This window comes from Desmodus rotundus, chromosome 3, assembly GCF_022682495.2.
Source record: "Desmodus rotundus isolate HL8 chromosome 3, HLdesRot8A.1, whole genome shotgun sequence".
NCBI lineage: Eukaryota > Metazoa > Chordata > Mammalia > Chiroptera > Phyllostomidae > Desmodus > Desmodus rotundus.
Window position 1 is genome coordinate 81482551 of NC_071389.1, and position 71414 is coordinate 81553964.

The 71414-nt window shown below is 39.7% G+C and overlaps 1 protein-coding gene, 1 long non-coding RNA gene and 1 pseudogene across 2 annotated transcripts; 1 reads left to right on the forward strand and 2 right to left on the reverse strand.

The window, feature by feature from the left end:
• Positions 1–1104: 1104 nt before the first annotated feature.
• LOC112309241 (annexin A2 pseudogene) lies at positions 1105–2769 on the reverse strand (annotated as a pseudogene).
• A 14757-nt stretch (positions 2770–17526) lies between these two features.
• On the reverse strand, positions 17527–42607 carry SMIM13 (small integral membrane protein 13). Its single transcript, XM_024565581.3, has 2 exons — positions 41961–42607; positions 17527–21733 (listed from the first exon to the last, which is right to left on the reverse strand). Exons 1-2 carry the CDS (start codon positions 42034–42036, stop codon positions 21546–21548), a joined length of 264 nt encoding a protein of 87 aa, XP_024421349.1. The 5' UTR covers positions 42037–42607; the 3' UTR covers positions 17527–21545.
• LOC123480277 (uncharacterized) lies at positions 41644–59870 on the forward strand. The gene is made up of 4 exons (XR_006656197.3): positions 41644–41812; positions 47750–47813; positions 58665–58808; positions 59262–59870. It is a non-coding gene; the product is annotated as an uncharacterized lncRNA (long non-coding RNA).
• The last annotated feature ends 11544 nt before the right edge of the window (positions 59871–71414 follow it).

Consider the following 71414-nt stretch of genomic DNA (forward strand, 5'->3'; position numbering starts at 1 on the left):
TTATATATTTGCTGTTGAATATTTGAGATAGGATCCTAGAAACATGACTACTTGATTAAAGAGTGCACATGTAATTTTGCTAGATATTGCCCATTTCACTTCATAGAAATTCTGCCATGTTCTGTCCCCACCTGCAGTGTATAAAAGTGCCTGTTTTCACACAGGGCCTTGCCAAAATTTGCACTCAACTTTGGGGGATTTTTTTTTTCAATCTGTTATGTAGAGAGCCAGTATCTCAGTAGTTCCAACATGTATTTCTTTTATTGTGACTGAAAGCTATCAGCATAGCTTTTCTGTGAACTTTGTATTCATAACTTTGCTTATTTTTAAAATCAGGTTGTAGATCTTTTTCTTCTCAATTTTCAGGAAATCTTTATTGCATTAAGTATATTAATACTTTCTGATATACTCGTAAGTTGCAAAAGTTTTCCCAACTTGTAATTATCTTCTGACTTTTCTTATGAAATATCCACTCTTGGGTTATAAAAATAAGATTCACCCATGTTTTCTTCTAGTAGTTGTATGTTTTTCTGTTTTTGTTTTATTTTCGTTTAGTTCTCTAATACATTGTGAGGAAAAAAAAGGGGGATTTTCTTTTTCTTTATAGCTATCCATTTGGCTCAACATCATTTAGTTAATGTTCCCCTCTGATTTCAATGCCTTTGTTGTCATATGCTAAATTTTCCTTAGTTATATTTCTGGGGACCTATTCTGATCTGCGGGTTTATAAGCCTTTTCCTGAGCCAGTAAGTCAGTGCTTTAATTTAGAGGAGTTTAAATGTTTTGCTATATTCTTTATGTTTTCTAAAGTAAAAATTGAGCTAATTCATCTATTTACAACACAATACACAAGAAGCAAAGTGTCTCATATCATAGATTTCACTTCCAACTCCTTGGAATGTTCATTTCTTTGGCTAAAAGGAGAAGCTAGAGAGGAAATCCAGGCAATGCTTAGGCAACTGATATAAGGTTGGGGCAGGAGCAATGCTAACATCTTCCTCACAGAGATGGGCACAGGGGCCTAATGGTCACAAGCTGATTTTCTAGAACCGTTAGCCGGAAGCACAGACTTACCAATTCTGGACACTCAAGCCACCTCGGGCCTCACTCATCCACACCACACAGGTATAGCAGAGCTTTCTGGTAGTCACCCTTGGTGTCTTGCTGGATGTAGTAATACAAGGACTTGCCACACTTCTTAAATTCAGACCTGATTTTCAGCATGTCCACTTCACTGCAGGAGATCCTGATCCTGATCCAGACCTTGTCGAGTGTCCCATTGCCCTTCATGGAGTCATACAGTTGGTCAGCAAAATACAGGGGCTTGTTCTGGATATACTGGACCAGGTTCAGGAAAGCACTTTCCAGGTCTCTGTTGACTTCCTTCTCAATGCTCTGCAACATGTCATAAGGGCTGTATGTAGCTCTTGCACCTTCCACATACTTTCTGGCCATGACACACACTCCACTTGGCCATCACGCTGATCCACTTTGGAACGTCAGTTCCTTACCTCTTCACTCCAGCACCATAAAGGTCACGGGCATCTTGGTCAATCATTTCATAATCAATGGCAGAGCCATCTTCTGCTCTTCTACCCTTTGCGAGGGCAACCACCAGCCTGCAGAAGTCACCAGATGTGTTGGAAAAAACGTCCTTCTCCAGATCAGTTTTGTACGTTGTCTTGTAGACTCTGTTAATTTCTCGAAGCTCCTGGTTGGTCCTTGAGCAGATGATCTCAATGAGAGAGTCCTCATCAGTCCCCAGCTCCTTCATGAAGTCCTTCAGCTCAGAAGCATCCTACTGAGCGGGTGTTCTCAATAGGCTCAAATCACCCTCTCCAGGTGGCCAGACAAGGCTGACTTCAGTGCTGATGCAAGTTCCTTTCTGGCCCTTTTCTGGTAAGCACAGACAATATCCTGCCTCTGTTCATTGCTGTGGCTGGTCAAAATGTTGGCAATTTGCCTAATGGCATTTCCAGTGTTCAAGGCATCCCAGTCAGCATCAAAGATGGTGTAGGCTTTGACTGACCCATTCTCATTTGGGGGTGTAGATTGATCGCCCTCCAAGCTGAGTTTGCACAGAATTCATCAACAGCAGACATCTTGAAAGAAGGTGGGCCAGGTGCTGAAAGCTATGAGTGTCCCCTGATGCCGAGCTTTACTATATTCTAAGAGGATTAACCATGTATTAAATATTCTTTCCAAATATTTCCTGGCTATTCTCAGTTTTTTTATTCTTTCATATAAACTTTATAATTCACTTGTCTAATTCTGGGGAGATTTTTGAGAAAATTTTTATTAAGATTGTATTAAATTTATATTCATTTGGGGAGAAATAGCATTTTTGTAATGATGAGTTTTCCTACTCAAGAATGTCATTTTTTTCAATTTGTTCAAAGTTATTTTTATATTTTTCAGGAGTGTTTTACAGTTTTTCTTTTATTTTGCATATTTCTCATTAGTTCTATGTCTAGGTACTTAAATTTGTCACTGTATACAGAGTCTTCCATTATACCTTCAAACTGCTTACAGTTTATGTATATGAAGACAATAATTTTAGTATGATAATTTTATGTCCTGCTACTTTATTATCTTATGATTTGTAGCACTTTTGCATTGCATATTTTGGTTTTTCCAGAACACAATTACATTATCAACAAAGTTTGCCTCTTCCTTTCCAGTTCTTACAAGTCTAATAGTTTTCTCTTGTTTAATTGCCTTAGCAAACACTCCAATGCGATGTAAGATAATTGCAGAGGTAACAGGCATCCTTGTCTTGTTCCTGAATTCAGGGGAATGACTCCCTCAAGCATTTGACATTTGGTGATCAAATAAGATATAAGCTTTTGGACAGATAAACACACACACACATTGGATTAGGCTAAAAAATATTTCCATGCTAACTTCTAATTGTACACTACATATTTGTACTTGAAAAACTACTTGTAGAAATAGAGGGCTAGGATGACATATCTTGCTACAGAGAGGTCTTGTGTTGCTTATACCACAGTCATGGGGACACTATTAAGAATCCAGACTAACCCTATTCTGATGTTAAGGCTTTAGATTTCCTAGGCCTTTCACATGTCCTGAAGAGAGGCTATGCCGTTCACATGAGGGCTCATTTAGTTCTAGTCCAATTTTTCTTTTAGGGGGCATTTCTTCAGGGTTTCAATCCCAAATCGCAGTGTGCCCCAGGCACCCAACCTTGGCAGGCTCTGGACCGTAGCTTTTTCTCCCTAGCCTCAAGAGGTTTTTAAAAGTACAGCTCAATATTTCAGTTCTCCTTTCAAGGTCTGCTACTGTTCCCCAGGACAAGAGTAGCTCCAAATATTAGGTTCATTCTCTTGATTTTTGTCTTCACCCAGACTTTGACCAGCAATTTCTCACAGCCTTATTAATTCTTTGATGATTTTAAAACTAAATTTTATATTGTATTCAGCATTGTTTTACCTTTATTTTTATCAAGAGGGTTGGTCTGAATCACCTGGCCCTCTGTTACCAAAAACAGCATTCTTATTTGATAAAACATGTTAAAAACAAATTTAAAAATCAATAAAGAGAAAAAACAAAGGAAGCAGACTTTTTGAAGTCACATTTTTTATTTTGTGAAAGATTTCCAGATGTCTGAACTATCATTTAGAAACAGGCACTTCTCCATGAATAGCTAACAGCATAAACTTCTTATGACTAAAAAAAATAAAAATAATAAAGCTTCTTTCCATAGCATGCTCCCAAAGTAGGATAATTTTATAGTCACACCATGATATTTTACACAATTTATATTTTACCTAAGATTTTGTAGGATTATCTTTATGGCACAGAAAATATTTTTCTCTCCTAGGAAAATGTTAAGCTATTCCTTGATTCTTATCTGTTGCCTAAGCAATTCTTCCAGAGGGGTCACTCGCTTCACACACACAAGCAAAAACATACAGAAATAACAACAAGCAAAAGAACAAACAACAACAAAAAAAGCAATTACAAAAGAAATTTTAAAAGCATAAGGCACTATACACTTTTATGGGACTCTTTTGCCAAGTTTTGCAATTTAATTTTTTTCACTCACATTAAGGTCACTCAAAACGTGCCTCATAGGTTTAATAATGGTACTTAGGAATTTCAACCAATGACTTTTTTTACAGTTTAAAAATCAACTACCCAGAAGATTGTGATTCCCATGGGCAGGCAACTGGCTAATATATTTGGAACAAAATCTGAGATGTAATGGGAATTGGCAGTGCTGAAACAGCACCTGAAGGTGGCAACTGTAAAGAACTTCAGGAGTTATGCAAAGGTGGGCCCATTTCACGTGGGGCCCAGAAGTGCTGTATTTGGTTGTTAATGTTCAAACACAATACCCATTATTAGCGATCTGTTTCAGCAACATAACATAATAAGGTGATACAGACAGGCCTTCCTTTCTACTGCAAACGCATAGAAAAGTTTGATGTAATAGTTTTTTTAAATCAGTATTTCATAATCCAGATGAAAAAGAAAGAATGGGAGATTACCGTGGGCCAGGAAGAAAGAGAGAAATCAAAACTAGAGCAGTAAGAGGGAGCTGAGGCAGCACTGGGGTTTGGTGGCCCACTAAAGATGGGGCCCCGGATTTCCAGTCAAGATGGAGGCATAGGTAAACACACCTCGCCTCCTCACACAACTACAGAAAAAATTACAACTAGACTACAAAACTATTATCACCCAGAAATGTCAGAAAATTGAGCTGTATGGAAGTCCGACAACCAAGAATTTAAAGAAGCCACATTCATGCAGATGGGTAGGAGGGGTGGAGACATGGAGGAATGGAGAGGTGTGGAGAGGTGCAGAGATATGGAGATTTGGAGTGGCATGGAGAGGCATGGAGGCACACAGAGACGTGGAAGAGGTAGTCCCACATCCACGTGTGGTGCATAAAAATCAGGAGAGATACCTTGGAAGTGAGGGATCCCAGCCCCACACCGGACCACTCAGCCCAGCATTCCAGCACCAAGAAGTTAAGTCCCCATAACTTCTGGCTGTAAAAACCAGTGGGGGTTGGGGTGGCGGAAGAATTTTCAGGACACATGCAAGACTCCTCTTAAAGGGTCCACAACAGACTTAAGACTTATGCAGACCCAATCCCTCTGGGATTCAACACCAGGGCAACAGCTGGAAGGGCACCAGTGGCAGATGCAGAGAAAGTGAAGTGACTGGCATTAGAGTGTTGCTAGGAGACAGCTTCCTCCTGAGCAAAACTTCAGAGGCCCAGCAGCAGCATTGTCCTCTTTCTGAGCCATCCCCCACAGAGCCACAGAGCAGTGGCACAGGTTGTCCTGCCTCGGCGATTACCTACCATACAACTTACAGGTGCAATTTTCTACAGTAGGCCATGTTACTAAGAGAGGGAGTCAAAGCAGCTCTACCTAGTACACAGAAACAAACACAGGACAGCTGCCAAAATGAGGAGATCAAGAAACATGGCCCAAATGAAAGAAACAGAAAAAAACTCCAGAAAAAGAACTAAATGAAATGGAGATAAGCCACCTATCAGATGCAAAGTTCAAAACACTGGTTATCAGGATGCTCCAGGAACTCAATAGGTACTTCAACAGCATAAAAAGGACCCAGGTAGAAAAGAAGTTAATAAAGAAAAACTAAAGTGAAATAAAGAACAATCTACAAGGAACCAACAGTGGAAGGGATGAAACCAAAAATCAAATCAACGATTTGGAACATAAGGAAGAAAAAAACATTCAATCAGAACAGCAAGAAGAAAAAAGAATTGTAAAAAAAGCAAGGATAGGCTAAGGAGCCTCTGGGAGATCTTCAAATGTACCAATATCTGAATCATTGGGGTGCCAGAAGGAGAAGAGAAACAGCAAGAAATTGAAAATTTATTTTTAAAAAAATGAAGAAAGAAAACTTCCCTAGTTTGATGAAGGAAATAAACATACAAGTCCAGGAAACACAGAGAGTCCCAAACAAGATGTGACCCAAAGAGGACCACATCAAAACACATCATAATTAAAATGCCAAAGGTTAAAAATAAAGGGAGAATCTTAAAAGCAGCAAGAGAAAAGCAGAGAGTTACCTACAAAGGTGTTCCCATAGACTGTCAGCTGATTTCTGAAAAGAAATTTTGCAAGCTAGCAGGGACTGGCAAAAGTATTCAAAATGATCAAAAGCAAGGACCTATGACCTAGAATAGTCTATCCAGCAAAACTATTATTTAGAATCTAAGGGCAGATTTAGAGCTTTGCAGACAAAGTAAAGCTAAAGGAGTTCATCATCACCAAGCCATTACTGTATGAAATGTTATAGAGATTTATTTAAGAAAGAGAAGATGAAAATTTTGAACAGTAAAAGAGCAATAAATTTACAACTATCCACAATGGAATATAAACAAACTAAGCAAACAAGCAGAACAGAAACAGAATAATAAATATGGAGATCATTTGAAGGGTTATCATTTGGGAGGGGGAATGGAGAGAATGGGGGAAATGGTGCAGTGATTAAGAAGTAAAAGTTGGTAGGTACAAAATACACAGGGGGATGTTAAAGAACAGTATAGGAAATGGAGTAGCCAAAGAACTTATATGCATGACCCATGGACATAAACTAAGAGGGGATTGCTGGAGGAAATAGGGGTACTGGATGGAGGGGTGGAAATGTGGAAATATTGGAACAACTGTAATAGCATAATCAATTTTATATATATATATATATATATATATATATAATTTAAAGAGGCTATAGGAATCAAGACAGTGTTGTAATGACAGAGAGATTACCAAGGACACAAAGATCAATGGAACAGAATGGAAAACCCAGCTTGATTTTATATCCTGGCACACGCAGGTGCACTATATATATTATGGATACATATATAATATATATTATGTTATTACATATATACATTTAATGATATTATAGTGTGTATTATAGAGGTTGTAAAATAAAATAATATTGTTATATAAGATCATGTTTGTATATATTTTATGTATGTGTATGCCAGGATTATTGTACTCTGGATTATTTTTAAAGTATGCATATAGCCATGGCTGGTGTGGCTTATTGGATTGAGTGCCAGCCTGAGAACGAAAGGGTCGCTGGTTCGATTCTCAGTCAGGCACAGTGGGTTGTGGGCCAGGTCACCAGTTGGGGGCATATGAGAAGCCCCCATATTGATGTTTTTCTTCCTCTCTTTCCCCCTCCCTTCCCTTCTCTCTAAAAATAAATACATAAAATATTTAAAAAAATAAAGTACGGATATATATATATAGGGGTTAAGAACAAAAGCTTTGAATTTGCTCAGACTTGGTTTTTGTTTTAAACTTGTATTGAAATATGTTGTATTTTACCCATGTGTACAGGAAAGTAAAAAAATAAATTGTAAATATACCAATGTATAAGTTTTAATAAAACAAACACACGTATATAACCAGCCCCCAAATCAAGAAAAAATTGTTCGAACCACAGGAGTTTCCATTGTGATTACTACTCTCCTCCAAGAGAAACCACTGTTCTCTTGGAGGAGGGTAGTAGATTAGTTTTATGTGAATGAAATGATACCATAAATTCGTTTTGCTTTCTTTTGAACTTTATATGAGTGAAATCATAATATATGAAACTTTCTTTGCCAGGCTTCTTTTCTTCTGTATTACTTTGTGAGTTTTTCTATATTGTTAAACTTAGTTGTAATTAGTTCATTTTCATGCTGTATTCTATTATTCCATTGTATAATTATAACAAATTTTACCCATGCTACTGTTGATGGCACGTGAATAGCTCAAATTCAGGACTATTACAAATAGTGCAATTAACACTGTATAAACCTTGTATTGAACATATACCTGCCTTTCACTTGTGTCTATATGCCCTGGGATGGGTGCAATACTTATGTTCATCTTTAGTAGATAAATATATAGCTGCTTTTGGGGGGAAGGGGCTGTGTCTAAATGTGTACCTGGGAATGGCATTACTTATATACCTATTTTCAACCCTAGTAAATGCTATCAGCTAAATAATGAAAACAACAACAACAAAAAATTCTATATCCAGCTCATCTAATGAGGGCAGGCAAGGGAAAAACATGTCCAAAGACCAAAAGTGCATGCAGTGAAAACCTTCACCGAAAGAACTCCTAAAGGAGGAAGTACTTGGTGAAAAGGAAACTGAAGCCAAAAGAACTGAATCTCAAGAAACAATAGAGCCCTAGCTGGTGTGGCTCAGTGGATTGAGCACCGGCCTATAAAAAGAAGGATCATGGGTTCGATTCTCAGTCAGGGCACATGCCTGGGTTTCAGGTCAGGTCCCCAGTAGGGGGGTGTGAGAGGCAACCAAACATTGATGTTTCTCTCCCTCTCTTCCTCCCTCCCTTCTGCTCTCTAAAAAATAAATGAATAAAATCATTTAAAAAAAGAAGAAACAATAGAGAGCCAAGAAATCAGTAAATATGTTGATATAAACTGAAGAATCATAAACTCCAAAAACTGTCATAATTATGATAATGAATAATTAATGACTTAGTTAAAATTAAGCTGGAAAAAAATCCTCAACTCTAATAAGATGAAAAATGGATAGGACGGAACAGTTACTACCTCCTAAGGTCCTGGCATTGAGGACAGAACATTATTGTCTGTCTTTGGATTTTGTTGAACAAGTGTCTTTACTTAAAAAAGAAAGAAGAAAAAAAACGTCCACCCATGACAGTCAGGCCTTTTGGTTGCTGGCAACAGAAACTAACTGTGGTGATTTAAGCAGGAAACAGTTTTTATTAAAATATCAGTAGATTGGTGACCTCAGGAAAGGCCAGCTCTGAGCTCCAGGGCTGCACGGGCAGGACCACACCACAGCCAGGCTGCTGAGCTGGCTTGGTGGACACCGCTGCCCTCACAGCCTGCTCCACCTGCATGTGCTATGGCATCCGACACACCACCCTGGAACCCGCGCCAGAACTGCCTGGGCCATCAGACCGCTGCAGCCACCCCTGCTGAGCCACAGCCAGCACTCCCTGGGGCCGCCTCCTAGGGGCCAGGAGCCGTCACGCAGGTAACTTGCTAGCACAGGACAGCTGCACAGCAAGCAGAGAGATTTTTCACTTTTACAGAAAGAGTTAGGCGCAGCTTCCCAAAGATGCAAGAGGTAGGGAACACCCGGAAGAGATCATCCACTGGACCACTAATGTACATATGTGCATTATAACACTAAAATACTTGGAATAGGAAGTATAACTTCCTGTAGAGGGAAAGGGGAAATAAAGATAACCTAAGACAATAGAAGGCAGGAAAAGGGCGGCGGGTTGGGCAAGGGAGGTCGGGGGGTTGCTTGTTTCCTAGGGCTGCAGTAAAATGTATCACAAACTGGGAGGCTTAAAACAACAGAGATGTATTCTCTCACAGCTCTGGAGGCTACAAGTCCAAGATCAAGGTTTGGGAAGCTTGATTCCTTTCGAGGGCTGAGGGAGAGTTTGTTCCAGGCCCCTACCCCAGCTGCAGCTGACTGCCCTCAGTCTGTGTAGGCATTCTTCATTTTGTGGATGTTTCGTTCCATTCTCTGCTTTCACCTTCACATGGTGTTGCTTCTGTGTCTGGGTGTGTCTGAACGTTCCTCTTCTTACAAGGACACCAGTCATTGGATCAGGGCCCAATGTCATCCGTCATGACCTCATTCTAACGTGATTACATCTGCGAAGACCTTATTTCTAAATATCTCATTCACAGGTTCAGGGTGAACGTGAATTTCGGAGGGACACTATTCCACCCAGTACAAGAGGATTTAAAAAAAAAGATAGTTATCACCTGGGAAAAAACATATTAAAAGTTGAGGTATTTATTTTGACCCTCTGAGATTCTGATTCAGTCGACTGAAATAAGGAGAAAAATCTGCATTTAGCAAGCATCCAGGTGATTCTGCATGCTGAGAACACTGTTAACAAGACGGATAAATGGGAAGTGCTCTGTTAGAGGTGCCAGCACAAGGCTGCAGGAGCGCAGGGCACAGGAGGGGTACAGGGAAGGTGAGGGGAGATTAAAAGTGAGATGGGGTCCAGGTGACGGGCATTTGCAGGAGCAGAGCACAGTGCTCAACTCTAGAGGACCCAAGGTGTGAGATGGGGAAGAAGGTGACAAAGGCCAGGACCTTCCGTTTCTTTATGTTTTTCTCTTCAGTCCGGGAAGAGCACTAAGACCTTGTTTTTACATGTGATCATTAATGAGTATAAATTAACAACACTCAGTGAACGATTCAGGTATTTTGTTTTGTGTCTAAATCAAATTAACTGTGACACTGAGTCTATTTACTGGGGTTGGTGAGACATTCAATATTATAGTCATTATTGGCAAAAACACCTCCGTTCCGAAGAGTCCAAAGGGTCATACACAATCCAGAGAACTTAGCAAAAGTCCACCAGGGCTGCCTGTGAGATGCCTATCATTCAAGTCCCCTGAGGTCCACTCATAGCATCACTCACTGGGCCCAATGTGGTCACAGAAAACCCGGCTGCAGTCTCCAAAGCTGGACCTTGGGGTTCACATTCCCAGTATCAGCAAGGTACCCCATCAGTGACCTGCCACCTCCCAGGGCTATGTGCAAGCAGGGTCCAAGTTTCTGCTGTCAGTCCTTAGGAATCTAACAGCATTCCCCACAAGCCACTGAGTCACTGTCCCTAAATGTCCCTTTCCTCCCTACCCTTTGCAAGCCCTTCCTCCTGTTGGTAAATCAGACTTAGAACCCCAGTGAGCCCAAACCAGCCAAGCCTGTCCTGAAGGGAGGGAGAGCCAGAGCTACAGAACACACTGGGCAGCTGCTCTATTAGGGGAGTGAGGAAGAAACCAAAGAAGATAAACACCATGACTTTCTCAATTAGTTTATCCTGACATGTATGCTCATATAAGTTAGGGCTGCATCTTGTGTTTGTACTTGAACATGTATTTATTTTCCCTTGTGCTAAATGACATAAGGTGACTTGCATGCTTTGAGTAAAAAGAAATGCATTTTCCATCTCTAAGCAACAGGCAGAGTCCCAGGGTTTGGCACTTAATCATATCCTCGGTCAAGTACTTTACCTCTTTGAACCTCAGTGTCTCTACCTGTAAAATAAGGATAACATTTTCCCTGCCTTCCTACACCTCACAAAGCTGTGGGGTTCAAGGAATGCAATATATGAAAAAGAATTTTGCAAACTGAAGGCACTATTATCTTTCCCATGATGTGCCACCAGAGGCAGAGACTCCTGACTCCCACGAGTATGTGTGGATCTTCGGAGCAGTCATCCTTTCATCACCCATTTTTAAAGTTATCTGTTTTCTGGAGTCATACTCTGGGAGGTGAAGTTCAAATGCTATTTGTGAGCTCTCCTTGTTCTGACTTTAAGGCCTCCCCAGCAGGAGTCAGAGGGACTACACATATTGTCACCTGGCTCATCTCAGCTTAGAAGGAGGGAAACAACGTCCCTGTGTGATCAGAACAGCCTGGTCTGTATCTGTCCTCCAGGCCCAATGACAAACAGTCCGGCCCCTCCCCTTCCCTCTCAGTGTCCCAGTTTGATCAAGATTCATCTGTTCGCCCTAGCTGCTTTAGGTAAGGAGGATTAGGTAAAACACATAGCATGCAAAATAGGGTGCTATTTGATTACCAATCCCTACAACACTCTTTTAAAGGAACCCACTCCTGACAAGAATAGAAACTGTATCACCTGCTAACTCTAGAAATCTGTCGCCATCTTGTGGCCAAGAGCTGTTGTTCTGCCGGGATCTGCTGGGATCTGCTGGGATCTGCCGGGAAGTGTCTGACAGGGTCTTTTGTCCTTTTCAGACGGGAGGAAGGGTTAATGGACACAGAAGACACAGGAGGACTTAGGGGCTTGCAGAGTAAGTATTTCATCAACATACACTTGTGTTTGTTGATTAAAGAAAAATGATAACCATTTTCAAGAAATGCTGATAAGGCAAGAATTAGGCCTCTGATTCTAGACTCAGATTCTAACTAAAAGATTGAATGTATGTAGCTTGCGGGTTAGAATATTATTCGATACAAGTTCTACCTTGCATTGAAATATTAATTCAATATAATGGGTATGATAGTGTTTAATCAAATAAATCCATCCACAAATGTTTAATTCTTGTTTGGGATCTCACCACTAAAAGAAGACCACTGTATGCCTGGAAGAGGGGGCGGGGGAGGTTCAGGAAAGTTCCCCCAAGAACGTGACTTATGAGCTGAAATATGATGAGTGACTAGGAGATGAGGGCGGGGGGCAGTGTTCAGGTTGGGGCAGCAGCGGGGATGGGGACTTTGGGCCCGCACTGCACGTCTGTGTGACTGCGGGGGGCCCACAGTGCTGGAAGTGTCGGCAGGTGCTGTGCTACCAGTGATACCGGGAGGCTGGGAAGTGCAATCCTGTGGCACATCCCTGGGTATGTTGAGGATTTTATTTACCTTTTTCTAGTAGCAATGGAACACCATCCATATGTTATAAACAAAGAGATTATAGGGTCCTATTTGAGTTTCAGAAAGATCATTCTGGCCCTGGCCGGGTAGCTCATTTGGTTAGAGCATCATCCAGCTATGCCAAGGTTGCTGGTTCAAACCTCGGTCAGGGCACATACAAGAATCAACCAATGAATGCATAAATAAGTGGTACAACAAACCAATGTCTGTCTGTCTGTCTCTCTCAAATAAAAAAAATTCTGGCAACAATGAGGAGAAAAGACTGCAGAGGGGCTGTAACAGACGTGAGATAGTCACTACTAGAATAGTCCGGGTGAATAGAATGGTAAAGAGTGCTCAGTATCCTGGGCACTATTCCAAATACCGTGTGTGTGTTTATCCATTTAATTCTTACACAAACCCTGTGAGATAGGTTCTATTTTTACACCCACTTTACAAATGAAAATTGAAGCACCATGAACTCTAATCCAGAGGGCACCCTCTTGACCACTATACCACATTTCCTGCAAGTGGTAATAAAAAAATGGAGAAAAGTAGATGGGTTCAAGAGCTTTTTGGAAGTAAATTAGCAAGATAAAGTGTTCCAGCAACCATACAAGGTCATTGGAAGAACACCAGGTTCAGAAGGGGTTATAAATTTGCCTTTGTAGATGTTGAGTTTGATGGGTAAGAAAATCAAGAGGAGGTACTGAGAAAATCACTATCTTAAGAGACAGAAATGGGGCCCCACTGGTGAAAAGAGGGTATTGACGTCACAAATAGGATTGCCTCCCAGGAAATTCTGGTATTTAATTGCAGGATAAGCCTGCAAATGAGGTGAAGGTGTGGCCAGATGGACAGGATTAAAACTAGTAAAGCCAGAAGTCAGTATCATACCATCCAAAGGAAAAGAATGTTTAGGGAAGGGATGAGCAACCACGAGAGCAGGTAAAGTTGAGGACTGGAAAATGTCCTTCAGATTTGATGTCAGGGGTCATAGAGATAACTACTTAGAGAAGTCTGGTGTGAAGAAAGAGTCGTTGGCAGCTGAGAGGGTAGAGGAGGAATCCTTTTCTTTCTCTCTTCCTTTCAAGACAGAATACATTTAATGAAACTTTTAAAATGTTTTTGAGAATGATCCAACTGATAGAGACTGACTGAATATATAAAAGAAATAATTGACAGTGTTAATTTACTGAAAAGATAGGAAAATAGGACCCAATGCACAGGAAGGGTTCTGTCCTCTAATGTATTGGCGGGGGCAAGTTCTGTACAAGGGTGAGTGGATTCCAGGCTGAGGCTTCCACTTGCTCTGGGAAATGAGATGCACAGTACCTGCCTGGATGGGGAGTATAACCAAGGGTATAGTATTACTACCTCGATGCTCACGTATTTTCTGTCCTCATCAAATGACTTGTTTAATCGAAATGGCCCCCAAATTGGCTTATTTCAGTGGTCTTTGATATTGTAAATACACAATTAAATATTACAATGAAGTATGAATGTAAAAAAAGGACTGCTGTTTCTATGAAAACTTAGTTGAAGGTTTTGGGAAAATTTGATAAAGACAAGATGCTAAAAATTCCTGCACATCTAGGAATGAGTGAGGTAACTGTAAAAGATGGAAAAATACCAAAAAAAAAAATAAATCTTTGCTCTGCAAGATTCTATTCTTGTTCCAATTTTAAAATAGGAAATCACAGAATTATGCCTGACTTTTACAAAGAAAGAAAGATTGAACTCTAATGGTTCTATATTCAGTTTTTTTTTTTTTTAAAGCCTTGGCCTTACCTCAGTGCAGGATGAATATATACCTTTCCATGACTCCCCTGTTCAACTGACCTTTTCAATGGACGGAGCAACTTCTGGACTAAGCTGTCATTAAGAAGGGTTCTATGGTTACAAAGGTGAATAAGAAGTAAGGAAAGAAGAGAGGGAGGTTAAGTTATGGACTGCTTACTATATAGTAAGGAACTTGCTATTTGACAGGTATATTAAGAAATTTACTCCTTACAGCAAACCTAGATATTACCATTCCCATTTAGCAGGCCAAGAAACAGTGAGGTTAAACAAATTGCCAACTACCACGTGACAGAACTTGGGTAGGAATTCAGTTTTCCTGACCTTTATCTTCAGATCTAGATTGGCCTTTTCTACAAGTCTTACATGCACCTGGACTTATTCCCAAATATGTCCCACCCTCATGTCCATCAGCCATCCATCAATGATTCATCCTTGTCCTTTGCCTCCCATATCTAATCAATCACCAAACCCTGACAAATTGACTTCCATCAATATCTATTCAATTTGCCCTCACTGTCACCAGTCTCGCACAGATTCACATCTTTGGCATGGGCTACTGCAAGTTTCCTGTTGCCACATTTCTTAAAGTCAGATCTGAGCAACATCATCCTTCAACACACAAGGTCTGTCCAGAAGGTATCCAGCCATGTACTAGGAAACACAGAGACATTTACTGAAGAAGATCCAAGAAACATTGTACACAGGACAATGACGCCTCAGTTCCCTTCAAAGTAGACACTTCGGTCCTCACGCAGTTCTCCCAGTCGCCATCAGCTGCCCTGTTGTATCTCATCAACGGTCTGAAATCTCTTCACTGTTCATGGTGATTTTAGTTTTGGGAAAAGTCAGAAGTCACAGGGTGTGAAATCTGGGCTGTAGCAGGGCTGAGTCACCTGGGTGATTTGATGTTTTGCAAAAACACTCTGCACAAGCATGGGCATGCATGTTGTCATGATGAAGCTGCCAATCACCAGTTGCCCGTAGCTGCAGCCTTCTGAATCACCCAAATAGTTTCCATGGAGGAATGTTCAAGCTTAATGCAGATTCATTGCTTTATTTGCTCAGTTATTTTCAATGTGATGGCCACACAGTACACCTGCTCACTCAACAGCATCTATTGCCCCCACTGACTAGTAAAGTCGTCATTGTTCATGCATGTGAATTCCAGTTCACTCTCCTGGGCTGCCAGGTTACATACATATCGCACAAACTGTTCTTGTTATATTAACAGTGGCTGGACTTTTTCCAGAACACTTAGCTCATCAAGTTCATTCCTCATTTTTGTTTCTAGCACCTTACTTTCTTCCATTTATGTCCCTGGTTCTCTTTTGAGTCCTCAATGTCCTTAATGGCCTGCTTTTCTTTTGTCACTCTCTTAAATTTTGCTGCCTCTGAGGGGCCACTCCTGGAGTCTCTAATTCTAACCTCTCCCAGCAAATCCTTTTTTATTTTTTATTTATTTTTTTGCCAATACTTTCCACTGCATTCAAACACAGATGCTCATCAAATCTATTTTCACCTATGCCCCTCATGGCATGCCCAAAACTGGACTCTCATCTTCAATCTCCCTGTAACCAACCTCAAACCTACTACCACATTCATTCCTGTTATCAATCTCAAACTTATATGTTAAAATCATCTTTCACCTATACTTCCTTCACTTGCCTTCACAATCCAATCTCAAATCTTGTGGATTTTTCATGTCTTCAAGTTTCCCATGGTTGTCACTCATCTCCAGCCTGCCACTAGCTATTTTCTTGTTTGGACTACAGTGAAAGACACTCTATTTCCATTAAGCCTACAAGTCAATCCTCCTTGCTGCAGTTAGCATGAGCTTGCTAAGCCATCTACAAGTAGTCCAGATGCCTGCAAGGATAGCCACTCAGTATGTTAAACAAGTGAATCAATGCTCTCACTCAATTTTAAATATTTCAATGCTCTCCATCACAAATGTCATGCACTTCAAAGCCTTTGCTATTGCATGTCTTTTGTGATCTAGACCTTCTCTACTTTTCCAGCCTCAAACCATTGTTCCCCATAACCACTATTCCAGGAATAACCAACTGTCCATAGTTCTCCAGACGAGTCACCTTCTCGAGACTCTGACTTTGCACATGCTCTTTCTTCTGTCTGGAATCCTCTTCTCATTCTCTATCAGGAAGACTCCTACTTACTCCTTTAAGATTTTTTAGAGCTCTTGCTGTTCTTGTTTTCTCTCCATACCACCCCACCCAACAGAGTTCTCCATAAGTATCATTTTTATAATTGAAGTACTTATTTTTACCTAATAATAATACACTGGCCTATAGAGATGTGGATGTGGGGGTTGGGTAGGCAGGGTTAAGAGCTAACATTCTCAGGGCTCCCCAGGAACATTTCTTTCATTTTCAGGAAACTCTTCCCTCAAGGGTCACACCTGATATCTCAGGCCTTGAGTCAGTCTTCCAAGTCCCTGACCTGGTCCCCAGGTCATGGTCACTGTCTCCAACTCCAGCTTATATTAGTGGCCATGCTGACAGCCCACACAATACCCTAGAGTGAGTCCCAGTTCTGATTCCCCTGCTCTATGGCTACAGTCACTGCTCAGAACTGTTTCACCTCTAAAACCCTAGACTCCACTCCAAACTTCCTTCTGTCCACTATACACAAACACTATACTCACTTTTATTTTAATCTTTACCCCTTCCCATTCACCCAGTTTATCAGTGCCTTAATGATCAGGCTTCTTACAATCCAGCCCAAATCCCAGTGTCAATCTCCAGCAATCTCTAACCACTTTGCCCTAATTTAGAACCTCCTAATTTAGACCCTCCTACCTTACAAAGCCTGATGCTGGCACAATCCACTGATTCCCATCCTATGTTCTTGGCAGCTTGAGCGCTGCTGGAGAAAAAGCAAAAGTTGGTCCCCAGCCACTGCAACTAGCGGTTTCCTATCTCAAACTCATTTTCAAAGGTATTCCTTAACCTTTCCTCTTGGCTGTGGTCACTGTTCTCATATAGTCTTCCTGGTAGTTAATACTAACAAAAATAGAAGACATGATCTATTCTATAGAATATCAAAATACTGGATAAAGTATAAAAAGAAACAAAAAGGCCACACATGGTAAATGTAATTTAGTTCTGATACTAAATGTCCTTCGGTTTCTAAGTCCATTACTTTCATGGCACTCAGAATACTACTTCTGTCTTGTCTTTATTCCTAGACTTCTGGAGTTTGAAAAATGAGGTGAAAGATGGACTGTTGGGGAAAATGGCTGCTTTCAAATCCCTTCATATTCATATTTATAATGAAATATACACAACTTTGTTTTCATGTTAATTTATTCTGTGCAGTTTAAAGTAAAAGTTAAAACATCATATAAACAAACCACAGAAAGTTTAGATATACTATTGACCAATTTTAAAACAAAAACAATGAATGATCACTTACACGCATTCCTCATCTCTAATTTTACATCTTATTATATAAAGATACAATTAACATACACAATTTTAATTCCTTATAAACCTATTTATCAAGCAGCAAGATGACAATGCATCATAGCACAGCACAGAATGTTTCCTTTAGAAACCACAGCAGCAGTATTTGGTGAGTGGTTATGCATAGAACTAACTTGGAGGGTCATGTTAAACATTGGTCATAAAACAGGCAGCATACATTAACAAATGGAAAATGTAACTTCTATTGAAATGTTACTCTTTATGCTTTAAGTTAAAAGCTATAAGATACTTTAAATGCAGATAATACAAGGTGTTTTAATTCTAGACACCGTAACAAAATACTATTCCATTAGCTGCTTGAGTCTGTAACCTTTGAGTACTATTCATGGCTTTTTAAAGTCAACTTCAAATATAAAAGTTTATCAGTTAAAATCTAAAGTTACATTGGTTACATATTACATTAAAACAAAACTCTTCAGAAAAACTGACTTCAAAAAATACTGTATTGACTTCAAATAATTTCAAAAAATGTTGCTCTTAAAAGTAAAAAAGCACTACTTTCAAATCACTTAACACATTTTGGTTTAAAATGCCATATTTATGAAACCATTATTTAATATTTTCCTAACTTGCAACAAAATAACAGTTTGAAGCTATTATTCCACCTAATAATATCTAAAGAAATGGGTCAGCACACCTGTGAATTGGCTATTCACCAAATAGCATACTTATGTTTCCACCATGAAAACAATACTACAAAATCCACTGGATGAATTCTATTTTTAACTTGATGTAAATATTAAAAATTTCATTTAACAGTGCTACACAAATATTTAGTGGTTTTTTCTTTTTTTGGCATTTAAATCAGAGCAATGCTACCAACACATTTGATAACAGCAATTTTCACAAGAGTTTCAGAGGCAAAGAGAAAGACTTAGGAATGGTTAGTCAGGAAGGAAATGAAACAACCTACCAGTCCTCAATTTTAGGATTACTCCTCAAAAATGGCATACTTCTATGGCATCATTGTTAATGAGCATTTGGACACGACTTATACTTGTGTGTGTTTTTAATGCTCAGAGCCTTCTAAGGTTTTTAATTAACCCCAGCCTAGTCCATCTCCTACTGAGAAACTGAAAATGCCCTTAATGATGTTCTGTTCAGTTACAAAAGCTCTAAAACAGAAAACAAAAACAGAAAACACAGAAACACTATATCACACAAATAATTCTGTGTTAGCAACTATTCTCTTGTCTTTGAAATATGTGCTATGGGGAGCATCTTGGGAGGAGTACAGAGTAAGAAAAAAGTATTAAACAAAAGAATTAGTTTACAGAATTTTCATATTGGCATCAGTGATTTCTTTTAACTCTCCTGAGTTAAAACATGGTAGGGTATGAGCTATTAATATGCTTTTGAGTATGTTTCCCAAATAAGTAAAGCAGAACATTTCTTAAAATTCTATTTAAGAAGACATCCTTGAAGCATAAATATTAATAAATAATATGAACACATGCACCTTTACATGGATTAATTTGTGGGTGGCGCTTATAGGTTTTTTGGGGATTACATCACCCATCATTCTTTAATACTGATATAATATGGAAGCTCTCCAGCTACCAAGGTTTGTCAGCAACTATTATTATCTAAACCTAAGATATCCATTATAAAGCAGAATCCACAGTTCAAAATACTAGACAATGAAAGATCTAATTTAATCCTCCCAGTACCAAGAAGCTTTTTAGGCTTATTTCCCCCCTAAATGACGATCATCTTAATGTGATATTTAGCTAGTAGGAAGCACTAAAATTAATGCTTGAAATTTGTGTCACTGTTTTTTTTAATCCCTACAAGTCACACAAGAATAGAAAATTGCATCCAATAAGGAAATGAAGACAGAAAGATTATGCCCCACTCTCAGCTGCTGGGGATTCCCTGTGGCAAATATTGAAAAGTAAAGTTATGCTCTGGAAAGTCCCCTTTTGTATACACAAAGGGCTATGACAGTAGAAGTGTGCATCAGGAGTACCACTTGGGGCAGAGCAAGTGAACTGTTAATTAAACAAAACTATCACCATAAAGTTTGAGGTACCAAACACAATTACACACCGTAGTAAAGGTGATATTCTGTGATGGCTAGTTCTTTAGAAACAAAGTTTAAAAACATAAAAATAACTTGAATGAATAAAATAAGCTGGCTTTGCAATTCACTCTTGTACAAAGTAGGTAACACTAAACAGGAAGGGTTTTTAATCCATATTATCTCTTCTCCAGTAAACACTCAGTCCAAAGTTCAGTGAAGACAAACATGGGAACCTGGCAAGAGTCATTTTACAGTGAAGCAGGCATTTCCACCCACTATTTTTCTCAATACCAGGTTTCTCTGAGATCTTGTCACTGAATTGCTGTTTGTGAGAAAGTATTTTCTCCACAACATGTGCCTTGAGTATGAAGTCCTCCCATACAAAAGGAGTAACTAATCCTACTCTTCCTAACATAGAAGACAGTTCTTAGATTCCTAAGTTACTAAAGTCTTGAGTAGGTTGCCAAAATACAAGTGTCTCGTAAAGAGTAAATATTTTAACAACTATAAGAGTAAGAATTAAGTTAGCAATAATTGCTATTCCAGGAAAAAATAAACTTACACACTACTTTTTAATCAATCTGATACCATATGTATCACTAAGAAAAAACACAGGCAATTAAATTATGACATAATGCTTTCATGTCATGTATAGTAGAATGTTTATATTTATTGAAACAGAGCTTTTCGAGTTAAACAGATTTTTATCATGTCAGTCTTGTGCATACATAAAGTGTTATAAAATCAACTGGTTAAGTTATAACTCTGACTGCCTATTCCGAGGCCCAACTCTGCTGAATCCCTTCTTAAATCAGTCATCAATACCTGCATTCTTCCCCACAACCGCACCCTTGGTATCAAGAGCACTGGTGATACATCATTTCTCAAAGGAGTGTTCTACCACTACCAGAAGGAACCTTTGGATGAAACAGTGTTTGACACCTTAACAACAGCCCCACTCAACACATGAATTGATCGCACTCATTGCTTTGAATTGTGTTTCATTTATTCCAAGTGTCTTGGCAATTTATCCCAACTTCAACTGCTTCACTTAGCGTGTGATAGGCAATTCTTTTGCATGTGTCTCAGTGACAAAACGTAGTACAGTTTTATCTACTTGTGGGTATCTTCCCTTCTTAGGGCCTGTAAAGAGCATTTTGTTGTTGCTTTACAATAAAATATGGAGTTGTGGTCATTCCTTCAGCAACAGGTATTTGCTTTGCTGCTCTGTTTCCATGCTTTTCTGCATACACAATAACTTTTTGTTTCAGTGCTGAAGCAAAGTGTGATCTTTTAGAAGACATTTTAAAATGCCAATTAAATCTGACATATTTCATATCAACAACACAGTGATGACACTATGACACGCTGTAAGTCCACACTCACACAAGCTAAGATAATTACATCAACTATCGCCCAGTTGACAGTAATGGTGAGTCACGTCCCAATTTCAATGTGTGGGGGGGAGAAAGTACATTATAGAACTAATAAAATACAGTTTTCAAGCCTGTAATATTTAACAGATTCACACAAGTGCAAAAAGAAAAATAAACCCAAGAGCCATTGTATATAAGTAAAATCTAGTAAAGCAAAAGATAATCTTTAAGATGAAATTTGCAAAGTCCGATTTGGTTTTAATTCCCTTTATTTTCATATGGCTTACATGTAAATCTTTTTTTCTGAATGGGACTTGAAATCCAAGAACAAATGTCCTTCGATATTTTAGCAACTGCAAAGCCAAGTCATTAAAGACAGAGGCTCCGGACTGCCTTTCATCTTTCACTAACACAGGATGACAGTTGAGGTCAGTGGCCTTCATCAGCAGGTGCCCTCCTTTGGCGAGCAGATCTGATCCTGTGCGGAGACACTGAAGCATCCTCTTCTGCTTCAGACCCTGAAGGCTCATGATCTCCTTCCTGGGATCCTGTGTCTCCCACCAGTTCCCGCAGAAACTTGAATTTTGATAAAAAAAGGTGCCATACAAAATACCAACCTGAAGAGAGACAAAAGCATTACGAATAATTATTACACACAATGTTATCAGTTGACAATATTCCAGTTCACTCCTGGGAGTATATTACAGCACAATATGTATAATATAAATAAATATATATGTGATTTCAAATATACACTTATATAACAAATACTAAGCATTTACTATGGACTATGGACAAGGCATAAGGACAAACTCTAGATTTATAAAGGCATGGAAAAAACAGTTTCTGCCTTTGCAGAATATAGAATCCAAGCTTGGTGCATCTACATTAAAATTACAATGAGTTATGACACCTAAGTAAAATTATTTATTATACGTATTAAAATCAATTTTTTTAAGAGAGAGGGGAAGGGAGGGAGAAAGGGAGAGAAACATCAATGGGTTGCTTCTCGTATACATCCTGTCGGGTGACTGAACCCACAACCTGTGCCGTGCCTTGACCGGAAACTGAACCAGCTATCTTTCACTTCGCAGGGCAATGACCAGCCAACTGCGCCACACTGATCAGGGCTAAAATCAAAAGTCTGAGAGCATTTTTCTTGAGGAAGAAGAATCCCTTTACTATTTACTTGGAAATTCATACTATAATACTAATATTTACTAAAAGCAAGTTTTCTTCAGTAAGAACACAAAACACATTAAATGGCAAGAATCAACTGCTCTATGGTGAAAACTTCTCATTAGGATCAAGCTACTCACAAGTTCCTAGAAAAAACAAATTCTCACAGAAAATTAATATATTTTCTTTAATTACATGATGAAAGAATAAAGCCAGAGCACTAGTACCTTAAGTTCAAGATTCTAAAAATATAGTATTTTCATGTCAACATTATCAAAAAGTTTGAATAACTCTCCTTAAAAAAATTACTCATCAAATTTTGCTTGTTTTTGCAGAATTTTACAAAACTTTAGAAGCCTGTTAGTAAGAGAAAACAACAAAGGAGCACACTGGCTAAAACCTGAACTGGTTGCTCTGATGTTAAGAGCATAAATTAAATAAAATTAACCATTGTAACAAACTTTTTCACGTTAGCATGCTTTCTTTAAAGTCTCTAATTTCATAGAAAAGCAATAGACCACAACATATTCTGATAACTGGCATTTTATAAAAATAAAATCCAAACAACTTTTCTAACTCCAGCATTGTAACAACCTAGGATGAATGGCCAACTTTAAGGAAGTTTCTAATTTTACTTGTTTGTTCTTACAGTTTCTGAAAAAAATAAAAGACTAACAAACTCCTTGGTACTAAAAGACTAACTTGAGACTAATTTAACCCATTTCTCAAGCTTTTGCATTCCTTTAAGCTTTCATGCTAACTGAACCATACCACAAATATATGTATTTTGGTCAACTAACTACATGCCTGAGTAAGGCACCTAACTTTGTAAAATAGTAAGTATTTTAATGATATTCCAAACTAGCATGCTCTCTCTTCACCCAAAATTCTTCATAAAAATAGGCACAGCGTTAGTGGAAAGAACACGGGAGAAGGAGTCAGTAGTCTCAGTTCTGACAGTAGATTTAAACAACTATTGTGAGGAAAAACTGAAATGGTATGGAAAGGGCTAAGGTGCCTGGCATTTGTAAATGCTCAGTGGACATGGGCTTTGGTTGACCCCGGGGCAGTGGGATGAACTTTGTTGTTAATTAACTTTTTTAAAAAATTGAGATACAACTCAAAACCATAAAATATGCCCTTTTAAAGTGTATAATTCAGTGAGTTTTAGTATATTCACAAGGTAGTACAACCATCACCGTTTTCTAACTCCATGAGCAGTCATTCCCTACTTCCTCCTTCCCCCAGCCCCTGACAACCACTAGTCTACTTTTCTATCTCTATGGATTTGCCTACAGTGAGCAAGCCCCATACAAGCATACTTTTTACTCTATTGTGCTTTGCAGATGTTACATTTTTTACAAATTAAAGGTGTGTGGCAACCCTGCACCAAGCAAGTTTATTGGTACCATTTTCTAACACCATTTGCTCACTTCATGTCTCCATGTCATATTTTGATAATTCTCACAATATTTTAGGCTAATGCTTATTATGGTTATCTGTGATCAAGTGATCATTGATGTACTATTGTAATTGTTTTGGGGAGTCACAAACTATGCCTATATAAGATGACAAATTTAATCGATAAATTTCAATTTCTCACTGCTCCACCAATCAGCTGTTTCCCCATCTCCCTTTTCTCAGGCCTCCCTATTTGCTGAGACACAACAATACTTAAATCAGGCTAATTAATAACCCTACAATAGCCTGTAAGTATTCAAGTGAAAGGAAGAACAGCATATCTCTCACTTTATTTTTAATTGATTGATTTTAATGAGAGGGGAGAGAGAGAGAGAGAGAGAGAGAGAGAGAAACATTGATTTGTTGCTCCTCTCTTATTTATGCATTCATTGGTTGATTCTTGTATGTTCCCTGAGACTGGGGATCAGAACCACAACCTTGGCATATCAAGACAACACTCTATAACCAACTCAGCCAGTGCCATATCCCTCATTTTATATCAGAAGCTAAAAGTGATCAAGCTTAGTGAGGAAGACATGTCAAAAGCCTACACAGGCCAAAAGCTATGCCTATTGTGCCAGATAGCCAAGTTGTAAATGCAAAGAAAGTTCGTGAAGGAAAGTACAAGTGCTACCCCACTGAACACACAAGTAAGAAACCGTAACAGCCTTATTACTGATATAGAGAATGTTTTAGTGGTCTGGATGGAAGATCAAACCAGACACAACATTCTCTTAAGTTGAAGCCTAAATCCAGAGCAAAGCCCTAACCTCAATTCTTTGAAGGCTGAGAGAGGTTATCTGCAGAAGAAAAGCAGAGGCTAGCAGAGGTTGGTTCATGAAAAGAAGTTGTCTCCACAACATAAAATGTGAAGCAGCAAGTGCTGATATAGAAGCTGTAGTAAGTTATCCACATCTATCTAAGCAACTAATGAAGGTGACTACACTAAACAACAGATTTCCAGCGTAGACAAACAGCCTTATATTGGAAGAAGATGCCATCTGGGACTTTCAGAGCTAGTAAGAAGTCAATGCCTGGCTTCAAAGCTTCAAAGGACAGGCTGATTCTCTTGCTATGGGCTAATGCAACTGATGACTTCAAGCTGAAACCAATGCTCATTTAGCATTCCGAAAATTCTAGGGCCTTTAACAATATGCTAAATCTTACTCTGCCTGTGCTCTATAAATGGACAACAAAGTCTGAATGATGGCATATCTGTTTACAACATGGTTTACCAAATATTTCAAGCCCACTGTTGAGACCTACTTCTCAGAAAAAAAGATTCCTTTTTAAATATTACTGCTCATTGACAACGCACTGGTCACTGGTCAACCAAGAGCTCTGAAGGAGATATGCAAGATTAATGTTGTTTTGCCTGCTAACATTTACAAACATTCTGCAGCCCATGGATCCAGGAGTAATTTTGCCTTTCAAATCTTATATTAGTTAAGAAATAGATTTCATAAGGCTATAGCTGCCATGGATGGTGATTCTGTGATGGATCTGGGCAAAGTAAATCGAAAACCTTCTGGAAAGGATTCACTATTCTAGATGCCATTAAGAACATTTGTGATTCACGGGAAGAGGGCAAAATATCAACATTACCAGGAGTTTGGAAGAAGTTGATTTCAACCCTCATGGATGACTTTGAGGGGTTCAAAATTTCAGTGGAGGAAGTAACTGCAGATGTGGTGGAAACAGCAAGAGAACTAGAATTAGAAGCAGAACTTGCAGATGTGATTAATTGATGCAATCTCAGGGTAAAACTTTAACAGATGAGGAATTACTTTATGGATAAGCAAAGAAAGTGGTTTCTTGAGATGAAATCTGTTCCTGGTGAAGACGCTGTGATGATTGTTGAAAAGATAACAAAGAATGTAGAATATCACATGAACTTAATTGATAAAGCAGCAGCAGATCTGAGAGGATTGACTTCCATTTTGAAAGTTCTGCTATAAAAAGCTATCAAACAGCATCAGATGCGACAAAGAAATTGTACGTGATAAGAGGAATCAATTGATGTGGCAAATTTTATTGTTATCTTAAGAAATTGCCACAGCTGTGGCCACGTGGCTCAGTTGGTTGGAGTGTCGTTCCTTGCACTGCAAGGTTGAGGGTAGATTCCTGGTCAGGGCACACACCAGGTTGCAGCTTCGATCCCTGGTCGGGGAGCACACGGGAGGCAGCGGATTGATGTTTCTCTCAATCAGTGTGTGTGTGTGTGTGTGTGTGTGTCTCTCAGAAACATGTCCTTAGGTGAGGATTAACAAAAAAAAAAAAAAAGGAACAATATTGTCACAGCCACCCCAACCTTCAGTAACCTCTACCCTGTCACTCAGCAGCCTCAGATGATGGTTAGCATTTCTTAGCAATGAAGTATTTTTCAATTAAGATATATACATTGTTTTATTAGACATAATGCTATTATATACATAATAGACTACAGTACACTATAAATATAACTTTTATATGCACTGGAAAACCAAAAAATTTGTGTCACTTGCTTTAAAAGTGCAATGTTCACTTTAATGCAGTGGTCCGAAATCAAACCTGTTACCTCTGATGTATGCCTGTAAATGAAATCACAATATATAGTATTTTGTGTCTGGCTTCTTTCACTTAGTATATTATCTTCAAGGTTCTTCATCCACGTTGTCACATGTATTGCTTCATTCCTTTTTAGTATAACATTCCACTGAATAATATTCCACTGTATGGAAAAAATCACATTTTGTTTAAACTTTCACCAATTAATGAACATGTGGCTAGCCTCTACTTGTTGGCTATTATAAAAAGCAAAATTTCCACTTTTTTTGGCTGCAATGACCATTTGTGTAAAAGTTCTTACGTGGACATGTTTTCACTTCTTTTTGGTATACAACTATGAGGAGAACTGCCAGGTCATATGGTAATTTTATGCTTAACCATTTGTGAAACTGCTATTTTTCAGGCAGATGCACCATTTTACATTCCTACCAGCCAAAAAAAAAAAGTAAGAAAAAAAAGTTCCAATTTCTGTACACCCTCCCCAAGACTTTTTATTGTCCATCTTTTTTGTTATAGTCACCCCAGTGGATATAAATTGTTTATCACTGTGGCTTTTATTTGCATTTCCCTAATGACTAAAGATTTGAACATCTTTTCATGTGTTTATTGGCCGTTTATCTTCTTTGGAGAAATGTCTTCAATTACTTTGCCAGTTTTTAAAATCCATTCTACTCCATCTATCTGTATGTCTACCCTTATTAAGATGGTGTCAGTACCACGCCATCTTAATTACAATAGCTTTGTATTAACTTTTAAAATTGAGGATAAGTCTATTAACTTTGTTCTTTCAACACTGTTTTTGGCTATTCTGAGTCTTTTTCATTTCCATGTGACTTTTAGAATTGTGTTGTCAATTTCTACAAAAAAAGGCAGCAAAAATTTTGAAAGGAATTGCACTGAATCTATATACACTATATTTTTAATACTTCTTTATACTTAAGAATATTTTCCATAATGGACACATTTTTTAAAAATATTTTATTTATTTGTTTTTAGAGAGAGGGTAAGGAAAGGAGAAAGAGGGGGAGAGAAACATAGATTAGGTTGCCTCTCACATGCCCCTAGTCAGGGACCTGGTTTACAATTCAAGCATGTGCCTTGACTGGGAACCAAACTGGTGACCTTTCACTTTGTAGGACAACACCCAACCCACTGAGCCACACTGGTCAGGGCTAGACACATGTGGTTTTGATAATCAGGTAATTCAGTAGAAAAACAAATCAGAAACAAGTAAGTAAATCATAAATACTCTGTCGATTTATATGCTTTAAATAGTCCAATGCCAGCAAGTGGCTTAAATTAATAAAGCCAATTGATTTCAACACGTACTAAGGAAAACCCTTAACTCTTAGGTTAGTTTTGAGAACCTAATCTAAATGTTAAAATAATTCATTTGCCCAAGGTACTATGCTAAATAGAAATCATGAAAGTGAATTTACCACAAGGGAAATTATAGTCAAGCTCAAAGATGAGAACCTCATAAAGATCAAAGATTCCAAAAGTGGCTACAAGGCACAAAATGACCACAAAGAAAAGTAAGGGAGGTTAACGAAGGTCTTTTGGCTGAAAAGAAGCCATGGTGAAGGGCTGTCACCACTGGAGTTCCCACCATGAAATAACAGTTTTGGTAAGATTAAGACAAAGCAAAGTCTCTTACAGTGGAAATCTATAAAATAAGGAACTGGGAATGATCGCAGCAGTAAGTTTTAGGAGAAATAAGAGCATTCAGCCATATCACAAACTCTCCCAATTTTAATAAAACATGAAAAAAATTTAATCACTGCAGCAAGCAAACAATGTAAGGAATTAATAGAAAAGTAGAAATTCAGAGCATTGTGGCCAACTGGAGAAACTCCAGAGTGTGGAGCAGCAAGTTAAGGCCACTACCTCCACCACCAGCTAAACCACTCAACTCCACACCTCTTAATGTTTACCCCTAATTATGGAGGTAAGAAAACTTGAAAAGTATGCTTACTTGTCCTTATTTTCCCTGGGTGTAAGGTGTGTGAAGTTGAAAGTGGAGGTGGTGTGTGTCTGTAGTAACAATGTTTCTCACAAAAAATCATGAGATAGAGAATGTCCCTAATATAAACATGGAGTTCATCTACTTGGTGGTCAAAAAGAACAAATACCCACTGTGCTTGGTTTTTACAATGGCTACTGTAATGATGGGGGGAGGGGAATGGAATGTTAAGAAAGAAATTGTAGTGTTGGTAAGACCTGCTACAATGTTTATTACATCGAAAAAAGTTCAACAAGCTGTCCTCTAAGTAAAATGACTAAGTTCTTACATAGCTATAATTTGGGGAGAGAGAGATGGGAGGAGGATGTGGGGGAGGGGAATTTCCATATCACAGTACCTAGAATCAGTAAAATCTAATGCTTCTATAACAGACTATTTACCAGAGAGTGTTGACTCTGACCAAGGGATGATGCTAAAAATTCCAGGAAGTTTGAATGGAAAAATTATACACTACATATATACAGGGTGGGGCAAAAGTAGGTTTATAGTTGTGAGTACGTGAAACACAAAGTTTATTCTTGTATTGTTTACTCAAGACTGCCTCAGGCTTATTATCCCAGTCCATCTGTCTCCCTCTCTCTTTCTCAAATTAATGGACATGTGCCCTGGAGGATGCTGGAGCACTAACCCATACACCATCGCGGGTTCGATTCCCAGTCAGGGCACATACCCAGGTTGCGGGTTTGGTTGGGGTGCATGTGGGAGGCAACCAATGGATGTTTCTCTCTCTCTCCCTTCCTCTTGCTCTAAAAGCAATAAAAAGATGTCCTCAGGTGAGGATAAAAATAAAATCAATGGACTCGTCATGTGCTTGGATGTGGAAAAACAAACAAACAAAAAACCTTCCCCAGAAGAGAAGTCCTGGCCCAGATTAATTCTACCAAACAGTTAAGAAAGTATACAAACTGTGGCAGACATCTCCATAACCTCAATGAGCCAAGCCTTTGTATAAACCTTGTGTGATCTGTACCCTTGAGTATGAGCAGAACCTATGACCTACTTCCAACAAATAGAGGTAAAAAGATTATTCCCTTTAGTAGGTTATGTTATATGGTAAAGGTAAAGGTATTTTGTAAAAGGTCTCAATCAGTTGATTCTGAGTTACTCAAAAGGGAAATTATCCTAGGTGAGCCTACTCAATTAATTAAGTGAAAGTCTTCAAAAGAGAGTAGGCCCTTTCCTCGTGTCAGAGATTCTCCTGCTGGCTTAAGAAGCAGGTCACCAAGAGTTCTACAGTCACAAGAAACTGCATGCTGCCAACCACAACATGAGCCAGGCCAACACCCTGACTGCAGATTTATGAGGTGGAGGGAGGACCCAGGTGAGCCATACTCCTGACCCACACTCCTGACCCACAGAAACTGTCAACTAATAACTGTATGTTGTTTCAGGCTGCTAAGTTTGCGACAATTTGTTAGGCAGCAATAGAAAAGTAGTATACCAATTCTATGCAAACTCTTCCAAAAAATAAAATTTGATGAGGTCTGTATGATCCTTAAAACAAAACCAGACAAAGGCATTTAAAAAAAACTACAAATATTCCTTGTGAATGTAAATAGAAAACCCTTTAAAATTTAGTAAATCAAATTCTGCAATATATGAAGATGATAATAAATCATGAACAAAGGGGTTTTATCTAAGAAATGTAGGGTTGCTTTAACATTCAAAATTAAGGTGATTCATCATATTTAACAGACTAAGAAAAACCACAAGGCCCCATTCACCACGTGAGGACCCAGGCTCTCACCAGGATACACCATAGTGGCGCCTTGATCTTAGACTTCCTGGCCTCCAGAGTATAAAGAAATATATTTCTGTTGTTTATAAACTTAAATAAATAAAATTAATTGATAGAGAAAAATCACACGATCATCTCAACAGATACAGAAAAAGCATCTAAAAAAAAATCAAAAAAATCCAACATCCATTTCTGATATTTAAAGAAGTCTCAGCAAAGTAGTAATGGAAGGAAACTTTTCTTCTACAATCTGGTAAAGAATATCTACAAAAAAAAACCAAAAAAACCCTAAGTTATTATTTTACTTAATGGTGAAAGACTACATGTTTCTCTCCAAAAGATCAGGGAAGAAAGTCTGCTTTCACCCCTATGGACTGTGAGAAGAAAGACACCTACTAATACCTACTAAGAAGGGCTCCTGATGGCTAATGGTCTCAATTTAAAAAACTGCCTAGCAGCTCTTTCTACTCAGGGGCCTCTCATGCAAATCACACTTCAGGTGCACAGAACTACCTCCCCACATTGTGCTCCTGTCGTCTGAGCCAGCCCCTATAAAGGAGTTTCAGGAACTGTATTTCAACCAACAGAACTGAGTCTTTCCCTGTCCAATCAGAGTGGCACAGCTATACCCTCCCCACCACTAGCATCTTCACTGAACAATGAGATCAACTCATTCTGACAAATCAGGACAGTGCCTTTTGGACCATTGGAACTGTAAGGATTTGAAGTCCTCATTTGCATGGGGAAACACAAATTAGGTACCAGGGGCAGGGACTTGTCTCTATAAGTCAGCTCCCTTCTGGCTCCAAGAGCACACTGCCTTTCCCTTTCTACCAAGGACTGAAGATTGTATTTTCTGATGTCTCACCAGACCTGACCCACCCAGGGCAAAATGGAGCAGTCTGGACCAAAGCAGATGGAGCAGACTAGAACAGAGCTGTCTAGCCAGACAGGGACTTCGACCCAGGACCACCTCACAGCCATGTTGTTCCACAGCCACACCGCTTCATAATTAAACTGTAACACTCTTGGGCTGTTCCACAGCTGTGCTGAATCAAAATGGAGTTGTTTGCACTGAATAAAGTTTCCTTCTACACAGTACCTTCAAGTGGGGATTCCTGCTGGCATTGAATTTGTGCTAAGGACCATCAGTTAACAACCCTTTCTTTCAAAACTATCCTGGAGGTATAATGCAGCAAAAACTAAAAGACTGAAAAGAATAGGTAAAACAATCTTTATCTGCAGTTCGCATGAGCCTCTGGGTAAAAATCCTGTGGAACTTACAAAACAACAACAAAAAAAACCAAAGAAGAAATCCTCTCCGCCTCCATTCCCCAATCTTACTAGAACAGTGAAATTGGGCAAACTTGCAGGATATAAAGGCAATATGCAAATAAATGAATGCATGACTGATGATGTGAATTAGCAGTTTTGCCAAATATACTGTCAATAGACAAAAATCCTTTGTTTCCATATATTAGTGGCAAATATTAAAAGAATACCATTTGCAACAGCATCAAAAATATGAAACCTTTATAGTTAAATTAGACTAAACTAGTGGAAGAACTAAATTACATATCAAAATATGCAAAATGTTGCTAAGAGATATTAAAGTCCTTAAAAAATGGAGATATAATATGGTCATGGACCCCAACATTAACAAGTTAATTCTCTTCAACTTGACCTACAGGGTCAATGTCAATTTTGACAAGCTGATTCTGAAGCTTACAAGGAAATACAAAGAACCTAAAATAGCTGAAACATTTTGAAAAGAATAACATTGCATAAATTACACAGTTGGCATAAGAATAGACATAAATGGGTCAATGGAATAGAATAGTCCAGAAATAAACCTATACATTTAGGTTTATTTTCAACAATTGCCTTTTCAATAAATGATGCTAAAACAGTTGGATATCATTACGTGTAAAAAAAAATCTTTACCTTAAAAATCTTTTGTGTATGGTAACTCAAACAATACACAAAAATTACCTCAAAGTAGATCACAGACCTACAGGCAAAATCTAAAATACAAAACTCCTAAAAAAAATTGTAGAAGAAGAATCTTGTGACCTTGGGTAAGTAATTATTTCTTAGATATGACTCAAAAAGCAATAAATACAAAAGAAAAAAATTGATAAATGGGATTTAATTAACATGAAAAATTGACTTTCTAAGTTTTTAAAAATAAAAAGGCAAGATGCATATTTAAAGGAAAACATTACAAACATGTATCTAATAAGGTTGTCTTCAAAATACACAAAGATTTACAACTTTGATAATACAAAGACAATGCAATTTTTTTCAATGGGCAAAACAGTCTGAACAGTTTACCAAATGGCTGTTGGCAATGCAAAATGTTTGTCAGTTTCTTATAAAGTTACCCAAGAGAAATGAAAATAATCCTAATATCCATTGATAAGTAAATGGGTAAACAAACTGTGGTATCGAGACAGGATAGTAAGAAGCTAGGAAAATTCCCTGGCAAGTGGAATAGGGAAACTGAGACATAGTTAAACAAGAAGTTTGCAGCCATCTAGAAAATCCTATCTACTGTAACCAAGGGCACTTAAGAGTAAATGGTTTGCACCTCTCCTCACCAACCACAACACCCTACTGAGAGAAAAATAGAAATCCAATTAGTGCCATCTGCCAACCACACCCAAGGACAGATGAAATTATGGAAATAAAGTCTCATTTTGGGACACCAGCATAAAGCTGATATTCTATTGAGATCCTTCCTTAAGACCTCCCCTAGACTCCCAGGCTTTAAAACCCCCCCAAACTAGGGTCCCCAGACACATCCTCCCAGGAGCATGCCTGCATCTTTCCTTTCCCGGTCATCTTCCCCCACAGACATGCATCTCCTAAACTCTAAGGAACCCCAGAGGCTCGCAACCAGGGCAGCAATGGGCCCAGGCAGTTCATCCCAAGTGAACTCTCTGTACCTGTCTCCAAGGCCCCTTTTTTCTGACTCCCCAGTGAGCCAAACCAGCACCGCCAGGGCTCATCATTTCTTTCCTATAACATTACCAGAGAGCCAAGGCAGCCCCGCTTAGACTCTCCTCTTGCTTCCAATATCCTAAGCCCTTCCTTGTTTCACTGTCCCCAGCTTTAATAAACGTCCTCTAAAAATCACCTAGGCTCATGTAGTAAAATCTTTCCTGCATCAAGTCAAGAACCCACACACTACCAGCAGACCAGCTCAGGGCCAGGTCCCCTTTCTGGTAACATTTTATCCATAACAATGGAATATTACCCAGCAAAAAGAAAATGAATCACTGATGTATACAACATAGATGGATTTCAAAAGCACTATGCTAAGTGAAAGAAGTCAAATACAAAAGTATGTCACATGATTCTACTTATAATAAATTCTAGAAAAGGCAAAATGGTCATGGAAAGCAGTTCAGTTTTTGCCAGGGGCTTGAGAACTGACTACGAAGGGACATGAGAGAACTTTCTGTAGTGATGAAAATGTTCTGTATCCAGATTGTGATGGTGCTCACACTCCTGTATACATTTGCTAAAAATCAAATTGTGTTTAAATTTCTGTTCACACTTTTCAGTGATCAATACATTTTATTTTACTCAACCATTGTTTTGAAATGTATATTATTCTAAGTAAAACCATGTTAAACTAAGGATATTCAAATTCCTAAAACCAGATTTAATCTTTGAAAATTCATTTTTCAAACATTACTTTATTCACCTGTACCTAAATATGAGATAGATAAGCAGAAATACAGTATATCACCAAATTTCCCATATTTGATTACTTACAAAATCACCTACTGGCATAAACTCTGCAGGTGATGCATATAGTACCACAATCTGGATGCCTCCCGCTCCAATCTATAAACTCCATCCTAGCCAGTTCTTCTTCAAGAGCTGGAAATTCCTTCATTTACTCATTCATTCAAATATTCATCGAGCACCTATCATTTCCAAACACCATTCTCACTGCAACATATTTCCCCAATGATAAAAACTATAGAAAAAAATAAAGCAGAGTAAGCAGAAGGGGGCATTTGTGAGGGAAGCTGATATCTCAGAGAGGGTAGAGAGGCCTCATTGACAACCAGAATGACAAAGCTGCCATTTACTGAGATGGTGAAGGCCACAAGAAAAGCAAGACCAAGAATGTGGTTTTAGATATGCTAAATTTGAGGTGTTCAAAATACTCAACATTTAAGAGTTTTTATAATCCAATCTCCAGGCCTCCACCCTCCTTGGAGGTCAGGCAGTGGAGCTAAAACTTCCCGTTATCTCATCTTGTTTGGATTTTTAATGATCAACCCCTATCCTGAAACTATCTAGAAGCCCCACCCTGAGACATCTCTCATTAGCATAAACTCCAGCCCGGTCCAAAAGGACCTGCTATGAATAACAAAAGATGGTCCTATTCAGGAAATTCCAAGGGTTTGGGGAGCTCTGTGCCAGGAAGCAGGAACACCAAATATATATATTTTTTATCCCATGGAGGTGAACTCAGTGCTTGCTGATCACTCTTGGAGACATGGGCAAAGAAAAAGCCTATTTCTGTTTGAAAGGAAGATGATAAAAGGGAGCGAGCATACACATACAAGTTGACGAATTCCATGTAAAAGTACAGTGTACCTACATTAGTGAACCTGTTCTTACAGTTTTGTACTTAATTGTTGAAAGTAGTGACTATGCTGTATCCTCTTCCAGAACTTGTCATTTAGTAGTAGAATATGTTAGAACTATACTTACAAGACACGCTCAAAATATTTGGGAGATGAATGGGTATATGCCCTGAGCAAGAGATTGGTAATGAATGAGGAAGGTAAAATATCGCCTAAGGCTTTTTGTGCATAAACCAAGAACAAGGAGTTATTTTAGGAAAAGATTCTGAGCTTTAAAAAAACACCAGAAGAAGGAGAAGAATCATGCATGTGAAACTGGCACTCAGAAGCCCAGACTCTACTACAGTTAACCAGGCAATGGAGTATAAAGGTCTGCAAGGGAAGAGATGCCTTACTAACTTTTGGACACCCTTGACCACCACCACAGCACCTAAATGTAAGAGTTAATTTAGTGTTTTATTGAACTCTTACACAAGGCAACTCCATCACAAGACAACGCTGGTTTGTACCACACTTAAAACTTACATGTAATGGGAATTTAATTTAACAATTAATACAAGAATCTTTCTTCATTCTTTATGAAAATACATGAAGGCCTATTACACACAAAACAGTACCCTAGGATCCTGGGATAGAGCAATGAACAAGCAAAACGAGGTCCTGCCTTCATGGAGCTTACACTCTCACTAGGGAAACAGACACATGAAATAGCTTATTTCGGAGAGTGCTGAACTACGGTTAAAGGACATAGAGTGACTGGATGGACTACCTAGGTGGTTAGTTGATGTGAAAACCTGGAGAGAGAAACAAGGAAGACTGAGGAAAGTACAAGCCTGGCCTGTTGGTGGAATGTTGAGAGTAGTAGGGAGGAGAGTAGCGGAGGAGCTACTCACCCAGATCCTTGAGCTGTATTCCGAGAGAAACGGAAAACCATCGGATAATAGGTTTTAAAGAAGGAGTTGAGTCAGGATAGCAAGGAGCTAGGAAAATTCCTTGGCAAGTGGAATAGGGAAACTGAGACATAGTTAAAAGGCCGAGCAGTTTGCAGCCATCTAGTAAGTCCTATCTTCCCTAATCAAGGGTGCTAAAGAGTAAGTGGCTTACATTTCTCCTCCCAACCAGAGGGCAAATAGTTTAAATCACCCTACTCAGGGAGACAGAAAGCAGAAATCCAATTAGTACCATTTGCCAACCACACCCAAGGACAGATGAAGCTAAGGGAATAAATTTTATTTTGGCACATCAGCATAAAGCTGATGAATATTCTGTTGAGATCCTCCCCTAAACTCTCATCCTATACAACCCTCAGGACTAAGGACCCAGTGCACACGCTGCCTTTCCCTTCTCCCTCTTCTTCCCCCACAGGCATGCATCTCCTAAATTCTAAGGGTCCCCAGGAGACTGTCAACCAGGGGAGCAATGGGCAGCAGCAGCTTGTGCTTGGGCTAACAACCTTAACCTGTCTCCAAGGCCCCCTTTCATTTGACTTTCCAGTGAGCTGACAGCAGCCCTGCCTAATCTCTCCCCTGCTGTTTCATCTGTCCTAAGCCCTTCCTTGTTTCACTGTCCCCAGCTTTAATAAATGTACTCTTAAGAACCCACATACTACAGGATGGCCCAGGGTGGTAACTGATCTAGCAAAGCAAAAGAAACAAAAATCTGGATGGCAGGAGAGGGGGATACTAATTGGAGCCAAAATTCAATCAAGAACCAAACAAAAGATCAAGACTTGAGATGGGAAGAGCTGAGGGGAAGGAAGAAAAAAGGATGGGACTTAAGTCCATTTATAGAACTGTCATGTAAGTAGCCAAGTTTACAACACCCAATAGGGTAGTGAGGGTGTTCACTCTCCAGAGAGGAATACCCACAGAGAAATAGACCTCCAGACACTTAAAACTGGAGATTCCTCTAAAGAAGAAGCCCAATCACCCTGCAATGAGCCCAGAGCTGACACTGAAAATTTACCACCAAAGCAAACAAGCAAAAACCAAAAACAAAAACACAAAATACACAGAAGAAACAAAGGCAATGAAGAGGAAAGACAAACACTATTAAAAACAACAAAACCATTATAACTACTATGCTTATAGTGATAAGATGCTACACACATGAAGCAAGATCAGCTGCTATACAAGGAGAGTAATCAGAAAACAAGAAAACTAAAAATTGGACAGCTAAAATAAAAACCTACGAGGTAGAAAATAAACCCCAAACATCTCCCCCCAAAAAAGGGAGAGGAAGAAGGTAAGACAAAAATATAAAACCTAAAAAGATAAAATTAAAGAATCAGCCCATAAGGTCCAACACCCAACTAACAGAAGTTTCAGAAAGAATGAAGGAAACAGAGGCAAAAAATTGTCAAAAATATAATAGAAAATGTTCCCAGAAACGCAGACTAAAACCCGAACCAAAGGACCCAGAAAAATGAAAAACCATACCAAGGTATATCATTACGATGTTTCAGAATACCAATAATTATAAAAAGACATTTTTAGGCAGGCATTAGCTCAAGAAATTATTTTCTACTCATTCTTCTTAGAAAGCTACTAAAGAAATGTGCTCCAACAAAACAAGAGTGAAAACCGAGAAAGATGGTGACATGAGATACGGAAAACAGTTTCCAGCAGAAAGTGTAAAGGGTAGGCTGAGAATAAAAGCTGTTGAGAAGAAAGGAGGCTTTGCGACTGAGTTGGGAAGGTGAGGGGTTGGGGAGGAAAGAACAATTTCCTTGAACACATGGCATATATTTCTGATAGGTGTATGTGTGTGAGATTTGGAACATGGGAGAGGGAGACAAATAATGTATACATACAAAACAGTAATACTATGTCAATTAAAAATGCAATTATTAACCTCAAAAAAATGGAGAACCATATAAGAAAGGAAGTATAGTCATATCACACTATTGACCAGCAGGGACTATTTATACAGCCAAAATATAAACCTTGACTATCGATAGCCCAAAATTATCATTATTAATGGCAAGCAGGGAAAGAAATGGGGCCTTTACCATGGTTAGTAAATAATGTGTAAAACTGCAAAAGTCAAGAAATAGCTATGAACAAATTATTTAGGAACATGGAAGCAAATAACTAAGGGAAATAATAAAATTAAAAATCGAGGGGAACTCCTTTTTTAAAAGTCTTTTAGTACCACTGGCTTTGAAATTTTCTTTTGTTAATAACTTTTGAAAAAACATTTTCTGAATAAAAAATGTCTGACTACTATGTGAAAAGTAGATTATAAAGAAAAGAGGAAATGGAAAAACACTATAGTTAGGAAACTGAGGCAAGCCATAAATGAAAATGTTAGACATGGAGAAGAAAATGTATTTTAGATTTTTTAAAGAGATAAAGTTGGGCCTGGCTGGTGTAGCTCAGTGGATTGAGTGCCGGCCTGCAAACCGAAGGGTCACTGGTTCGATTCCCAGTCAGGGCACATGTCTGGGTTGCGTCGAAGGCCAGGTCCCCCAGCAGGGGACGCACCAGAGGCAACCACACATTGATGTTTCTCTCCCTCTCTCCCCCTCTTTCTAAAAATAAATAAATAAACAAACAAACCTTTAAAAAAAAGATAGAGATAAAGTTGGACTTCCAGACAGAGTGGCTATTTGTAAGGGGAGATGGATGGAGAGCAAAGCAAAGGGCAAAACCGAGGATGACACCCAAGGTCTTCACTGCTGGTAACATTTGAGATGGAAAGGGAGAGTCAACTGCTGGAAATCAAGAGGGCTTGTTTAGATGTACAGATGCTCCTTGATTTACGATGGGGTCACCTCCCAAAAAACCCATTGTAAATTAACAATCTCATAACTCACAAATGCATTTAATTAACTTAACCTACTGAACAGCATAGCTTAGCCTGGCCTATCTTAAATGTGCTCAAGAGTAATTGCCTTCTTCTTCTTCTCACTAGCAGCAGGACACACAGATGGAAGTTTTGTACACAGGATGAGATGCCAAGCCACAATATCCAAAAACGCAACACAGAACTCTTGTGGAGTATCAGTGGTTTACCCTTGTGATCAGTTGTTTACCCTCATGATCTTGTGGCTTACTGGCAGCTGCAGCCTGCTGTGCTGCCCAACTTCACAAGAGTATACAACTGCATATTGCTAGCACAGGAGAAGATCAAAATTCAAAATCCGAAGTACAGTCTCTATTGAATATATATTGCTTTCACATCATTGTAAATGCAAAAAGTCAAAAAATCCTAAATCAAACCACTGTTCTCTGAAGATGGAGACCATCTTCATTAAGTATGAGATACTTATTAGATCTCCAAGTACAGTTATTAAGAAAAAAATTTCTGATGCATGTGCCTGAGATGGAGGAGAGAATTGAAAGCTGAAGATACCAATTTTAGTCCTTAGTTAGTTATTATTTAAATCTCTATGAATAATATATCATACAGGTAGAGCCCAAAAGGAAACAAATTGAAAATAGAAGTATATATTTGTATTAGAGCACAGTATATTATAAAAATATAATAGAAAATAGCATGTATTTCATGGGGTAAGGACAAGTACTACTAGTCCATAGAATTTTTATTTCATAGAGAGATGACAGGTAAATAGATGTATATATAAACTGATTGATTTATGTAATTTATATACTCATGAATATGGTGGGAATAATGTAAAATGTATTCCCTATCATAAACTGAGATCAAAAAAAGCTAAGAAATTCTAGGGAATGAGAAGCCAGGAAGAGAGAAACCATTAGACATGATGGTAGGATAGGAAGAACATCATGAAAGTACATACGTGTACAAAAGCCAAGAGAAATGCTTCATGGAAAGAATGCTCACTTGTATAAGAGGTTAAGTACAATTAGGACTAATAAGTGACCACAGAATTAGCAATATGGAAGCCATTTGTTACTGACCTTGACAAGGTCAGCTTCAGTACATGGTGGGAGTAGAAAACATTTTAGAATGAAGGAGAGACTGACAAAGTAGACACAACCAATGTATAGAGCAGAAGAAAAACCTCCCTAGGAATCTGAAATTTGAAAATCCATTCACTGTGTAAAAGATCCCAGGAAGAGTTCTGGCTATGAACTGGCTGAATAAACTGGCTCTGATTTCCATGGAGCATACCTGTGTCATTGATTGCTAACCTCACTGTCAATTGCATTTGGAGACAGGGCCTTTTAATTTTTTTTTAATCCTCACCTGAGGAATTTTTTTGTTGTTGTTATTGATTTTAGAGAGAGGGACAGAGAAACATCAGTTGCCTCCCCTACCCAACCTGACCCAGGATCCAACAGCCATCCTAGGTATGTGCCCTGGAGGGAAATCGGACTTACAACCTTTTGGTGTATAGGACGATGCTCCATTCAACCGAGCCACCAAGCAGGCCTGGATGAGAGAGGCCTTTAGAGAGTTAATTAAGTTTAAATGAATTCATAAGGGTGGGGCCGTAATCCAATAGAACTGGTGTACTTATTAGAAAAGATTAGGACACAGAGGAAAGACCATGTGAAGACACAGGGAGAAGGCGGTATCTATAAACCAAGGAGAGAGACCGCAGAAGAAATCAACCCTGCTGACACTTTGATATCAGTTTTCTGGCCTCCAGAACTGTGAGGAAAAAAATTTCTGTTGTTTAACGTTTGTGATATTTTGTTATGGTAGTCCTAGCAAACTAACACAGCACTCTAGTTCTCTCTCAAGTCTGTTAGGATCCTTTCCTCCTCTGCGTAAATGCCAGGGCCAACCTAGTCAAAATATGAAGCCTCCCTATCATTAGCTCTCTCTCCACAAAAAAATGCCTGGATTACTTCTCCATAATGTTATTAGTTCTTGACCATTCCAATCAAAATAAGGTGTTCTTTTATTTACTATATCTCATGTCTAATTCCATGTTTTCTGAAACCAAAGAACAGGGCACTTTAGGAAAAAATAAGTAAAGTCAAATAGCAACTGAGACCTGAGAGCAAGTCTGATATTTGTAGCAATTAGGAACTTTGATGTCCCAAAGGCAAGTTTAGCAAATATTATATCAAAGGTGTTGTCACATGTCACATGGTCTGCATATCAGATCGCCATCTCCAGATAGTTTACATCAAATTAGAAAAGAAAGCATATGCTTTCCTCCTTCCTCATATCAAAACAAATCACAAAGATCTGGTTTTCCTTACTTCAAGAATCCTAAATACCAAAAATGCTAACATTAAAAGCAGAAAATTGAAAACGTCTTTTCAATTGTTTTATCATCAGAAAAGAAAGGTTGTAAGTTAGAAGCTTTACTCTGGTGCCTTAGTAAAGCAAGAAAATTAAAAGAATACACACAGGTATATAGACGTGAATACATACATGTGCATATGCGCAAACACACATATCTTCTCCAAACACAGCTCTGATAGTGAGCAGTTAGTACATTAATCATGCAATGAATTCACCCTAGTATTTATTTTGAATTCTGACCAATTACTGCATTAACCTGAAACCATACTTCAATAATGCAGTTATGAAAAAATAAATTCTTTGATATCTGGTTCAAAATACTTCCCAAATTTTCACAGTTGCTCAGCCACTCTGCCAAAAGACCACTTGTGGTTATTAACTCCTGTGTATATAGAAATCAAAAAGATTTAAAATTGTGTTAGTATTACCTTGAGAAGAAACTTTTATGTCTTCTCATTCCAAGAAGGAAAAAACCCACAGCAAACAAAATAGCACCATTATTACAGAACTAAGAGTTGGGTTACCTGACCCTGGAAGTTTAATATAGCCAGTGTTTTTAAGGTCTACCTAGTCTCAACATTTCTGTTGGGAATTTAGTGTAAGCCTGAACTCCAAGTAAGCAAATAATTTCACAAGTGCTTCAATCCCAACCCTGACCCTATTCCTGATTAAATGATGGTAGTAAAACCTCTCTTTACTTTAGTGTAAGAATCTGCAAAAAAAGAGAAAGGAGTAACCAATCAGTTCACCTTCGAATACAGGCCAAGGTTAAAATCTGGGCAGACTGTGGTAAGAATGGCAATCAAGAGCACAGGCTGCCAGTGAAGCAATATCTGGTTTAACCCCGAGTGAAGATGCCCAGACCTGGATCCTGTTCTTTCCCTCTCCAGGATGCCATAGGGCCCGTCATGGGTCAGGGGTACATCTCCTCTGAGCTCACTCCTGAGAGGTAAGTGGACAACAGATGATTTTAAGACATTTGTCCATCCACGCCTTATTCTTTTTTTAACCAGACAGAACAAGCAAGTCAGCAACACCAGTAAAGCTGGCATGTGTACCACAGCGTGCAACTGCCCTACAGCAGATGCCTCACTCACCGCACACCATCAGCAGCAGGACGATCAGCAGCGTGGCCACGAACACCAGCAGGGTCAGCCCGACGTTGTGCCACATCTTGGGGGCTGAGGGGCGGCCGGCTCAGAGCAGCAGGGCGATGGGCACGGGCGGGCCGGCGGGTGGGTCCCAGGCTTCAGCGGCGGGCACCAAGTGCGGAGCGGCACCCGGGCGGCATGAGAGGCGGGCGCCCCTCGGCAGCGCCCCCAGGGGGCGGGGCGGCGCTACGAGGGGCAGGCAGCGCCCCCAGGGGGCTGGGCGGCGAGGGGCAGACACCGCAGCCCACCGGCCGATCGACCCTTCTCCCCCGCGTCGGCTGAGCGCGGGCGAAGGCGTGCCGTGGCAAACCCCTATCCACTCATCGCTCCCGGGAGCCGGGGAACCGGCGCCCGAAGACCCCGACGGCGGCCGGATGCGCTTCCATGGCGGACACCACGAGTCTGTGGATAGGAGAGAGGGCAGGCACAGGGACGCGCGACGATCACACGGCCGTCGTGGCCGCGGGCCCCGAGGGTTCCCTCGGTCCTCAAGTACAGTAGACGACTCCTGGCAGCCGCTACAGCTGCTTCTCAGTCCCAGGCCCCCTCCTGCTGCGGCAGCACCTCACCAAGAGTCCCCACCCCTTGCCTCCACCGCGGCGCGGGGACGGCTGGGAAATGCAGTCCAGAGCCCGGTAGAGGCTTCAGAAGGTCGTCCCACAGGAACTACAACTCCCAGAATGCGCCACTTCTCAGCGGCTTGGCTTCTCCCTGCTCTGTTCCCTCTCTGGCTTTGGTGTTTCTCAAGCCACCACCTCTGTCTTCCGAGTGCGGATTTTGTGTTCTCAGAACCCCGGCAGTTGGCTGTGCCAAAGAGCCAGACTGATTTCAACCATTATCGACATGCAAAGGCGTTTGTTTAAGGCCGTAAATGACGAAGCACGAAGAGGAAAGAAAGGGGTGTCAGCTGCCTGAAAAACTGGTTGCATGTGAACGTAGCCCTATACCTGGGGGTGAAGGTTGTACACTTGCGAGTTTTGAGGAAGTACCTGCATCCCTGCCAAAGAAACTGGCCAGAGGCACGGAATCTCCTCTTTCTTCCTGCAACGATGTTGTTCTATGTTTTCATAAGTAATGTATTTCAGAAATGGTCCTCCGTGGATTTAAGGACATCTGCTTTGCCCTTAATTTATCTCAGTTGTCAATTTAATCCATGCTGCGTCCTTGAGACCAAGCGACTGATGACCCACAGCTGAAGATTTTGTTGCACTGGCTTGAACAAACCACTGTGAAACAGGACACCAATAATCTCCAGTATTCTGTCTCTACCTGAAATTAAAAGTCCTCAATTCTGCCAGATTACATTCATTCATTAAAGAGATGAAAATAAATGTGTAGGCCTCTTTTAGAAGGAACCAGATATAGCCTTCACGTTTTTCTATGACTCTCTTGCTCCCTCCAAAACCTTTCTGTTCTACAAACTCCTTTACCCTTTCCACTCTCCAAAAACAAGCAAACAAAATCTGTGTAGCAATCCTTTAATATATCCTGACCATACCCAGCTGCCTTACTCTGTGAGTTATATTCCCTATGAAACAGTATTATCAATAAATATGTACTATATATGAAATATTAAGGGATAATGACTTTGCAAAAGATTAATACAGGGTTCCCATGAAGAGAAAATGATCCCAGTGCAGTTAAGATGTATTTATAAAAAATAAATTAATGCTTCTTTCATAGATGGTTCAATTTTATTATGTAAATAAAATGTTTTACTAAAATCTAGTTGAAAAGTTGAAGAGAACATAGAAGAACTGGAAGAATTTATTTGAAAGGCTTTTATCTCTCTTCCCTTCACGTATGTTGAATAGAGCCAAGCACTGTTGTAAGTGCTGGAGATACAGCAGTCTAATAAGACAAGCAAAAGTGTTTATGTTTGAGATGCTTATTGTAGTTGGAAGATACAACCAATACGCATAAATAGGAAAATCTCAGGAAATGCTAATTCTTATGTTGAAAACAAGCCAGACAGTGTGATAAAAATAGGGGTGTTATTTCATTTATTTTAATAGTTCATTTTTATTGTATTTTTTAATGATAGGGGTGTTATATTAGATTAGAGATCAAGGAAGGCCTACTAGAGGAAGTGACATTTAATGAGACCTAAATGACAAAAAAGATTCAGCCATGGAAAGACCTAAGAGGAAGAGAATACCAGGTGATGGGAGCAGCTAATGCAAAAGCCACAAGGAGCATACAAACTCAACCATATCTCTAAACCTTGGTAGTGTTTCTCAACCCTGGATACCCATTTCTAATCACCAATAGAGATTTAAAACTTACAAGTAGCCAGCCCTCATCCCCATGCCAAATGAATCAGAATTGTTGGAGATCAGGCACAAGCTCAGTAGTTACTAAAAGACCAGGTAATACTTTTGTGAACCCCACGGTTGAGAATGATTGTTCTAAAGCAGTGATTCTCAGTGAATGGTCTCTGGACCAACAGAATCAGCATCACCTGACAACCTGTTAGAAATGCAAGTTCTTAGGCCCTACCCCACACCTATTGATTCCCAAACTCTAGAGTAATCCAAGTAAAGGGTGTTGTCTTGGATTAGGGTAGTGATCAATAAAGCGAAAAGTAGACAAATTAGGGATATGTTTTGGAAGGAAAATCATCAAGATTAGCTGCTGGATTAGTTGTGGGGACTGGTAAGAAAAAGAAATAAAAAATGATGTTAGGTTTTTAGCCATAGCTTCTAAGTGAAGGGCAGAGCCATTTTCTGAAATGGGGAAGACTGTGCAACCATCCTCTCAGAGTGCCTTACAAACTCCTGTCTTTACAAATGATTCTTACATGCCTAGGTGAAGAGGTTGTGGCTGTGACAAATTCACACAGCCAGGAAACAAAGTCTCCTAACTCAAAAGTCCAAGATCTTTTCCACGAAACCATGCTGCCATATGTCATCATTTGCTATATTAGCGTAGATAATTTTCCTAAAGATAAATTCTGTAAGGGTTTTCAAGAGTAAGGTTTGAGGTAACTTGAGCCACAATTATTTCTGTAGTCCTTCTACTTACAGTTCTTACCCCTGAATAAAATGTTCTGCTCTGCTCCTTCCTTTTTGATTACCTCAATCATACTTATCCTGCAATGTCTGTCCAATTTCTTCCTCAAGAAAACCTCCCGATTCCTGCTCATTTGTCTGCCTAGCTCATCTAAGGCAATTGTCTCAGTCTTACCAGGACGCTGGGATTACCCAGGTAGCTTTAAAAACAGATCACTGGTTTCATTCCGGGCATACTGAAGGTGGGGAGTACGGTGTAAATGGTCTGTTATTGTTTAATGACCTTCAGGTTTTGATGAACAGTAAGACTTGAGAAACACCAGTGCCAACTATATTTAAATATTAATTAGGTATTCATCTTGTGATATTCCTTGGGTTGTTTTATACTATTATTGTTTTATATATACATACAGAGTATATATACGTGTGTGTATACCAAAATCTGATTTTTCAAAGGGAACATTTACCCCCTCTCTGCTATTTCCTTCTACAAGGGAAGGAGCTCAATTGGTAATACTATATCTGGTTTCTCTACGCTCTTTTATTCACTCTGTGGCTGGTGAGAAGAGGAGTGATTTATCTAACTGGTACATTTAGAAAAAATAAACTAGGTTTACTGAGCTCGTTTCTTCCCACATTCTTCTTGAGCTGCCTTATGCCTCACCAGCACAGGCTTTCAGCATAGGGAGGGCCACCTAAGTTCAGCAATGCCTCAAATTAGGTTTAATTAATAGGCCAGACTGGCTTTCACATTATTATGTTTTCTGATTTAATCTTTATTATTAATAAAGGTGATATTATGGCCTCCATATGTCTTATTCATTTTTTAAATGTCTCAGTTGGGTAACATGTATTCCTTGTTCCTCTTCAGTGATCCCACACTGCTTTTAAAATAATTAAAGGAAGGAGCCAGGAATTCAGTGTTTTTATATGGCCGGATATTAGGTGCTTGTCAGATACTGATTGATCCGAATGTTTGATCTCCAAAACTTGGCAATAGGCCTAAGTTTTAGCCATTTGTTCTTTAAGTATTGTGGGAAGGATTATGCTAAATGTTGGATACATACAAGGTAACTAAGATAAGACTTCTGTCCTCAAGGAAACCCAGTCCTATGGCAAGTATTTACCAAATACCTCCTTTGTGCCAGAAACTGTATTTGTCAATAGCAATACAAAAAATAAACAAAATAGGACCCCTTACATAAAAGAACCCAAGCCTTTTTTCAATGTTGAACCATCTGTGCTTCATGAAATCAATTTAGTGAGGAATTGACCAGTCACTAGAGGAATGGAATGGAATGGAATGGAATGGAATGGAATAGAATAGAATAGAATAGAATAGAATAGATAGAATAATAGAATAGAATAGAATGGAAAGGAATAGAATGGAATAGAATAGATCAATATGTGCTACAAGTAGTAAAGGCAAGTACTATTCATGAAACTTGTTTTAGTTATCTGTGTGTGCATGTGTGATTTGAGTTGGAATACAAAAATATGTTCTTGCTGTGGGCTATAGTTTTTAAAAACCGAAGATCCATAGGCTAGCAGGTGGATCCAGACATGTACATAAGTGACAATATTAAATATTATTTTACATAAATATAATTGGGATTTTATAGATGAAATTGAGACTTAGGAAATCTAAAAAAAATTGTTAGTAGGTAATGGATAAATTTGACATTCAAATCCCAGTGTGTCTGACTTGAAATTTTGTTTCCATTGTACCACAAGACTGGGGGTGACAGTAGGAAAGTTCTTGAGAAAAGGAAGATTAAGGAAAAAGTCTTGAAGTCATGAAAATGCATTTTGTGTGTGTCTGTGGGGGAAGGGTCTTTAAGATTCCATGAAAAGACATAATTTCTTTCAATTCTAATGAATTTGGAGTGGAGGTGTTACATGGTGGTAGAGAACTCCTGTTTTACAATTAGACTCTGGCTATGACTTCTGACTTGGTTGAATTACTTCATCTCTAAAAGATTAAGCCTCTGTTATATTTGTAAACATTTATAAAATAGGCCTAATAACAGCACCTTCTTCATAGGGTTGTTTTGAGAGTTTAATGAGATGCTATAAAAAACTGAGCACAGCACCCAACACTTAGGAGGTCTTCAATAAATGTTAGCTATTAATCTTAGTGATCTAATATATTCTTATAATGGAAGGAACTGGATAGCAGATTGGTTTATTCAATTCATTTTTACTTAATTTGGAAAACAGGATCTGATCAGAGAAGCAGAACCAAGGTAATAGGGGAATTATTATACGAACCAATGACAATTGTATGAGTTAAAAGCAATTAGTTTATAAGAATTAAAGGCAATTATCATAAGAATTATTATGAGAATAAAGGCAGGTTAGTCCATGCAGGCAATTGTCTCTTTGTCTAGTGCTGAGCCTAGTTGCTATACTGGCAATTGGGAAGGAAAGTTGGATGTGGACAAGAGCAAGGGCAAACTGTGACCAGTGAAAACAACTGTTACCTGCAAAGACTAACTGGAACCCGTGTCTGCCTTTCCTCACCTCCAACCTCTATGCTATAGGTGACACATAGGAGAAGCTGGAACCCTCCACCCTGGAGTTGCACACACACTCAGTCCAGGGGTTGGAGAAACCGGAGGAGGGGATGTGCCGGAAACTGGAGTGTATTAGTTTCCTCGGGCTGGCATGACTAAGCACCACAAACTGGGCAGCTTAAAATAACAAAAATTTATTCTCTCGTAGTTCTGGAGTGAAGTCTCAAGTGAAGGTGCTGACAGGGACATGCTCCTCCCTCTGAAGATTCCAGGTGAGAATCCTTTCTGGCTTATGGTGGTGGCTGGCAGTCCTTGGCCTTCCTTGGCCTGCAGTGGCATCTCTCCAATCTCTGCCTCCATTTTCACATGGCATTCTTTGCTATGTGTTTGTATCTCTGTGTCTTCATGTGGCCTTCTTATAAAGATATTAGCCATTGGATTTAGGGCCCACCCCAATCTAGTAAACCGCATCTTAACAGAAATAACTAATTACATTTGCAAAGACCCTGTTTCCAAATTAGGTCACACTATGAGATTCCAGATGAATACAAATTTGGGAGAGGAGAGGGGACAACACCATTCAATCTCATACATGGAGAAACCTTACTTGGGTGCTTCCCCTTGGCAATAGATGAGCTAGCTGCAGCTCAGAGACAATGTACCTGGCACCTCCCACCAGCCATTAAAACAATTTAAAAAATCAGTATTTGCTTCATTTCTACCTCCCAAATAGCATCCAAAAATATCTCTATTGGCCAATACTGGTCCAGAAACAAAAAGGAAAGGAAATTCTGGGAAATTCCAGGTACCTAAGTTGATATAGTACAAAGCCACCACACAATAAGAGTCACTGAGGACTTTTTTTTTTTTTTGAAGATTATATTTATTCTGTTTTTAGAGAGAGGGGAAGGGAGGGAGAGAAACATCCATGTGTGGTTGCCTCTCGCACATCCCCAACTGGGGACTTGGCCTGCAATACAGGCATGTGTCCTGACTGGGAATAGAACTGGCAACCACCTTATTTTCAGGCCAGCACTCAATCCACTAAGTCACACCAGCCAGGGCTGACTTTTTATTTTCTTGTACCTTTTTTGAGCAACAAAATGACTTGATAGAAATGTTTTAAAAACATTGATCTGCAGCAGAGTAAAGGTGAGAAGAGGGGTGAGGAAAGATTAGAGACATTAAGAGATCATTACCATAGTCCAGGATAGTGACCTCTGAACTTTTTTGATTGTACTTTTGGTAATGGTAGACTAAATATGTGGGGCCAACTTGCTGGCTGAATACAACATAAAAATCTGAATTAAAATATGTGTCCAAAAAACTAATAAAATAATGAGCAATAACTGGACCAAGACTGGGGAACAGACAGAAATGGAAATCCATCAGTGTGAACCGGACATTTGGGGGCTCTTTTACCCAGGGGAGCATCAGAAGGTTCTGAAGAGATGCTGAGCAACTCTGGGGACTCTGCCGAAGCTGGCTCCAGGCTCAGGATGTCTGAAGACTATCAGGCACATAGGACTGAGACACCAGAGGGCTGAACACAGGAGGGAAGCTCGAAACCAAAAATAAACCTGAATCTTGATCAGCTTTGCCTGATCTAGTTGACCCAAAAAAGTTTAAATCCTGAAATTGGATTAAGGGAATACTAGATTACAAGGGCTCCAAGGTACAGCAGAAACAAAAGAAGAAGCTTATCCTAGGCCTCAATTATTTCTACAAGTAACCTTTCAAAAATAATTTTCAGCACAAATGCAAAATTTTATTGCTTGTCATTCTTGTTACAAGCATTTTTTGAGCACACACTTTCATACATGTTTTTGTGGGATTTTTTGCTTACAAAGATGAGCTAGAAATGAAATAAAGTATTTAAGTTTTTATTTTTAGTGATAGGCAACAATTTTAATATCAATGTTTACTTTGCTGAGGTAACAAAATACCACAGACTGGGTAACTTAACATGACAAAAAAAGCCCTGACAGGTGTGACTCAGTGGGTTGGGCATCTTCCTTCGAACCGAAAGGTCACAGATTCAGTTCCTGATCAGGGCACATTCCTGGGTTGTGGGCCAGGTTCCTGGTAGGGAATATGCAAGAAACTATGATCAATGCTCACACATTGGTGTTTCTCTCCCTCTGTTTCTCCCTCCCTTCTCTTCTCTCTAAAAATAAAGAAATAAAACCTTTAAAATATGGCAGAAATGTATTTTCTGACAGGTCTGGAGGCTAGACATACAAAATCAAACTGATGGCAGGGCCATGACCTCTCTAAAGCCTCGGGGGGAGGATCTGTTCTTAGCTCTTTTAGTTTCTGGCAGTCCCCGGCATGCATGACCTTTGGCAGCATAAATCCAATCTTTGCCTCCTCTTCACATAGCTATCCTCCTTCATTGCCACTGCCTTCTCTTTTTATAAGATTATCAATCATTAATTTAACTAATTTCAGATTCCCCCTACTATCTGAAATTAGAATGTTCCCATGAAATCTTTCATAAGTGAAAACTAAAGAAGTAATTACCATTAATTTATATGGAAAAAATGTTGAGTGTTCCCAGAACCCAAAAATACCCTACCAAATCATACCAAATACTCTTAGTTACATCCATTTTACACTAAGGAAAATCTCTTCCTGAGCTCTTTAAGGCTTTTCAAAAATTTAATATGTTTTATTGATTATGCTATTACATTTGTCCCAATTTTCCCCCTTGCCCCACTCTGCCCAGCATCCCCACTCCTTCAGGCAATCCCCACACTGTGACTCATGTCCACGGTTCATGCATAGGTTCTTTGGCTACTCCATTTCCTATGTTGCACTTTGCATCCACATGGCTATTCTGTAACTAATATTTGTACTTCGCAATTCCCTCTCCTCTTTACCCATTCCCCCAAAACACCTTCCATCTGGCACCATCAAAACTCTGTCTGTATCCATAATTCTGTCTCTGTTCTTGTTTGCTCAGTTTGTTTTTCAGATTCAATTGTTGACAGGTATGTATTTATTGCCATTTTATTATTCATAGTTTTGATCTTCTTTATCTTAAATAAGTCCCTTTAACATTTCATAAAATAATGGTTTGGTGATGATGAACTCCTTTAGTTTTTTCTTGTCTGGGAAAATCTTTATCTGCCCTCCAATTCTAAATGATAGCTTTGTTGGTTAGATATAGGAGACTATTCTGCATGGCGTGGACCCAACTCCCACTCACAAAGGCCAGTGGGAAGCAAGGTCTGGCACACAGGACCCACACCCACAGATAGGTTCTCCTGTGGGGAATCAGGCCTGCATTGTACCTAGGCCACTTTGAGACTTTCTTTTTGCTAAAACTCCCTCACCCTGAATTGAGGCAGCAAATATTTACTGCATATCTTTAAAGTAACGTCCTAAAATCTATGCTAAACCTTCCAAGGATGAGTGTAAGCAGTTCAACCACTTTTCCCTGTACATTTGAAAATATCCTTCTTTTTTGATGTAATTAGCAACATCCTCTCCTTTGTTTTCTGAAAAAGGTAACCACCTAAAGCGAACCTGTGCATATTAAATGAGGACCATCCTTAATATGATGTGCCCAGAAAAGCAATAAAAGCCCGTCAAGGCAAGGGTTGGTTCACTCTTCTCTTGAGAGAGTGGCTGAGGCACTCTGAGGCGTTATCCCCTTGAGAGAGTGGCCGTGCCATCCCTTTTCCTCCACAGGACTCGGTAGTCCATGTGAACTTGTCTTGTCTCAGCCACAACGCCACGGACACTGCAGGCCAGTGTCCGCATCAGGTAGAGCAATCTTGGCTGTAGGTCCCTGCTTTTCATGACTTTGAACACTTCGTGCCAGACCCCTTTAGCCTGCAAAGTTTCTTTTGAGAAATCTGCTGACAGTCTTATGGGGACTCCTTTGTAGGTAACTATCTGCTTTTCTCTTGTTGCTTTCAAGATTCTCCCTTTATCTTTAACCTTTGGCAGTTAATTATGGTGTGTCTTGGTATGGGCCTCTTTGCATCCATCTTGTTTGGGACTCTCTGTGCTTCCTGGATTTGTGTGTCTTCTTCCTTCTCCAAATTAGGGAACTTTTCTTTCATTATTTGTTAAATAGATTTCCCATTTCTTGCTGTTTCTCTTCTCCTTCTGGCACCCCTATGATGCAGATGTTGGAATGCTTGAAGTTGTCCCAGAGGCTGCTTATACTATCCTCATTTCTTTGGATTCCTTATTCTTCTTGTTCTTCTGATTGGTTGTATTTTGCTTCTGGGCTTCATCTGCTCTACTGCTGTCTCCATGTAAATTGTTCTTAATTTCACTTGGGGTATCCTTCGTTTCTGACTGGATCTTTTTTATGCTTTTGAGGTCCTCACCAAGTTCCTTGAGCATCCTTATAACCACTGTTTCCAACTCTGCATCTGATAGATTGCTTATCTCCATTTTGCTTAGTTCTTTTCCTGGAGTTTTGTTCTGTTCTTTCATTTGGACCATATTTCTTTGTCTCCTCATTTTGGTAGCCTCTCTGTGTTTGTTTCTATGTATGAGGTAGAGCTGTTATGACTCTGTGTCTTGGTAGTGTGGCCTAATATAATAGGTGTCCTATAGGTTCCATTGGCACAGCCTCCTCTATCACTGAAACTGAGTAGTCAAAGTGCACCCTCTGTGTGGACGGAGTATACCCTCCTCTTGTAGTTGAGCCTTGATCGCTTTTAGCAGGACAATGGGAGGGATTCACCCAGGCCCGTCAGCTGCAAGCACTGACTGTGACAACTGACCACCAGCATCAGCTCTCTGTGAAGGATCAGGTATGTGGGGTAATGGTCTATAGCTGTCCCCTGGGAGCTTGGGCTCTGGAGTTTCCCAAGTGGTGCAGGCAAAGTCAGCCCCCACCTGTGTTTTGCCCAGGGCAACCCTGCCTGAGGTATAATGCAATCTGAAGTGGCTGTTACTAATGCTGGACTTGTGGATTTCCAGGTGAAGCCAAGTTGTAAATCTAGGCTGGCTGCTGCTAATGCTGGGCTTGGGGCCACTTAGCAAGCAGTACAGGGGATGGGGGTCACCGATCACAGCTCTTGCTTGTTTGAGAGGATTTAGGAAGTTGTGAAGCATAAGCCAAGATCAGTCACTCATATGGAAAAGCAGCTTGGGTGGGCCTGTAAGTTGGGTGGGGAGAAGTTCCAGGGGATCTCCAAGATGGGGCAGACTGTGTTAGCCAGGTTGATGGATTCTCAGATATGGCACCACCTGCTGGCTTTGTGGTCTGTGGGAGGAGGGTTCAGAAAAAGGACAATGACGTCTCCCCACCTTTCTGTCTGGGAAAATGCTGTCCCCCAGCTTGTGCCGTAATGCCACACACTTCAGTTTCTTCCTGTATGCCACTGGTGCCTTTCAAGCTTCCACTCAGGTGCTGGAGCTCAGAGAGAGTGAGTCTAAGTGAGTCCCTGTGTGGGTTCTTTAAGAGAAACTGCTTGGGACTCCAGAAGTTTCTTCCACTGACTCAATCGCTGATGTTTTTGCAGCCAGAAGTTATGAGGACTTATCTTCCTGGCACTGGAATCTTGGGCTGGGGTCCTGGTGTGAGGCTGGGACTCCTCACTCCTAAGATATTCCTCCTGAATTTTTATCTCCCACATGTGGATGTGGGACCAGCCTATTCTGCATCTCCGCCCCTCCTACCATTCTGGATATATGTGGTTTCTTTGATTCTGTAGTTGTCAGACTTCCATTCAGCTCAATTTCTGATGGTTCTGAGAGACTGTTGTTTTATATTTTAGTTGTGGTTGTGTGAGGAGGTGAGCCGTGTTTACCTATGCTGCCATCTTGACTGGAAGTCTCTCACATGGGCTATTTTTCAAGTACATTTTACTCAAAATATCAACATGTCTAAGTGGCATATTTTTGGGGTGACATGCTCAGTACCCCTATATAACCTAAGTTCTTTCCAACATATTCTCAACTCCACTGCTAGGCCTAATCTTTTTTGTTTGATTTGAAGATTGTTTTTTCTTTTGAGGCCTAATCTTTTAAAAACACTAATTTATCTTGTTCTCTTCTTATAGTTCATCACTCCTTTAACTTTAACTCTCCCAAATGTGCTGATGGCTCCTTGAGTACTGCTATCTTTCTGCTGAACATCTTTATTCAGATGTCCCAACATCATGATCCAAATCTAGCATGGCTAACAGCCCTTATTCCCCAAGTCAAAGATTTCTGTTTAGTACAATGATTTTTGATCAGTCAATTTGGCCAATAATCTGGAAGTTATCATTGGCTCTTTCTGTGTCCTCAGTAGCACAGACAACTCATGGGTCCTGTCTTCATGGTGTTGCTCCCTCTGCCCTTCCTTTGCCCTTCCACACTCTATGTTTAGGTTTCCTGTCTTTTTGCTCAGATGAATAGAATGTGCAATATTATGCATTTAGAATGTTGACGTGTAACAAATAGACGTTTATCCAGCAGGATGGGTTTATTTGGGAATAACAAAGAATTGCAATTCAGGATAGATGGTCTAATGGTGAACCTCTCAAAGGTCCATAAAAACAAAGGGGAGAATTGTTCTTTTATGAACTTGGAGGGGGCTGTTGTAAACAGAGTTCATTGGAGGAAACAAAGTTTGAAATAGGGTGACTTTTAATTGTTTAAGTTATGGTAGTTTCCCATTTGCTAAGCTGTTACTGGGTGAGGAGAAATCTTTTCTTCCTCCTGCTGAGGTCTTAAAGTTAAGTATCACTTCTTGTCATAAGTACAAGGTACATCTTTTGCCATTGGGGTCAGTAGTGTGTATTGAGTGACAGTTGCATAAGAATTCTGTCTTCTAACCTCCTGACCCCATTTTAAGAGGTTTCTGTTTATTAATTTTCATATGAATATCAAAAGGAAATATGAGAAAATAATATATTTTTTATTTTAAAAGATAAGAGAGTAAGCTTGCTTAATATTTATTGCAAGGATTGACACTGTGGCCCTTACTTACTTGGCCAGTATGTTATATGGTCATTTGTGAAACAGAATAATAGGAATCCTGAGGGCATAGTGGGACTTCCACTTTCAGTGTATCACTATGGACTGCTATTTACTTGCTATGTGTTGTTTTCAAAGGGCTTAATTTTGTAAAAGCAAGACCTTAAAAGAGTAAGTCATTACTAGACTGGCCAGGCAAACCTTTTGTACCACACAGGAGTTTCCTGGTTTTCTCTTGGCAAAGCATAAAGACAAGTTGTGCGTTTTTTTTCTTTAAATGATGGTGCTAGGTTTCTGAGAAGGAAATTCTGAGAAACAGCCTGCTGGATGATCATGAAGGCATCCCCTTGTTTCAACATGAGGGAAAGGAAGAAGAATGGAGCAGGACCAAGAAGGGGGAGAAGACAAGCTGCACTGCAGGCCAAAGACTCCTTGGTTGACCCCACAGGAGCTCTGGAGCTGGAATGGCCCTTCCAAGTTGTCCTTTGTTAGGTGGAGATGCCCAGATCTTTGTTTTCATGCAAGGATCAGTCCCTGGATGTAGGTAGACTACCACAGGAAGGAGTGTGGATGAGGCAATCCCCAAGTGCCACCAGCATTTCCTACATCTGGAGCCATACTCTGACATCAATGTGGAACACATAAGGGTGGTTAATCATAGTGTCCATCCTAGAAGGGAACTATACAAAGCTTGCTGACCTTTTCTGCAACAAAATAACAGAGTGGCTCTCTAAGCATACTGCATAGCAGACAGTTCTGCGGGAAAAAAACACGTATAATCTGTTTCCTCAAGATAAAGAGGATCTCTTAACAATAAATGAGAAAGCAGTTGCTTTTGAAAGAAATCACCCTACTGAGGGAATATTTTGAGAATATTTCCACTGTCATATGACTTAATTGTCAAAAACTACATAATTGTGTTTCCTATCTGCACACAAACTTGGAACCAGAATTTTTTCACTTGTTTAAATAGTTTCCAAACAAAGAGTTCCCAGGGATTTTTAACCTATTTAGGAAAATAATAAAAAAATGCAACATCTTCCAATTAGTGTTTTAAAACAACACAGGAGACGTGGAAATTTGCTAGCTGAATAACAACAAAAATCTTTGTACAGTAAATGGATGGGTTTAAAAAAACTTGTATCACAATTGAGAAAGTTGGTCATAAATGCCCTGCCTTAATTTAGATATCTGGATATTTTGAGTCATTTTTTACAATTATGACAAACATTAAAATTAAGTATTGAGATAAACCAAACTTAGATCATTGAGCTGTTGAATTTCAAGGTATTAATCATGTTCAAAAGATTTTTTTTTAAGTAATGAAAACTATTTGGTGATTGTTATGAGTTGAATTGTGTCCCACGAATAGATCAGTGGAGATTCTTGCCCCCAATACCTCAAAATGATTTATTTGGAAATAGGGTTGTTGCAGAAATAGAGGTAACTGCCCTTTTTGAAAGTTTTCCTTACCCCACAGAAGCCCTGCATTAGTGCCTGTTTTCACTGTTCAAAAGAAATCTGAAGAGATCTTTGCTTTTACAAATTGAAGGGGAAAGTGAAAATAGCATTCAGTGCATGTTTTTGCAGCAAGCCCTCACAGAGGCAGGGTGCACCACAGCAGTGAGAGTGGCACCTCCAAGCTCCTTCCCCAGGAACCAAATTCAGTATCTCAGCATCAAGTTGCCAGAGCTTTGAACTTAGACTCTGACCATCAGTGGTGTATCTCAATTTGTTCTGTGCATCTGTTAGCAAGGTGTGTCCTAAGGTATTAGAGAAGCCTGTAAGGCAAGATGGAGGCATAGGTAAACATGGCTCACCTCCTTACACAACCACAGCAAAAATTACAACTAAATTACAAAACACCTATCACCCAGAATTCTCAGAAAATTGAGCTGTATGGAAGTCTGACAACCAAGGAATTAAAGAAGTCACATCTGTCCAGACAGGTAGGAGGGGTGGAGATGCAGAGATGCAGAGACGCAGAATGGGTGATCCCACACCCACATGTGGTGGATAATAATCAGGAGGGGCACCTCAGGAGTGAGGCTGGCCCAGGGTTCCTGGGCCAGGAACATAAGTCCCTGTAAAAACCAGTGGGGATTGGTGTGGCAGAAGAAACTGTGGGATTCTCAGGTGTTTCCTCTTAAAGGGCACGCAATTGTCTTAGGACTAACACAGACTCACTCCCTATGGGTTCCAGCACTGGGGCAGCAGCTGGAAGAGCACCAGTGGCATACGGGGAGAATCTGAAGTGTCTGGCATCAGGGTGAGTGCCAGGGGACAGCTTCCTGCCAGACAAAATTCCAGAGGCTGGGCAGAGGCCATTGTCCCTTTTCTGAGCCCTCCCCTACACAGAGAGGTGATACCATATTTGAGACTCCATAAACCTGGTTCACATGGGGTGCTCTTCCCTGGCAATTACCTAGAGCTCTGCCTCATCCAATTTACAGGGCCGCTTTTCTATAATAGGCCACTCTACTAAGACAGGGAGTCATAGCAGCTCTACCTAATACATAGAAACAAACACAGAGAGGCTACCAAAATGAGGAGACAAAGAAATATGGTCCAAATGAAAGAACAGAACAAAACTCCAGGAAAAGAACTAAGCAAAATGGAGATAAGCAATCTATCAGATGCAGAGTTGGAAACAGTGGTTATAAGGATGCTCAAGGAACTTGGTGAGGACCTCAAAAGCATAAAAAAGATCCAGTCAGAAACGAAGGATACCCCAAGTGAAATTAAGAACAATTTACATGGAGACAGCAGTAGAGCAGATGAAGCCCAGAAGCAAAATACAACCAATCAGAAGAACAAGAAGAATAAGGAATCCAAAGAAATGAGGATAGTATAAGCAGCCTCTGGGACAACTTCAAGCATTCCAACATCTGCATCATAGGGGTGCCAGAAGGAGAAGAGAAACAGCAAGAAATGGGAAATCTATTTAACAAATAATGAAAGAAAAGTTCCCTAATTTGGAGAAGGAAGAAGACACACAAATCCAGGAAGCACAGAGAGTCCCAAACAAGATGGATGCAAAGAGGCCCATACCAAGACACACCATAATTAACTGCCAAAGGTTAAAGATAAAGGGAGAATCTTGAAAGCAACAAGAGAAAAGCAGATAGTTACCTACAAAGGAGTCCCCATAAGACTGTCAGCAGATTTCTCAAAAGAAACTTTGCAGGCTAAAGGGGTCTGGCACGAAGTGTTCAAAGTCATGAAAAATACTGTAGAACTGTGTGGCTTAGTCAACAAACATTTGTTTCTCACAGTTCTGAAGGCTAGAAGTCTGAGATGAAGGCACCTGCAGATTCAGTGTCTGGTGAGAAATACCTCCTGGTTCCTTCAGGGCAGTCTTCTCACTGTGTCCTCACAGGGAAGAAAAAGAAAGAGAGCTCTTCAGGGTTCCTTTGACAAGGGCACTATTCCCATTGATGAGTGCTCTACCCTCATGACCTAATTACTTCCAAGGCCCCACCTCCTGACACCATCATACTGAGGGCTGATATTGCAACATGTGAATGGCGGGCAGGGTGACAGACATTTAGTTTCAACAGACATTAGCAGTGCAAACTACCTTATCTCTAAAGTACCATAACCACCTCTGCCTACCAAAACAATTAGGTAACAACAAAGACCAGAGTATGTGTGGGGTGGGGCCGGGGTGGGCACTAAGGAAAAAGAGAAGAATTACTAAATCATGTCATGTTTTCCTTGGTGATACATGGAATGGAATCTGCATCCCTTAATTTGAACAATTAAGCCCTGACTTTTACATTTACAGGGAAATGTGATGCTTTACTGGATCTTTATTTTCTAATACAAGTATTTTAATTTCTTTTTTCCCCAGTATACTTTTAGGAAGTTAATCAATTAAATAACAGTTATTTCATATCATTTGAATTAGGACTTGGGGTAAATTGCATTTGGGGGTTACCAAAATCACTTTAGTTAGATTTAATATTGCAACTCAAGCTACTATTTTCAAGCCACTTCTTAAAAAGTACTTATCAATAGAATACTTTTCTACCTTTCATGAAAATGTAAACTTATGTTCAAACTTTACATTGTAACTGGCTAACAGTAGCTAATAACATTCCTGTGGTATGACTCGTCTACTGGGTTAGCTCATTTAATCGCCACCTCAATTCTATCAGGTAAGAACTATTATTATTCCCATTTTATAGATGAGGAAGCTGAAGCACAAGAGGTTAAGTGACTAGACCAAAGTTATGTAGCCAATAAATGGGAGAAGCAAGATACAGACCCGGAAAGTCAGCCCTGACACCATTCTCTTTACCATTCTGCTCTTCTGCCTGCTTACGTAAGAGGTAAGTGGTTATTGGGGGAAAAACACTCCAGCTTGCCTCCATAACATTCCAAGAATCAAACACATAGTTACATTGTAGATTGGGGGAATATCAAACAACTGATGCCTACAATGTAAATTGCTCCTGGAAGACATGGCAGGTCTTTTCTGCCATTTAGTCTACCCTGGAAGCCCACCTTTCAACATTCCACCTCACACCATAAATAAGACAATGCATCACAGTCTTATGAGTTTTTGTTGATGAATAGTGACCAAAAATAAAAATAAAGAAAGCTCTACTTCAGATTTTCAAACTTCAAGCCACCACACATTCATGAGTTGCAGGAAGCATTTTTTAGTGGATTGTAATAGAATAAAAAATATCAGGATAATTTCATAGTGTAAGATATTATCTTATTTATAAAACTTTTATTTTTGTACAGGACAACAACCTAAAATATATTTCTTACCGTAGGTTGCAAACGAAAACCGTTGATGTCTCCTGATCAAGTTCATATCCCTGTGAGACTAAGACCAAATCTTCACTCAACAATGGCTGTACATCTGATCTTAAGTGCACCCTTAAACATTCAAGCCTAGCACTTACCACTTACTTCGACAGCTTTTGTTGCCTTAAGAATAACTCTGGATTATATTTAAGATTGCTACTTAACATTTGAATCCTTTGCCTTGCAATGTCTTACTTTGTTTTCATCGAAAACTATAGAGTTGTGATTTATAGGTGGTTTACAAGTGAATACCCCACAAAGTAGAGAGTTTTTTTCAACTAAAAAAATCACCAAAGAGCTGAAAAGGACTACCAGAAGTCATCAGTCTCTTGCTATTCAAAGTGTGGTACACAGGACCAACAGGATCAGCATCACCAAAAATAGAATCCCAGGCTACCCCCCTAGGTCTACTCCACCCTGGGCCTACTCAATCAAGATCTGCAAGATCCTGGCTTATTTCACTTAGCATAATGCCCTCCAGTTGTGAGGGACAAATACCATATGATCTCACCTTGAACTGGAACATAATCAACAAAAGAAAAAAGCAAACAAAATATAACCAGAGACATTGAAATTAAGAACAATGTAACAATAGCCAGAGGGGAGTGGGGAGGGGATAGTGGGGAGAGGGGTCTACAGGAGCTACTATAAAGGACACAAGGACAAAATCAAGGGGGAGGGTAGAGGTGAGGGGGAGGTGGGACTGGCAGGGGTGGGGTGGAGGGATGGGGAGAAAATGCAGACAATTGTAACTGAATAAAAATAAATAAATAATTTTTTAAAAATCTGCAAGATCCACAGCTGATAACTTATGCACTGATCTCATCCTTAGCCTCCCTCTAAGTCTTAGTCAGGACTTTTGGGTATTAGCAAGGGGAACAACATTTATCAACTTAGATTTAATAGAGCTTTTCCCCAAACTAGAAAATGGCAAGGGAGAATAATAAGTAGTTTTATATTTATATTTACATTTACACTTACATTTACATTTATATATATGAGGTCTGTTCAGAAAAAGTCCAACCATATTTAATATAATGAGAATGGTGTGCGTGACATCAATGTAACCTGGCAGCAAAGGAGAGAGGACTGGAATGCACATGTGTGAACAATGACGACTTCACTGTGCTAGTCAGGGGCGGTAGATGCCATTGAGTGAGCATGTGTACTGTGTGGCTGTCACATTCAAAATAACTGAATGAGTAGAGCAAGGAATCTGTATCAAATTTTGCGTTAAGCTTGAACATTCCTCCATGAATCTATTTGGGTGATTAAGAAGGCCACAACTATGGGCAACTGGTGATTGGCAGCCTCATCACAACAACATGCCCACTCATGCATCACATCTCATGCAGAGTTTTTTGGCAAAACATCAAGTCACCCAAATGACTCAGCCCCCTACAGCCCAGATTTGGCACCCTGCTACTTCTTTCTTTTCCCAAAACTAAGACACCTTTGAAAGGGAAGAGATTTCAGACCATTGATGAGATTCAGGAAAATATGATGTGACAGCAGATGGCAACAGAGAGAACTGTGTGAGGTCTCAAGGTGATTAATTTGAAGGGGGCTGAGGTGCCATTGTCCTATGTACAATGTTTCTTGTATCCTGTAACTTCTTCAATAAGTTTTTCATATTATATGGTTGGATACCTTCTGGACAGATCATATAGACATATAAAATCTGTGTACATGTATATGTGTACAACATTTGTATATACCTATGTATATATGTATGTATAATAGTTTCTTTGAAACTATTACAAATCTGTTTTTCTAACTCAATACAAATGTATGAGAAAGACAAGTTTTGTGAAGCAAGAATTTAGCTTTATAGATAAACATGGTTATTTATATCCTCATTCTCTGTTCACCTTACCTACCACTCATTCTCACCCACTTGCCCACCTGCTCAAATTCACCTCCCTATTCTTTCCATTTCCCCTCCCTTTCTCTTTTTCTATATACTTTCTACTGTTCCGTTGTCTCCCAACCCAAGCAAAACATCAACCTTTTGCCCATTCTGGTCCTAGGAGTGCCTACCTAAATGGATTTATGTGTGTGGATATATCTTTATTAGTTTGTGTCTATGACATATTTAATGAAATTTACTAGGGGGTTATAATGAAATGTATAGTGAAATTTTACTTTATAAATGTATTTATTTTAGTCTTAAGCAATGGTCTAAGACATATGGGGACAGGGTATAAAGATGAAGAGGATGTTGTCCTTATGTTTTTTACAGTTTTGAGGGGAGAGGTGAAACAGGTTGTGCAGAAATGCAGACTCCATGTAAGGAAAGTTTAGATAAGCAGAAGCAGGATTCCTGTTCAGGGCACAGGCCTAGGTTGTGGGTTCAGTCCCCAGTCAGGGCACATACAAGAGGCAACCAATCGATGTTTTTCTCTCAAATCAGTTTCTCTCCCCCTTCCTTTTCTTTATCTCTCAAATTAGTAAGTTTGTCTTTGGGTGAGGATTTAAAAAAAAGAATGAATGGCATTTCTATAGGTGGAGAAAGGAGAGGGGAAAAAAAGAAAGGGCATTCCAAGTGAGCATGATGGATGTTCTCAGGGAAAAATAAATAAGCATATATAGAACCTATGAAAGGATGAAATTGAAAAAAATAGAAAGTGCCTAGTTATAGAGAACTCACCATCATGCTCAGGTACTAGGTTCAGTTCTAACTAACATCTAAGGGAAAACACTCTTGTTATATCCAGTCAGTTCTTCTCCAAAACCCAGAGGAGTAATTTCATTTAGAAACATAGAGCTGATGGTGTCCTGCCTATAGCATCTACCCTACCCCTCAATTTCCCTTTCCATCAGCTCCCTTCATTCTTAAGTATAAGAGCAAAACTCTCTCCCATAACTCTTTGGCCTGGTATTGCCTCCCTTCCCTCTCCTCTCAGCCTTGATCTCTTCACTGGAACCTTGCTGTGTCTTATTCCTGGAACCACCCGGCTTCCTCTCAACCTGTTGCTTTCTGTGCCTAGAATGTTCTTCCTCCTCCCATGCTCCCAGCTCTTCATCTGGTTTGCACCTGTCCATCGATATCAGTTCATCTCAGGTCAATTACTGCTTTCTGACTTAGTTGACAGGAGTTAGGTCTCTCTGGTACATATTCACAGAGAACTGTGTCCTTTCAAAGCACATCTCATAGTTCATAATTAAATACTTATTGATCTCTTCATTTGGTGAAAGTCTGCCACCCAATAAGACTATAAACTCCCTGAAGGCATATTAACACCTTTTTAGCTCAAATTGAAATTCCTGCCCTTAGTACTGTGCCTGTCGCATAGTTTGTTGAATGAGTGATTGGGAATGACATGATTTGGACTGAAAGTTGGCACCTAACTCAGAAGACATTGTAGAGAGATTGGACACTGATAAGCACAGGCATGTGTGAGCATGGGGGGCTGTTGTGCAGGAGAGGGGCATGGTCTCACACATTTCTAATTTTTACCAAGTACTTCTTTACGTTGTGAATGTGCAAATTATACATACATAAGTGACTGCATGTGCATCTGCATTTCTTCTGCAGGATCTGCAGGAGAAAAATGCCATTTATACATGAATACGAGGTGGGACCCCCAAAGCAGACTTTATTTATAAAAAATTGTGCATTTATTCTTTCATATTTTAACTTTAGTCACCTTCAAAGTACTCTCCATTTGATGCAATACACCTATTGACATGTTTTTCCACTGCTCAAAACAGTTTTTGAACTTGTCGATTTTGATGCTGTTTAGTGCTTCTGCCTTTGTTTGTTTGTTTGTTTCTGTTTCACCTCTTCATCATTGGCAAAACGTTTCCCTTTGAGGACTTTTTTCACCTGGGGAAACAAACGAAAAAAAGTCTCTCAGGGCAAGATAAGGTGAATAGGGAGGGTGGGGAATGGGGGCCATGCCGTTTTTGGTCAAAAACTGCTGAACACTCATTGCAGTGTGGTCAGGTGTGCTTTTGAATCACACATCATGAAATAGGCAAATGCACTGAAAGAGTCTTCAACAAAAATTCACTGAAGCCAAACGCAGCCTCTCTCAACAATGCCAGCTGGTACACTGATACAGATGGGTTCCTAGAACACTCACCTAGTGGGGGAAGCCTGTACCAGAAGGGGCCCAACCTCCAGAAGATAATTCCATTTGTTTGTCAGAAGGACATTTGCTTAAAGGACAGACTTCTTTTAGTATGGATTATAAATAAGACATTCTTCAGAGTCTATATTTGAAAAGCACTAGTCAAAAAATCACATTAGCAGGAATAACCTATATTTATAAACGTGCACATTTCTCCAGCAGAGGGAGCTAAAATATAAACTTGGCATAGTCAGCTTTGTGAATGTTCAGTAAAGTAATAGATTTGCTTATTCAGTCTTGAGCATCAGATTCTTACAGCAAATATATCTAAAAAGGACTAGTCTTGTATAACATGGGCATAGGAGGTTTTAGAACCAAACTTTTTAAAATGTGAAATTTTTAATATTAAGTGTTAAATACAAGGGCATTTCCTTCATGTTGCCTTGTCACTTTGTAAAACTTTTAGTTAATGTTCTCAGGGAAAAAACAAACTTGTTGTAGGGTGATGTGTTACATATATTATGCATAATATATCATATACTATGTCAGTTACCAGGAGATTGGAAAATGAGCCTTTTAAGAAAGTTTGGCAAAATTATCATTAGTCCCTCAAATTTGTAGAGGGTATTTTATCACACCCATGAAGCTAAAACTTTTCTGAGGCCGTGGACAGCAGGACCTGAAGCCATGTTTAGAGTGTAGGGTAAGTGGAGGCGGTCTGGCTTCCTCACCCCGGTGTCTGGGTAGCTAAGGGAAGCAGTGTTCCCATAGCCCTGGAGGGGCCTGATAACCAGTGTCCTCACAGCCTTAAGACTGGGTCCGATAAACTGTTCCTATAACATGAAGTGAGAATTATGTTATGTTACATAATGTTCTGACAGTTCCGGCTTTGTTCCCCTCTAGTTCTTAAACAGGTAGGGACTCCCTGCTGGGTCGATGATGATGATGGGGACAGGTGTTACGATGGGTGCCACACGGGGGAGCAGGGGCCACGCCATGAGATGTGCAGGTAGACAGGCAGCTTGCAGCATGCATGGCTTGCCCACCCGTGAATGCCAGACATCCCAGCGGCTCTGTGAATGTTTTCCCATCTGCACGAATACCATGAACCTGCCTGGCCTTCATCTGTTGCAACACAAGAGCACGCGCAGCAGAGCAATGACTCGGGGATGGTGCAGCCCCTCAGCATAGCGGACAGCACAAGTGTGTCGGAGGAGGACACCACCCTCTCAGAGAGTGACGCAAAACAACATGTGCCTGTCAGCACTGAGGGAAACAACATGTGCTTACCCAAATGAAGAAAAATGTGTATACGAGAAATTGTGCAAAATCAACATGACTTTGCAACTGAAAGAAGCATAAAAGCAGAGGACTTCAGGCCATGGACTATGTACACATCCCCAGAGTGAGTAAGTCACTTTGAGAGGACCTGCCAGGTCCGCCTCGGGAGGGAACGGTCCCCTGCGCCTCTGTCCCTCCGACTCTGCCTTGCCAGAAGTTGACAACCACACCAGCCACCTCTCAGACCCAGATCTGATCTTGACTCTTGGCATTGGGGTTTGTTATCCTCCGATTCTCTTGTGTGATGTTATTGCTGATTGTTTGTGAGTGATTATTATTGTTAATAGATTAGTATAGATTTGGATTGACTCTGCATTAATAAAAGCTGAGTGAATGGCATAGTCACTTGTGTTGACTCACTGTTATCCCCTGATGCCGTGTCACCTGAAGGCAGGTCGTATGGGTGGCCCCATGCTTTCAGTTCCTGAGGCCTGGGTCAGACGACCCGAAATGTACTGTATCGTGAAACATAAACTCGCAACAGAGGTATAAAAGTTTATTTTAGGTATAAAAGGTTATCTGGAGGCTTGTTTACTTAATCTTCAGAAGCTTTTAAGAAACCCTGTATATAAGCCATGCTTGTCAAGAAAATACTGAGGTAACACCCTCAGTGTCAGTAACTTACACAGCAAAGGTTTATTTCTAGCTCATGCTTCTTGTCCACCATATAGTTGGCTCAGGGCTCTGCCCAGTGTTGTTATCATTAAAGGGATGAGGCTGACCAGGAGCCACCACCTTGAAAGTCACCAGGCGCCAGGCGCCATGGCGGAGGGAAAGGAACACAGGGAACATCATGCATGGGATCTCAAAGCTTGTCTGGGCAGGGCTCCATCACCTTCACTCACATTTTCTTAACTGAAACAAATCACTTGGCCTCAAGTACTTGTAGAGTTCTGGGAATACAGTACTATGGTGCATCTGGAAGCAAACCAGAAATATTTGATGGGTAGCCCTAGAAGGTACCGCATACTAAAAATACAGTGATAATAAAAGTCATTGTAAATAATATACCAGTAATAGAAATGTTGATTTTGAAGTTATCACAATTATCTTCCAAGTAAGGGTCTGTAGGCTATATTATTAACCCAACTTTCTTCCTTAACTGTAAGAACTGCTAGCATAGATAATTAGAATATTATGCTTTTGGCTTTTACGTTCCTTGCTATATATGGTTTGGAGGGGAGAAGTGGATGGTAGTTTTACTTCCGTTCTTAGGTTTTGCCTTGATTAATGTGAAAGCCTATTCATCTTTTCTGAGAACACAATAACTACTGTATGGACAAGAAGATGGGAATACCTGGTCTTGGGAAAGAGGGTCCGGCAGCCAGAGGTTAAGCTTTTGCTGTTGATGAGTGACAAAATAGAAGTGAAAAAATTGCCACTCAGAATTCCCTTTTTGCTTAACCTCATGAAACCAGAGAAACAGATGTCTCTAAAAAGCTGTAAAACGGAGTAGTCCTATTAAGGACTGGAAAGAAGAGCTTCTTTTCTTAATGTAACAGACCTCAAAGAAATCTCAGATGGATCTCCTGCTAAGCACGTAGGGTTTGACCGCCTCCGGCAGTGATAGCCCTCACTGCTCACTAAGAACAATCCAGGGCTGTAATCAGGCTGTAATCAGAGAGGCACAAAACCAGTTATCTTGGGAACCAAGACTCTCCTGCCAAGGTGGAGCTGGCAAGTTGCCTGTCCTCAACAAAGCCAAAGGAAGCTTTAGGTCAGAAGCAGCCTGGCAACAGGTGTCACTAATAATCCAAAGACAACCCCAGGCTTTTAAAAAGGGACAGGCAAAGAGACAATAGGCAGCCATGGATGGTCAATATGCCACCTCAACCTGTATCCTGCTGGAAAGGTGGTGCAGGTGGGTGAGGTATTAGCTCCCCTCCACTTATGGTACAAGCTGCCGAGTTATGGTGAAAGCTGCAAAGAATACTTTATACATTTCCACAAAACCAACAGGGGAAAACAGAAGCCCTCAATAAACCTCATTAGAGTGTGTTATCACATTTTAATAGTCACCACCTTCACTCCCCATCCACCTAAACTTTGTTTGCTAACATCCTACTTATTATTCAAGGGCCTTGAAGTTCCCGTGTACTCCAAAAGCTTTTTCTAATTCCCCCAAATGAGAATTCTTTTTCTCTCTCGGTTCTGCCTCACTTTTTATTGGTAGCTCTATGATAACACTCACCACAGTCCTCTTTCCATTGCATCTGCTTGTGTATTTGTCTGTCTCCCTTCACCCTAACTTCTGAATTGTGAGCATTTGGAAGCAGTGACCAAATATAACTTTTCTGCTGACTTTACCCAGCTCCTATCCTGTTCTATGTACACAGAATATGATCAATACATGTCTGTTGACTTAGATCAGCGGTGTCAAACTCATTTTCACGGGGGGCCACATCAGCCTTGTGGTTGCCTCCAAAGGGCCGATGTAATCTCAACTCCTTAACAGTTAAGGTGTAGTTACATTTATACAGTCCTAAAATTATTTCAGCCCTTTGAAGACAACCATGAGGCTGATGTGGCCCCCAGTGAAAATGAGTTTGACTCCCCTGATTTGGATGGACAAAATGGACATTTTATGATGGCATTCAGTTTCCTTTGCTAATCTAGGAACTATCCCAAAGATCCCAATAAAAATTAAGCCCACACTTAGGATGGCATTAACTTCTCCTAATGCATTTACCTGGACGGTATAACCTAGATATTAAGAACAGGAACTTTGCAGTCAGAATGGTGTGAATCTCAGCTTATTAACTATATATTCCAGGCAAATTACTTCATCTTCCTGACCTTCAGCTTTATGTGTATAAAATGGGGCTGATAATACCTAACTTGTTGAGCTATTGTGAAGATTAAGTGAGATGATATCTGAAAAGCACTTGCCACAGTGCCTGGCTCATTGCAAGGCCTCAAAAAGCAGCTATTGTTAGTATCACATGCATTCCCACTAGCTCCTGTGACTCCAAGCACTGTAATCATGGAAGTTCAAAATACACTGTTTAAAATCTGGTGAGAAAAAGAGAATCTATAGACCAAAAGAGAGTTAAAAGATATATCAATCAGTTGCAATGTATAAGGACCTTATATAGATCCTGATTGAAACCAACTGAACAGTAACTTTGTATTAAGAAATTACTATTAATTTTAAAGACGTATAATAGTATTACAGTTACAATTTTTAAAAGAAGAGTTCTTATATTTTAGAGATACATTCTAATACATTCACAGATTAAAATTTACAATATCTGGGATTTGCTTCAAAACAAGCTAGGGTGGAATTGGGGGAAGCAAGTGAGGGTGTGGATGATCCAAAACCTGGCTGTTCATTGATATTTATTGAAACTGGGAAATGGGTACATGGCAGTTCCATTCGTTTGAAACTTTGGAGCTTGCCGTAAATATTCATCAGTTGGAATATATGCACGGGCCATTTTCTCCCTGGGAAGCAGTCTCTGAGATGGAGAAAATGCCCTGGGGAGTGCTCTGGGAATCAATATCTGTGAGGGCAGGAAGGAAGCAGGTCTAGGTGGTGGGAGAAGGACTCTCTTGGTCCTCTTGGGCACTCTGCGGGTAGGACAGGCCTTCAGAGTGGTTCTGAGTTAAATCAGAATGGGAATGGGACCTTTCTATCCTCACTTGACTCGTCACTGGATACGGACACAACCTGGGCAAAGGAGGGGTGTTACTTTGAGCAAGACATCAAGGCTCTGTAGCCTAGACTGAGTCCAGAAACACACTTGGCTATCAGAAGCCAACACTCGCAGAAACTGGAGGAATAAGTGGGCATGAATAGTAATAAAGACTAGTTAGTAGCAAAAAGCAAAACAAAACAAAAAACATTGTTTATTCCATTTGAAGTACAAAGACTGGATTTTTCATAACCTTAATAAAGACTTTCTGATAGCAAATATTTTACTTCTGTGTGCATTTTAGGCAGTCAACTTCCTCTTCATTATCCTATCTCCCAGTTACTCTAAGTTACTAGTTTGAGAAAGACATTTCTGTCATTCTATAGAATGGATGCATGTGAGTGAGGGCTGTATACTTACATATTTCTGCAGGTTGACAATGAATAGCTTTCTCTTGAAACCTTCCTTGAAGCTAGAGAAAGTCAGTAAAAGCATGGAAAACCACCAGATAGTCACACTAACACATTATCGCAGTCAGTCTTGTTTTCTCTAAGTCTGAGTGGCAGGCTTCTGTCTCCGTCTCATGACAGAGTCTTGTCTCGCCCAGCCCAGACCCGTGCCCTGGCCCCTCCGTGTGCATGAGCAGCCAGTGGCTGTGCCAAAGAGTGGCGACTCAGTTTTAGTGCACGATCAAACAATCTTTCCTCTTTTCTGCCACACTATACTTTAAAATTGCAATGAAGAACAAATGCAAGATTTTTTTCAACTGAATAAAATATTAGTAGATCCTGAATATCTGAAGTCTTGGTGATTGTAACTGAAGAGGAGGTGTGAGTTATACTTCATAAAATTGTTAGATGACTATACAGAGGAAAAATTATTATTACTAGTCCACACAATCAGCTAGTGAAAAACTAATAATCCTAAATCACTAGAAAGTACAAGAACTAATCCTATGTAATTTTAAGGTTTTCACTCCTATTCAGCGGTATATCAGTGTAGTGGGAGTGATTCTATCTGAATACAAGCAGTAAGGTGGGGTATCATCTGCTGAGAATGTAACAACATTTTCTTTAATGGATTAAATATCTGTTTGACTTTTATTATCACTGTGTGATGGGGTTGGGAACCTGGGCAGGGATAAGGCCCCTCTGTTCTGTGTGGAATTGTAACAGAGTAATTCGGCCAGTGTTTTAATAATATTAAAACCAGCACCTGCTGGGAGCCAGGGAGAGGGGCATGACTCTAACTTGTGATGCGATATAGCCAGAGGGGCTTCCTGCACCTGTGAGATTGGCTTTGAGGCGGCTTCTGCCACGGGGGGGCCATGCTTGCCTGGGCTAACAATAGCAGCTGAGAAAGGCAGAAGAAACCAGACTACTGGCAAGTGTAGCTGATTGTGGGAGGAGTCAAAAATGGGGTTCCAGAGGAAGATGCCCACCAGTATTTAAACCCAGGCACAGCAGCCATGCTGGGTCTTAACCATGTGGTTTTGGGAGCAGGGAGGAGCTTCTCTTAACCACATGGCTTGGGAAGCAGAAAAGCAGGAAAGCAGTAAAGCAGGATGGAGCAGCCATGCTGAGCTCTCTCTCTCGTAACTGTTTAAAAGGATGCAGAAGGATTCCCCGGTTCACCATGAGGCTGTGGTTTTGGATTAAGAATGGGAGTCTAGCCGAGCTATGGACCTCTATTTCTTTTTCTGACATATGGTACCCCTGACTGGCCTGCTTTGGCAAGGGGAGGAAGGATTGTGTGTTTGTGGTGTTTTAAAGGGACTTTGGGATTTAATGGCAACATTCTGCCATTACTCTAAAACTGTAACTTTTGAATAAATAGTTCCTTTTCTTTTAATCAAACTCTGGCATTGAGAGCCACAGTTCCTAACATGATGGTGGTGGGCGAAGACAAACCATCATAAAAAAAGACCCTGGGGGAGGGAGGCTCGTTTCTGTAACAGAATCAGCAGTGGTCACTCGGTCACCTGAATTTAGCAGATAGCTGGACTGGGATGGAAGGTTCAAGAAGGTTTCACTTACATGGCCAGTGCTTGGTGTTCCTCTATGTGGCTTTTTTCTCTTAATATGGTATATCATATTTCAACATTATGCTTGAGCTTCTGTACATCCAGGTGTCTAGTTTCCTCAGGTAAATGCAGAACCTGCCAGTCCTCTTATAGGCGAGACTCAGAACTGGCATATGATTACTTTGGCCATATTTATTGGTCACACCAAGTCACATGATCATCCCAGGTTTAAGGGGAGGGGAAATAGATTTCATCTCTTAATGTATTTATGGGGGGAAAAAGAACATAAGATAACAACATTTTTAGTCATTTTTCTAACTCAGGTAAAATATTTAAAATCTCATGTGAATATGAGATAAAAAAAACAAAACTAAGAGAGTTCATTATCAGAAGACCTATACCATACACACAAAAGAAGGCCAAGTAAATTCTATAGGCAAAAGAATATGATGTTTGGCAGATAGCTGGATCTATACAAAGAAATGAAAATGTCCAGAAATGGTTAAGCCAAAAGCAAAACATAAAATATATTTGTTTTTTAATTATTCTAAAAGATAATTAATTATCTAAAGCAAAAAATAATACCAATAAATTGCAGAATTATAGAATTATGGTATATTTAAAAGAAAAATGCATACCAACAATAGCACAAAAGATCGAAGTGGGGAATTGGAAGTACAAGTATATTATCATAACATTCTTATACTATATATGAGAAGCAGTATAATATTATTTGAAGGTAGACTGTGATTAATGATTAGGGCAACCTAAGTATACACAAGACCTAATACTATGAGCCAACTTGACTTAGCTGACATTGGGTGAAACCAACATTCCACTCAACAATAGCAGAACACATTCTTTATAAGTACACATGGAACACTCACCCAGATAGGCCATATTCTGGGCTAACTGAATAGATTCATATATGGAAATGCTTTTAGAAATTTAAAGAATTAAAGCCATATGAAATATATTTTTTAACAATAACAAAATTAAACTATAAAGCCATAACAAAGAGGTATCTGGAAAACTCCCAAATCT

Coding starts and splice junctions, on each gene's coding strand:
- SMIM13 (XM_024565581.3), bottom strand. CDS start 42,036: ATGTGGCACAACGTCGGGCTGACCCTGCTGGTGTTCGTGGCCACGCTG. Junction 21,734..41,960: donor CCTGCTGCTGATGGTGTGCG/GTGAGTGAGGCA, acceptor GTCTCTCTTCAG/GTTGGTATTTTGTATGGCAC.